The sequence below is a fragment of the Mus caroli genome, unplaced genomic scaffold (genome assembly GCF_978045245.1).
Source record: "Mus caroli unplaced genomic scaffold, Mus_caroli_1 scaffold_1, whole genome shotgun sequence".
Lineage (NCBI taxonomy): Eukaryota > Metazoa > Chordata > Mammalia > Rodentia > Muridae > Mus > Mus caroli.
Genome location: NW_028227256.1, coordinates 153,955,989 through 154,027,676, shown reverse-complemented (window position 1 = coordinate 154,027,676; position 71,688 = coordinate 153,955,989). Strand labels below are relative to the sequence as shown.

The 71,688-nt window shown below is 44.0% G+C and overlaps 1 protein-coding gene across 1 annotated transcript; it reads left to right on the top strand.

Annotated features, from left to right (window-relative positions):
• The first annotated feature begins 22,610 nt into the window (after window positions 1-22,610).
• Window positions 22,611-67,920, top strand: Soat1 (sterol O-acyltransferase 1). Its single transcript, XM_021172125.3, has 16 exons — window positions 22,611-22,756; window positions 30,538-30,655; window positions 39,890-39,948; window positions 51,067-51,218; window positions 53,063-53,122; window positions 55,138-55,245; window positions 56,112-56,394; window positions 57,030-57,108; window positions 57,824-57,905; window positions 58,270-58,315; window positions 59,759-59,888; window positions 61,770-61,867; window positions 63,213-63,311; window positions 64,569-64,704; window positions 65,201-65,346; window positions 66,615-67,920. The coding sequence occupies exons 2-16, from the start codon at window positions 30,568-30,570 to the stop codon at window positions 66,669-66,671; spliced, it is 1,623 nt and encodes a 540-aa protein (XP_021027784.1). The 5' UTR covers window positions 22,611-22,756; window positions 30,538-30,567; the 3' UTR covers window positions 66,672-67,920.
• The last annotated feature ends 3,768 nt before the right edge of the window (window positions 67,921-71,688 follow it).

Below are 71,688 nucleotides of genomic sequence, written 5' to 3'. Positions count from 1 at the left end.
TCCAGGTGATACCCTTTTCTGGCTTCTATAAGCACCAGACATGTACGTGGTGCACATACAAATAGGCACACATGTACACACAAATTAAAAATAAGACTTAAAAAAAAAAAAAGTTCTTGGGGGATGGGGGGGCAATCACACTGAATGTGGAATTGAAGAGACAGTCCAGTGGTTAAGATTACTGGCTGTTCTTCCAGGGGACCCTGGTTCAATTCCCAGCAACCACGTGGCAACTCACAACTGTTAGAAACTACAGTTTCAGGGGATCTGATACCCTCTTTGACTTCCTCTGGCACTAGGTATGCATAGTGCACAGACATACATGCAGGAAATACACACACACACACACAGACACACACACACACAATGTAAATCTTTATAAGATGGGGATGGGGAAGGGGATGGTGGCTCATGTCTTTAACCCCAGCACTCAGGAGGCAGAGGCAGGAGGATCTCTGTGACTTTGAGGCCAGCCTGGTTTACAGAGCAAGCTCCAGGACAGCGAGGACAACACAGAGAAATTCTGCCTCAAAAACAAACAAACACAACCAAAGAAAGATGGGGCTGGAGTGATGGCTCATTAGTTAGGAGCACTAATACTAATACCAGCTACTCTTCATAGGACCTGTTCAAATCCCAGCCCAGGTTTGTAATTCCAGTCCCAGGTTCTGTAACTCCAGTGCTAGGGGGATCTGACTCCCTCTTCTGGACTCCCAGGGCACTGAACACACATGGTGTGCAGACATCAGGCAAACACTCATGCACATAAACATAAACTCTCAATTTTCAAAAACATAAAAACACAAAAGAATTAGCCGGGCGTGGTGGCGCACGCCTTTAATCCCAGCACTTGGGAGGCAGAGGCAGGTGGATTTCTGAGTTCGAGGCCAGCCTGGTCTACAAAGTGAGTTCCAGGACAGCCAGGGCTATACAGAGAAACCCTGTCTCGAAAAAACCAAAAAAAAAAAAAAAAAAAAAAAAAAAAAAGAATTCAAATGGGCAGGGATGGTCTCACGGGTCTCTGCTATTAAACAGTGTGACCACTGTATAAGTTAGGTATGAGACTACTAAGTGTTATGTGGCTGGGGGAACAGTTCTGTCCACAAAGCACTGGCCTTGCAAGTATAAGGGCCTGAGTTTGATCTGCCAGAACCCATGTAAAATAGCCTGGCATGGGGGAGGGGGCATTTGTAGCCCCAGTGCTGAGGAAGCAGAGAGAAATGGATACCTGGGTCTTGTTGGCCAGCCAACCAAGCCTCATAGGGAGTTCCAGGCCAAATAGAGACACTGTGTCAACAACCCAAAGAAGATGACTTTTGAGACTAACACACACACACACACAACACACACACACACAATTTTTACTTATTGTAACTGTTCTATACCATCGCAGAAAGTTCCTGATTAAGAAGAGTCAAGAGTCTCGGTATTTGAGTCCAGTCTGTTTTATTAACTACTTGAATATCATTGGGCAATCCCAGTTAATCCTACTTGTTCTCATCCCTAGAACAGACCAGTCTGGCAGCAGCTGGCTCCTGCCTGTACCCTCACCTTCCCGTGCCACCTGTGGTCTTTCCTTTAACCCCAATTCCTGTCTTGGAATCTTTAATCCTTATTAAAAGGTAATTTTGCCAAATCAACCAGGCTTGTGCATTTAGCAAAATGACCTTCCTTGCACAAAATTGCACAATCAAACTGAGAGAAGACAGTTAACCCTGCTGACACATCCTTTGTGTCACACTCCTCTATAAAACATCAGGAGCAGGCTTGCTTTTAATTAGGATCTCAAGGTTTCCTCAGACTGTCTGGAGGCTTCTGGAGATGCAGTCATTAGTGTGTAGCCTCTCACCTCCCTCCTCACCTCCTCCTCCTCCTCATTTTATTGCTTTTGTTCTAACTTTAAGTGGTTCCACTTCCTCAATATTTCACAATGGCCCGACATCCACTCCTTCTTAGTATTGTCTCCTCTATCCCCCTGTTCCCCCTTTTTAATCAGGGCCTGAGATGAAGGTAGTGGTGTGTGCCTATGTTCCCACATTTGTGTGGTGGAGGCAGGAGAATCAGGAGTTCAAGGTCATTAGTTGGCTATATGTGGCATTTGAGTCTCAGAACAGATAGTGTGGTTGACGCAAGAAAACCAGCTTTCACCTCAGAGGACGTAGGAGTTTATCTGGAGCTGAACCATGCCTGGGAACAGAAAGTTAGATGTTTCAAGGCAGTCATAGTTTAATGCAGTCTTTATAGTAACAGAAAAAAGAAAGTTATGAATCAAAACATTTTAAATATATACATTTACATTTATTTATTTATTCATTTACTTATTTATTGGGGGAGGGGAGGTTAGGCACATACCAAGGTATTTCTGTGGATGAGGTAATAAGGTGTCTCCTTCCATCCTGTGGGTTCTGAGGACTGGCTGAACCTAGCCTGCCAAGCTCAGAGGCAAGCAAGTGCCTTTATCAGCTGAGCCATCTTTTCTTTTTTTTTTCCTAAAGATTTATTATTATAAATAAGTTCACTGTAGCTGTCTTCAGACAAGAAGATACCAGAACAGGCATCAGGTCTCATTGCGGGTGGTTGTGAGCCAGCCACCATGTGGTTGCTGGGATTTGAACTCAGGACCTTCGGAAGAACAATCAGAGCTCTTACCCGCTGAATCATCATCAATCCAGCTGAGTCATCTTGACACTTAAAAACATTGGTGGGCCGGGTGTGGTGGCGCACGCCTTTAATCCCAGCACTCGGGAGGCAGAGGCAGGCGGATTTCTGAGTTCGAGGCCAGCCTGGTCTACAAAGTGAGCTCCAGGACAGCCAGGGCTACACAGAGAAACCCTGTCTCGAAAAGCAAAAAAAAAAAAAACAAAAAAAAAACATTGGTGGAAAAAAAAGGAGGAGGTGGTGGCAGCACTGGTGGAGGCTGCAGGGGGCGGGGTTACAGCAGAGCCTGGAAACTTCCCGACTGAAGGCATTGAAAGCTATCTGATGGCACTTAGCTTTTGTGTTGGAGGATGTTGTGAATTGGTTCCTACATTCCAAAAGGCATCTGAGATTTTGTGTGCTGAGATTATGATGATATGGCAGACATGGACGGACCAGTTTGGGAGTTTCAGGACCCTGCCCTTTGTAGTACCCTCTTCCCCAAATTGTTGGGGGTGGGAGGCTGCAGTTTTCTTCTCTCTCTTTTTTTTTAATTTTTAATATTTTTTATTACGTATTTTCCTCAATTACATTTCCAATGCTATCCCAAAAGTCCCCCATACCCCCCCCCTTATTCCCTACCTACCCATTCCCATTCTTTTGGCCTGGCATTCCCCTGTATTGGGGCATATAAAGTTTGCAAGTCCAATGGGCCTCTCTTTCCAGTTATGGCCGACTAGGCCATCTTTCAATACATATGCAGCTAGAGACAAGAACTCCGGGGTTCTGGTTAGTTCATATTGTTGTTCCACCTATAGGGTTGCAGACCCCTTTAACTCCTTGGGTACTTTCTCTAGCTTCTCCATTGGGAGCCCTGTGATCCATCCGATAGCTGACTGTGAGCATCCACTTCTGTGTTTGCTAGGCCCCGGCATAGTCTCACAAGAGAAAGCAATATCTGGGTCCTTTCAGCAAAATCTTGCTAGTGTATTTCTTCTCTTTTTTTTTGTTTTTGTTTTGAGACAGAGTTTCCTTTTGTGTGGTCTGGACTTGAACTCCTGATACATTTAATTAATTTCTTTGCTATTGTTTTAAAGATTTGTTTTGTTTTGTTTTTGGTGTTTTTTGTTTGTTTGTTTGTTTTTTTGTTTTTTTTTTCCGAGACAGGGTTTCTCTGTATCTCCCTGGCTGTCCTGGAACTCACTTTGTAGACCAGGCTGTCCTGGAACTCAGAAATCCACCTGCCTCTGCCTCCTGAGTGCTGGGATTAAAGGTGTGCACCACCACGCCCGTCTTGATTTGTTTATTTTTATTTTATGAGTATGGGTGAGTGCCCACATGTTATGTCTATGCACTAGGACCATGCCTGGTGCCCCTGGAGGCCAGAAGACGGTGTCAGATTCTCTGGGACTGAAGTTATAGACAACTGTGAGCTGGCCTTGGGTGCTGGGGATTGAACCCAGAGCCATGGGAAGAACAGCCTGTGCGCTCTTAATGCTGAGGCTTTGTTGAGAGTCATGCAGGATGTTCTGATCACAATCACACCCTCATCCCAACTCCTCCCAAATCCACCACCGTTCCCTACCCACCTAACTCTGTGTCCTCCCTCCCTCCCACGTGAAGAACATAATCCCAGCACTCGGGAGGCAGAGGCAGGCAGATCTCTGAGGTCCAGGACAGCCAGGTCTACAGAGCGAGATCCAGTACAGCCAGAGCTACACAGAGAAACCCCCTCAAGAAAAAAAAAAAAAAGAAAGAAAGAAAAGAAAAGAAAAGAACAAGAACAAGAACAAGAACAAGAACAAGAACAAGAACAATTCATGCTGCCCAAATATTCATAGAATTGTGTTTTTCCACTGGAGCATGGTCAATATCTCAGGAAAACCTCTCTTCCCTTCTCCCAGTAGCTAACAATCGCCAATACCTCCTTAAAGACAGTGGAATTGTGTGCCTACCATGTCTCCTAGTGCTGGTTTGGGCTTGCATGTGTTTTGTGAAAGCTGTCACAATCACTGTGAGGTCACACGTGCATCTGCCCTTCTGTGTCTAGGCTTTTCTTATAGTTATTCACCAATGGTGGCTGCTCTTCAACTCTTTGTGCCCTCGCTTCTGAAATGATTCCTGAGCCTTGGAGGCGAGGCACATGCAGAACAGTATGTTCCATTTAGGACTGGGAATTCTGCAGTTTCCTATGCTTTGCACATTGGCCAGCTTGTGGGTCTCTCTGTCCACTGCCAACAGAAGCTTCTCAGAGGAGGAGAGAAGGTGCGTTCATCTATGGCTACAATCCACCCCTACCACTAGTGTTAAGGAGTATGAGACATGGTTGTCTTGTGTTTGTGTTCAAGACAGCCAATAGAGGTCAGCTAATTGTACAAGGTCCCTTTCAGCCTCCATCTCCTTTCCTGCATGGAATATTTTCTGATTTTTCCTACATCCCTGCCTTTGGTACTGTACCCACACTCCTGGTTTGCCCAGGACTACTCCAGTCTTATCAGGGATGGTCCTGTATCCTGAGAAGCCCCCTGAAAACTTCAGCCGTTAAGACTTAGATGTGATGTGTCCTAAGAAAGGCGCATGTGATGAGAAGCAACTGGATCATGAGGGTTATCCATTAATAGATTTATAGCTGAATGGGCTCTAAGGAGATGAGGCTGATCATTGAAGCCAGTCACTGAAAGTATACCTTTGAAGTGGATTGCCCTGGGATCTTTCCCATTTCTATACCCATGGCTATGATGGACTGCCCCCTCCCCCTGGGGGCTATGATGCCCACCCGCAAAGGCCCATAAACAATAGAGCCAGCTGTTGACTGGCATCTCTGAAAATACAAGTCTAAATAAATTCTTTAACCTTTAATCTGTTTCCTTGAGTATTTGTCACAAAGGTGACCAAGCCAGTTAAGTTGACCACCCTAGCTGCACGCCAAGCTGGGAGCACCACTTTGAATTTCTTTGGTTCTCTGAACTCTCACCATTTACCTGGTACCCGGAGTGTTTTACTTGACAGGGGGCGGGAGGGGACCTTGGCATGTAAGAAATGTCTCAAGATTAGTGTATAACAACGCTTAAGGGCAGAATGGTGTCTTTCGTCATTTCTTATTCTGGACATTAAACCAGTGCCGGGTATGTAAAAGTCACTCAAGAGGTGGAATGAAAGAGCGAATTTGAGGAAAAGAAAAATAACTCTCGCCTGTTGCGGTTTGTCAGCCGAGGAATTTCCACATTGAGTCACAAAGCTGACTGCTAGGAGGTGCACACCTGTTTCTACTTCTGCACTCCAGACTGTTTTCCTGACTTCTGGTTACCTTTTACACTCTCATCTCTCACTCCTCCACCGAGTTTCCTAAACCATAACTGATGCAAGACTGTTCAGGAGGTAAGAGAGAGAGAGAGTGCAACATATTTTCCCAGAGATTAAGTGTTTACACAGAGGTTGGTTTCTAGATCTGGTGAGTGGGATGTGTGACCTTTGGTATAATTAATGTGCTTTGTCAGGTTTCTTCATCTGGAATAATGTGGCAGACCCCCTGAAAGTTCTGAAACAAACAGGTGTGTATGTGTGTGTGTGTGTGTGTGTGTGTGTGTACAGGCAAGGCTCTCAAAGAATAAACGTTGGCATGTTGCATTTTTCTTTCTTTCTTTGGTTTTTCAAGACAGTTTCACTTTGTAGCCCTGGCTGTCCTGGCACTTGCTCTGTAGAGCAGGCTGGCCTCAAACTCACAGAGATCCTCCTGCCTCTGCCTCCCAAAGTACTGGGATATAAGGTATTTGCCACCACTGCCCAGCTGGCATGCTTAAAATTTAATAACTATATGACTTTAGCTGGTTTAGGAATTGAGTAATGTTGGGTAAAATGGCTCCGTGCTCTACCAGGTGATGAGAGAAGAAACACTATTATTTGTTGTTTGTTTGTTTGTTTTTTTAGCAAAAAAGTTCAAGGCCTGGAGTGGTGGTGAACACCTTTAATCTGGGTCTCAGAGGCAGAGATAGGCTGTGAGTTCCAGGGAAGCCAGAACTACACCATGAGATGCTGTCTTTTAAAAAAAGGTTTAATATGAAAATGTGCATGTTCCAACTTTACGTTATAGTGAAACAGCTCCTGGTGGGAGGTCAGATACTGAGACCTCTGATGCACAGCCATTCATGTCCTCTGGGACACTGCATGCAGGGAGTGGTGTACGCCTTTAATTCCAGCACTACACAACCAGAGGCAGGTGAATCTCTAAGTTCAAGCCCAGCCTGGTCTACAGTGCAAGTTCTAGGACAGTCAGAGCTGCACAGAGAAGTCCAGTCTCCAAACAGAAAACACACAGTCTTCTGGGGTGTCTCCTAATATGATATGGTTCCAATATTATTCTGCTGCCTGCCGGTTACTATCCCGTGTATTTACTTTGATCTGAGGTTCATAAAAGGATCAAATCCCTGAAGTATTCCTTGTACGTGTCTATCATCAGTTCATTTCAGTAATAACTTCCTCCCTATACATTTCTTCGGCTAGCCAATTGATCCTTGAAGCTAGGAACTGACAGGCAGCCTGGCTCTCTCAACCCAACCAGGGTTGACTGCATCTCAAGAAGAAACTTTTAAAGGTGTCTGTCTGTCACCAAGAAAAAGAAAGCACAGCCTGGAGAGATGGGTAGTAATTTTATTTATTTATTTAATGATTTCTATGTGAATGGGTGTTTTGCCTGTGTACCACTTTCAAGCCTGGAGCCCATGGAGACCAGAAGACTATGACTGATCTCCAAGGACCTGAGTTATAGAAAGTCATGAGATGTCACATGGGTGCTAGGTGCTGGACCAGGGTCCTTTGTAACAGCAACAGTGCTTTCAACCACTGAGCCATCTCTCCAGCCCTGCACTTGTTGCTCTTCCAGAGGACCCAGGTTCATCAACCCCTGTAGCCTAGTAGGAAATCTTAGACAAAACAACTTTTCTGAGGGGTACTTTGAAGACAGGGCTTTGTTCTCTAGCCCAGGCATGCCTTGTACTTACTATGGGGTCTGTGGTGGCCTTGAACTTTGGAAATCCTCTTACCTCAACCTCCTGAGTGCTGGGATCGCAGGTATGGACCAACATGCCAACCGAGCTTTATTCAGAGCTTAAACATTTTTTTTGTATATATGTATATATGTGTATAGGCTCCTCCACGTGGGAACCAGAGGTCTACGTCAGTCTGAGGCTCCCTCAAGCTCAGGGTCTCTTGTTTGTATGGCAATTCCTTTACCCACCGACCCTTCAGATTTCTAACAGATGGCCATTGATTATACTGTTCGAAATCAGAATCGCCACTTGGATTTCTGGTGGTAACTAGCTTCTTTTTAAATGTTATTTTATGTCTATGATTGTTATGCCTACTTGTTATGTCTGTGCACGCGTGCATTGCCCAAAATGGCCAGAAGATGGCATCCCTTGAAACTGGAGTTACAGATGGTTGTGAGCCATGGGATTGAACCCAGGTCCTCTGAATGAGCAGCCAATGCTCTTAACCTCTGAGCCATCTCTCCAGCCCCTTGACTGGTGATATCACTAGACTCCAGGGGAGCTGAAAAGTAGGGCATAGGTACTCTATTAGAAGATGGCTTTGCAGACTAGAATTCGTCTCTGGGTAGGAAGTTTAATGTCTTCCCACCTTTCACTCCAAAAGTCATCCCAAGACACCTGTGTCGTTATCCCAGTGTCTCTCTCTGACTCACAGGCTCTCTCACCTATATTAGTCCTTCGTTGTGGCAAAGAGTACAGTAGTCGGTGTTGCACGTTGGGTAATTGCTCTCTGTTGCATTGTGTGTCCTGAGGATAAGAAACTGCATTTCAACAGCTATCACTCTTACTTGTTGGATTTCTTAAATACACCACATCTAAGAAAGCTCCACTTTTTGTTGTTGTTGTTGTTTTTGTTTTTGAGACAAGGTCCCATGTAGCCAGACTGAACTTCAGCTTTCCATGTAGCTGTGGATGACTTTGTACTCCTGATTTTCCTGCCTCTGCCTCCCGATCCTGGATTGCAGATATGTGCCACCACAGCAAGTTTAGAGAACTTTCTGAGGTGTACTTCCCACTTCCTACATGTGTGATTTAGTGGCATTCAAAACCTGTTAGATGCCATACAGGGAGGGCAGGGTATGGATAATAATAGCATGCATGTTCAGAGAGAGAGAGAAGAAAGGAAGGAGGGGGAGGGAGACAGGTGCAAGTTCATGTGTGCCATAGTACACAGGCCAAAACACAACTGATCTCCTTTCACCTTCTTGAGACAGGATCTCTCTTGTTTATGTCCTGCTATGACCAGACTCCAGGGTAGCTGCTCCTTAAGCTTCCAGGTGACTCTACTACCCCCACCTCCCATCTTGAGGGAGGAGGGTAAAGAATACAGATGCATATTGCTCAACTGGGATTATTTATTTATTTGTTTGTTTGTTTGTTTGAGGCAGAGTCTCACTATGTAGCTCTGGATGTCCAGAAACTCATTCTGTAGGCACCAGCCTGTCCTCAAACATACATCTATCTCCCTGCCTCTGCCTCCCCAGTGCTGGGACAAAAGGCTTGCATTACCACCCCTGGCTGGGATATATATGTAATCATATATGTTTGAGAGTCATGTGGGTTTTTTGTTTTCATTTTTTGCTTTTGTTTTGTTTTGTTTTTGCACATGTGTGCCACAGCATGCGTGTAGAGGTCAGAAGAGAACTCTTTGGAATTGGTTCTCTCTTTCCAGGTTTGCTGGGGTTCCAGAGATCTAACTCAGTTCACCAGGCTTGTGGGGAAAGTGCTTTTAACTATGGAGTTGAAGAAGCAGATAAATATTACATAGTTTTAGCTCTTATGGTGCGTAGGATTAAACACAGTGCTTTGCACACACTAAACACACACTCGTCCACAGGGCTCCCCAGCCAAGGAGGTGGTGCCACACACCTTTAATTGCAGCATTCAGGAAGCAGAGGCAGACAGATCTCTGAATTTGAGGCCAGTCTGGCCTACAGAGTGAGTTCCAGGACAGCTAAGGCTACATAGAGAAACCCTGACTCAAAAACCAAAACAACTAACCAACCAACCAAATAAATGTAGAGTTTCAGGCTGGAGAGATGACTCAGCAGTTAAGTGTACTTTCTGCTCTTACAGAGGATCTGGGTTTGGTTGCTAATGTCCACAGATGGCTGAAAAACATTCATAATTCTAGTCCTATGGGTTTCAATGCCTTCTCCTGACCTCCTTGGGGATACCAGTCATGTCTATGGTGCACACACATACATACAAGCAAAACACTCATGCACATAAGATAAAATACATAAATCTAACATTTTTCAAGACTACAGTTTACTGGTTTGTTTATTTTGTTTTGTTGTTTTCAAGACAGGGCTTATCTGTGTATCCATGACTGTCTTGGAATTTGATCTGTATACCAGACTGGCCTCGGACTCAGGGATCTGCCTACTTCTGCTTCCTGAGTGCTGGGATTACAGGCGTGCGCCACTGGCTAGTTTCATGGGATTTTAAGTATATTCTGAGTTTTGGAATTTCACTTGCAATCGTTTTAGAATAGTTTCATCCTTCCCCAGAGAAACAATATCTATGAGCAACTCCCTTCCATTTCCTCCCAGTTCTAGGCAACTACAAATCTGCTTTCTGTCTCCTGTAGCTTGATTAACTTTTCTGAATATTTTATATAAATGGCTCATAGAATATGTGGCTCCTAGCAGCAGCCCTTTCCTTGCTTAGCCCAGCACAAAGGTTCATCCGTGTTGGAACGTGTGATGGCTCACAGTTCTTATCCTGGCTGAATAATATTCTGCTGTATAGATGCCTCTGCTGCATCTGCTCATCAGCTCCACGTGGTGAGTTGTTCCCACTTCCTGCTGTCATGCACAACACATCTGTGGACATCCCAGTACTGGTGTTTTAGGGTCTTTGTCTCCAGTTCCCTTGGGTCTTCCCAGGAGCAGAACTGCTGAGCCTCATAGTGATCCCGCTTAACAATTGTCCCGAACACTTACACTGTTCTTGCTGTTGTTTCCCTTAAAGTCTATTTTGTCTTATAACCTGTCTCCCTATGGCTACTCTGGCTTATAGTCTCTTATTATAGTCTGTATTTTTTCTATCCTTTGAAAAGTCTGTGTATCTTTGAATTTAATCCATGTTTCCTAAAGATGGTGTACAGTTAGGTCTTATTATTAGTAGTGTGATCATTTCTGATTTAATCTCTCTTATTTCCAGGTTTGGCAGCAATCAGCGACAACCCCCTTTACCCTCAGAGTTACCCTGATGGCTTGCTTTCTCCCCTTTCTGCTCCTGAGCTGTTAAAGCTATGTTTTGAAATTTTTATTTAACAATTTCATATATAGATACATGATGATGGGAGAAGTCCACACTCTTGATTTTCTTTTTTTTTTTTTTTTTTTTTTTTTTTTTTTGGTTTTTCGAGACAGGGTTTCTCTGTGTAGTCGTGGCTGTCCTGGAACTCACTCTGTAGCCCAGGCTGGCCTCGAACTCAGAAATCCGCCTGCCTCTGCCTCCCGAGTGCTGGGATTAAAGGCGTGCGCCACCACGCCCGGCTTCTTTTTTTTTTTAATTACTGTTATGTGTGAGTATGAGTGAGTGTGTGCAGTCATGTGGAGGTCACAGGGTCACTTTGGAGAGTCCTCCTTTCCTTCTGTCATGGGATCTGGAGATTGAACTCAGGTCATCAGAAAGCAGCTGTACCTACAGAGCCATCTTTTCTTTCCTTTCTTTTAAATGTTTTACTACATGATTTCTCTCTCTCTCTCTCTCGTGTGTGTGTGTGTGTGTGTGTGTGTGTGTGTGTGTGTGTGTGTGATGGTGTTCATGTAGAGGTCAGATGACAACTTAAAGAAGTCCATTCTCTCTTCCTACCATTGGGTCCTGGGGATTGAACTCAGGGAGTGAAGCTTGGTGGCAAGCTCCTTTACCTTCTGAGCTTATCTCACTGTCCCTCCCCCTCCCCCCTCCCCTTGAGACAGGATCTTGTGTGGCTGTTGCTCAGCCTAGCCTCCAACTCATTATTATCCCCCCTCAGCTTCCCAACAGTGACACTTCAGGCACGCACTGTCTGTGTTCAGTTATCATCATAATTAATACAGTTGAATTTAATGGGAGGGGGCTGGTTTTTGAGACAGGGTTTCTCTGTGTATCCCTGGCGGTCCTGGAACTCACTCTGTAGACCAGGTTGGTCTTGAACTCAGAGAACTGTCTGCCTCTGCCTCTTGAGTGCTGGGATTAACAGTGTGTACCACCATCACCCAGTGGATTAAATTTTTTGTTTTCTCTTGTGTTTTCATTCTTCCTCCTTTATTGTTTGTTTATTATAACAGATACAACTCATGACTTACCACTGAGCAAGCAGCCTCTGTGTGTGTGTGTGTGTGTGATAGTAATTGCATGGGATGGGATCCAATGCTCACTTTGACACCCACAGGCACAAAGTATACACATGATACACATACATATACATACATGCACACAAAACAATTATACATACAGATAAAATGAACATAATATTTTTTAAAGCAATGGTGGAGCTGGAGGGATGACTCAGTGGTTAAAGATGCTTGTTCCCCTTCTAGAGGACCCAAGTTCCATTTCCAGCACCCATTGGGCAGCTGGCAGTTACCTATAACTTTAGGCTCAGGGACTTTGATGCCCTCTTTGGCACTGGCATAAACATTGTATACATTCACAGGGATACACATAAATATACATAAAAATAAATCTTAAAAAGATAAAACATTTTTTTTTTTAGATCTGTTACTATTTTGTGTTTACGAGTGTTTTGCCAGGGTATATGTGTGTGCATCATGTGTGTGCCTGACAGCATCATGTGTGTGCCTGAGAAAGTTGGGAGAGAGTATCAGACCCCCTGGGGGATAGGGTTATATCAGGTCGAAAGCTGTCATGCAGGTCCTGGGAGTCAAATCTTCATTCTCTGCAGGAGCACTGAGTGCTTTTAACCACCAAGCCATCTCCCCAGCCACCATGTGAATCTTTATATGTTGGTGAAAAGCATGATCAGTCCTTCAAACTTTCTCACACTGAAAACACAGGTACAGTACCTCTCCAGTGTGACTTCTTTGAAGGGAACTGGAATGAGGAATGGTTTCCCCACACTGCTTATGCACAAAGGGCTTCTCATGGCTGGGTGTCCGGGATGCCAGCAGAGCCCCAAGCCTTTCTCTCCGGGTGAGCTTTTAAGCACATAAACCATGCCATGGGTTGACATGATTCGGTTAATGAGAACAGTTAGCCTGAAGTGGGGCTACAGGAGCCAAAAAAAGCAAGCTTAGTTCATTTAGAGAATTTCCCAGAACTATGGATTTTGATGGATTAGGCCTTTGCTTTAGCTTGGGTAGGTGGTGCTGCCTGCATGCTGAGTCTTACAGCCTGAATGGTTGGTACTTCCACCATAGAGTCAGTTGTGCTAAGGTCTCAGGGCCTACTAAGGACTGGGGCCCTGTTACAAAGTGAGGGCCCTTCCTTCCCACATTGATTACTGAAGAAAGATCTCTCTACCCTGTGAAGTTGTTCACATCTTTGAAAGGAATGAGAAGAAACGAAAGCTTTCACACAAGGCTTACTATGGGCATGGTGTTTCTCGTCAGTGTGAGCCTTTTCTTGACTTCTGAATTTCAGTACAGAAATTCTCAAAGGCCTCATCATGGTGGTGGTGGTGGTGGTGGTGGAGGAGGCAGAGGCAGGCAGATTTCTGAGTTTGAGGCCAGCCTGGTCTACAAAGTGAGTTCCAGGATAGCCAGGGCTACACAGAGAAACCCTGTCTCAAAAAAAAAAAAAGAATTGATTGTTAGGAGTGTTTTGCCTGAACATGTGTATGTGTACCGGCGATGTGTGTCTGTGTGTTTTAAAGAATTGATTGTTATGAGTGTGCCTGATGCCTGTGTAGGCCACAAGAAGGCATGTGCTCCCATGGAACTTGAGTTTAAGATGGTTGTGAGCTGCCATGCGGGTGCATCCTCTGCCAAGGGCAGCCTGTGCTCCTGACCAGGGAGCCATCTCCCCAGGCCTGTCATTTGCTTCTCTTGTGGGTTTAGTTACTCATTAGTGCCACCTACCTTCAGCCTAAAGACCTCTACTTCTTGTGAGGTGAATCTGTTAGCAATAGACCCTCGAAGTTTTGGATAATCTGGGAATGCCTGTGCCTTTGGAGGTTTGTTTTGTTTTATTGCTCCCTGCCCCCCCCCCCCCACACACACACACTATAGAATGTTTGGTTCTCAGATGTTCTCTCCACTCTCCAGCTACTGGAATATGCCACCTGATGGATTTGTGGTCCTGTCATTTCTGATGAGCGTTAGCTACTGATCTTTTTATAGTTTCCACTAGATTGCTGCTTTCGGAATTTTGTCTTACAAGGCTGGCTTTTTTACTGTGTTGGTCTAAGTGTCACGTTTATCCTACTCAGTGTCTGGTGAATAGCTTGGCTGTTTAGGTTCAGATTCCTAATCAGATCTGGACATTTTCAGCAATCTGTCTTTTTGGCTTAAGTTGGGTTTTGTTTGTTTGTTTTGTTTTGTTTTTTAATTTTCCTTTTTCTTTACATCTCTCTTCTGGAATTCTTAATATATGTATGTTTGGGCAACTTAATGGAAGGGACTTGCTTTCTTTTCATAACCCAATGGGGATTTTTCAATTCTACGAAGAAAGCTTAAGCAATATATCAAATTATAAGAGCAGGAAAAAAGGTCCCAGAAATGGTACCATTCTGAGATGACCATTTTTAACACTCTAGTCTTTGTTTTACCTCTTTGCATATGATACTTTACGCACATTAGATATGTACAAATGTTGCCATTTTTTCACTGATTTGGCCTATCTGGCTTTGGGGACCCCTTATGTTTGTCTTCTGAGGGTGAATTACAGGAGGAAGGGTGTCAGGTCCAACCATCTTTATGCAGGCACTGAGACTCTGGTCCTCATAACTGAGTGGTTATGGCCCTGATAATTTTTCTTGGCTTTTTGTTGTTTATTTGTTGAACAGGCTTTTTCTGTGTAGCCCTGGAACTGGCTCTGTAGATCAGGCTAACCTCAAACTCAGAGATCTACTTTGCCTCTGCCTCCTGAGTTGCTGGGATTAAGGCATGGGTCTCCATGCCTGGCTTTCTTGATTCTTTTTGAAAGATTTCTTTTTAACTTTTAATTACGTGAATGCAGAAGTGCTGTGCATGGGTATGTGCACGGGTATGTGCACACGAGTGCTGGTGTCCACAGAGGCTGGAGGACATCAGATCTAGGAGCTGGAATTTCAGGTACTATGAACCACCTAACATGGGCTGAAGCATCTCCAGCCACAGATTATAAACTCAGGTTTGATCGATAGGAAAGCAGAATTCAGAGACGCCCTATAGCCCTCTTCCCTCCTCCCATCTACAACTCTCTCCTTATCAAAATTCCCTCTAGTGGTACACTGTGTCAAATAATACACACACACATTGTACTGGCTGGTTTTGTGTGTCAACTTGACATAAGCTGGAGTTATCACAGAGAAAGGAGCTTCAGTTAGGGAAGCGCCTCCATGAGATCCAGCTGTGGGGCATTTTCTCAATTAGTGATCAAGCGGGAAGGGCCCCTTGTGGGTGGGACCATCTCTGGGCTGGTAGTCTTGGGTTCTATAAGAGATCAGGCTGAGCAAGCCAGGGGAAGCAAGCCAGTAAAGAGCATCCCTCCATAGCCTTTGCATAAGCTCCTGCTTTCTGACCTGCTTGAGTTCCAGTCCTGACTTCCTTTGGTGATGAACAGCAGTATGGAAGTGTAAGCCAAATAAACCCTTTCCTCCCCAACTTGCTTCTTGGTCATGATGTTTGTGCAGGAATAGAAACCCTGACTAAGACAAATTGGTATCAGCATAGTGGGATATTCCTGTGACAGCCTGACCATGTTTTGGGGAGGACTGTGGAAGGACTTTGGAACTTTGGGCTAGAAGATGCATTTGGTGTTAAGAGCTCTGTGGGATGTTGTATAGGAGCTTGGAAGATAATATTGAGAACAGTGCAGAAAATGGAGGCCTGGCTTGTGAAATTTCAGAGGGAAAATGAAAGACTTTTCAGGGCCATTGTGAAGACTCTGGTTCTGGATAGCTGGGGCTGAAGAATCAGCTGTGATTAACAAGATACCAGAACTACTAAAGTGAAAACTTTGCATTACTGGGACTATTGATGCTGGTTAGCTAGAGCTAAGAAATTAGCTATGATTAACAGGAGACCAGTGTCATTGAGATGACATCTTCTGGGAAGTTTTCTGAGAGCACAAAGGCTGTGTTCCAGAGATAGCCAAGGTTGTACCTCGTGCAGTAGCAGGACTTGGTAATGTGTAAGAGTCATCCAGGTGCTACTGGTTTTGAAGGCATGAAGGGGTCATGCAGAGCAGCTGAGGCTCGGCACTGTGAGAGGCCACGGAAGGCCACTGGTGAAGGTGTAGCCTCAGTTGCAATTGATGGCCCAGGACTGAAGGGGTCATGCAGTGTTTTGGAGATGCCAGGACCATGAGATGACCACCAAAAACAGCAGCAACAGCGGACTACAGGCAGCTGGAGCATAGAAGACAACGTGTGTACTACAAAGGGCATGGCTCTCCAGTGACCCAAGCCCTTGGAGGAGCCTGGAAGATTGTGAGTTGGATCCCAGACATTGGATGGTTGGAGATTGATTTTTGCTTTTGATTGTGACTATGCCCTGATATTTTTCCCTCTTGAAGGAAGAAAGTATTTTAGTGGAGCCCACAGTTAAGAGACTTTGAATTTTATAAGATATTGGATATTTTAAAGGGATTGAACTTCTAATACATAAAGACTGTGGGACTTTTAAAGTTATTTAGATCTTGGGGATGAATAAGAATGTAAGGGTTGAGGCTTACTAGTGATGTGTTTGTGTGTCAAGTTGACAATGGGTCAATTGTACTGGCTGGTTTTGTGTGTCAACTTGACACAAGCTGGAGTTATCACAGAGAAAGGAGCTTCAGCTGAGGAAATGCCTCCATGAGATACAACTGTAAGGCATTTTCTCAATTAGTGATCAAGGGGGAAAGGCCCCTTGTGGGTGGGACCATCTCTGGGCTGGTAGTCTTGGGTTCTATAAGAGATCAGGCTGAGCAAGCCAGGGGAAGCAAGCTAGTAAAGAACATCCTTCCATGGCCTCTGAATCAGCTCCTGCTTCCTGACCTGCTTGAGTTCCAGTCCTGACTTCTTTGGTGATAAACAGCAGTTTGGAGGTGTAAGCTAAATAAATCCTTTCCTCCCCAATTTGCTTCTTGGTCATGCTGTTTGTGCAGGAATAGAAACCCTGACTAAGACACACATCCTTGACACCAATATATGCTGTTCATGTCAGCTCCATTCACTGCCGGGATTTTCTACATTACCCCACAACCCCCAAACACAGGGTTTCTCTGTGTAGCCCTGACTGTCCTGGAACCCACTTTGTGGATCAGGCTGGCCTAGAACTCAGATCCTCCCACCTCTGCCTCCTAAGAGCTGGGATGAACGGCCCTGCTAGAGACTGATAACTCTTCCACTGTGTATGTTAAGACATCTCTTTGTAGAACACAAGTGACGCAGAACTTTCAAGATGACAAAATCACCAAGAGAAGGAGTGAATCTGTGTCTGACCTGCACTCCAGGCCCTGTGTCTGCTGTTGGTTCATCAACTCATTAAAAAAGACTTAAGGGAAATACTAATGGCTTGCTTTTTTATTTTGACTTACTTATTTTTTGTGGATATAGGGTCTCACCATGTAGCCCAGGCTACATTGAAATGAGCCTGTTAGCCACTTTGGACTTCTAGCTCAGCCTCCAGAGCGCTGGCGTTATAGGTGTGAACTATCTACCACACCCAGATTATTAATTCATTCAACATTTAGTGTGTGACACACAGGTGTGGTGTTAGGTGTTTCTAAAAACTATAAACTGGACAGAGAACTGCAGCCCTGCAGGATTCAGGGTCAATCAAGTGTATATGGGTGTGTCTATTTTCCAGAGCACTTGGCTATTTCATTTTATCTTTCTGCTTTGGTTATTTGGAAACTGGTTCTCACTCTAGCCCAGGCTGGTCTGGAACTCATTAGGTATCCCAGTCTGGCCTCTGATTTATGGCAATCCTCCTGCCTTAGGCTTCTGAGTACTGGGATCAAAGGTGTGCACCATCATACCTGGCCCTTGCCTCATTCTTTGTTTTTTTAAATTTACTTATTTTATGTATATGCGTATACTATAGCTGTCTTCAGACACACCAGAAGAGGGCATCAGATCCCATTATAGAGGGTTATGAGCCACCATGTGGTTGCTGGGAGTTGAACTCAGGATCTCTGGAAGAGCAGTCAGGGCTCTTAACAGCTGAGCCATCTCTCCAGCCCCCTTGCTTCATTCTTAACCTATTTTCTGTATATTTTAGTGTCCATGGTGATAGGCTTGAGCTGGGATAGCCATTTACCTTCTATTCAGTGTCATTAAGTGTTCCTCTGAAGAACTAAGATGCTCAGTTTTTTGTTTTGTCCTTCTGTCTGTCTGCCTGCCTGTCTGTTTGTTTTTTTTTTTTTGTTTTTTTTGTTTTTTTCTTTTTTCTTTTTTTAGCCAGGGTTCCTCCATTTCAGGGCTGGCCTGGAATTCCCTATGCAGACCAGGGTAGCCTTGAATCACCTGTCTCTGCATCCTGAGCACTGGGATTGAAAACAGGCATCAACCTGCCCTGCCAATGTTCACATATCCTTAAAGTCCCATTTCTACGTTGACTTTTCTGTAAAACCTAGCATGCTCTGGTAAAGGGGCTCAGAGCCCAGGCTCAGCCACTGCTCTCTTCCTCCACATCAAAATCTAATTAAAATATTATTTGGCTTTTATATTTGCTCTTCTTTCCTTCCTTCCTTCCTTCCTTCCTTCCTTCCTTCCTTCCTTCCTTCCTTCCTTCTGGTGCTGCGAACTGAAACCAGGGCCTTGAGTTTATTAGGCAAGCCCTCTTGTGAACCAAATCCCCAAGCCCTGTGCTCCTCTGTATTTGACTTTATTGTCTGTAGTAAGTATTCATTATTGATAGGCTAATTGATTACCTCCCCTTCAGTTCCTTCAGGTCACAATAGGAGTGGAGTAATGTGGCTTAAACATTAACCTGAGCGAAGCTTTTTCTTGCTCCTTCTCCAGGATGTACACTCTTATCTCTGTCAGCATTGAATCCTGTCACCTGCTTTCTAAGTCACATTCTGAATACAGCATTGGCTCCCGCAACCAGAATGCTACTTTATTCTGCCCTTTAAAATGTTTCAGATATCAGCTTCCCTATTCTTTGAGTCAGGGTCTCTTGGCAGCCAGGCTAGTCTCAAAGTCCCCGTGTTGCAGGGATAACTTTGACTTTCTGACCTTCCTGCCTCCATCCCAAGGCTGGGCATGAGCACCACGGTGACTAGGTGACACAATGGGTGCTGGAGATCGAACGCAGGGCTTTTTGTACTCGGGGCGATCCTGCTACCAACTGAGCTACATCCCCAGCCCTTTCCCCATTCATCTGTCTCCTCATTCTTTCTGTCCCACTTGGCTATTGCCTAAGCTGGCTCCTTAGCATCTCACCTATATTACACATCACCCTTCTAATTAATCTACCCACCTCCAGCTGCACCTCTGTCCAGTAAGGTCTTCTAAATCATGAGTCTCTCCTAACTTGGCATCCACCGCTGGCTCCCCAATGTCTATGGGTTTCTGAATCAGGATGTCTCAGACACACCGGCTTACTGATTCAGCTCTGTCTGTCAGGAAGTGCCCTGTAGTTAAGGATACTCTGCTACCTACCTCTGTGTTCCTTAGACCTGGGCTGGCCTGGAAGTCCCTATGCATTGCAGGGTTCTTTTTTGTCTTATGGGTTTGGACCTTGTTTTCCCTTTATTTTGAAAATTCTTCCTTCCTTTCCCCGACAACCATTCTACTAATTAGAAAGTCAGGTTCAGCATGCCTCTTCTCCATTCTGCCTCCTCTCTAGCCCAGTCTTTCTATTCTTACCACATCCAGAAGAGCAGCAACAGAGACAGTGGTTGCTAATGGAAAGCTTTGAAAACATGGACTTATTAAATACAATGACCCCGAGTTAGGTAGGCACTGCCTTAAACATATTTTTTTTCTTGTAACATTTGTCCCACAATTTTCAAATGGCTTGGTTAGCTCTCTTCCCGAGAGACAGTCTCAATCAACTGGCTCCAGGTTCTGTAAATGTCCTGTTTTTTTTTTTTTTTTTTTTTTTTGTTGTTGTTGTTTGTTTGTTTTGGAATATGATGAAGAGAGTCCCATCTACCTATGCCTTGGTCTCAGGATTAGGTGATGTGAGATTTTTATGGGCCAGTTTGGAAGGCACTTGGATTCTAGCCAGAGGCTCTGGAGTTTCTCTCCTCACCTTTATACTAGATGATATCGACACCCACCTGTTGCTCAAAGAAGTGACCTGTAGTTACCTCGAGTTCACGTTTCTTCACTTCTGCACCTCAGGGAAACACCCTGAACTCTCTTACCTTTGATTTCTACAGCAAGCACCCTAATCCAGGGCCCGACTATGACCTACCCTACACGCTTAGCCAAGAACATCTCTGTTATCTTGTTTCTTGTTGTTCCACTTCTGCTGTTCTGCGGAGATCCTTCTCTATATTCTATATAAAATAGGTAAAAAAAAAAAAAAGAAAAAAGAAAAAAAACAGACGAAAACAAGAAAAAACACACAAAAAACCAACAAAGCCCAGGTTGGCTGTGGTGTTTCTCCCCACCCCCACCTCCCCCCACCCCCTTCAATACCAGCTTAATACCAGGCAGGTGGATGAATGAGTTAGAGGGCTTCACAGTGAGACCTTGGTTCAATTCCCTCCCTCCCCCCAGGAACCCTTTATCTTCTTCCCTTTGAACTTATGAAAAAGAATCCAAACAGCAGGATTGGGCTCCTGCTCAAGGCTCCAACCTCTGTGTCCTCTACCCTCCCCCCAAGTGCGCTCCAGCCTCCTGCGCCTCAGAGCAGCCAGAGCTCTTCAGTACCAGGCTCATCGCACTCACTGTTCTTCCTGCCTGTGCCTGGGATTGCTAATTCTTCCTTACATGGGTCTTAGTTCAGACCACCTCAGAAAAATCAGCCTTTCCTCTGTCTTTACCAAACGTAAGCGGTTAATCATATGCAATTCATGTCATCCAACTCTCTGTGTTATTTTATGACAACCTGAGAAACCTTTAAAATTAATCATGGCATTCTTTCACATCTTCTCCTGACCACTCTGTTTTTTCCCTAACACTTATCACTACTTGGAATTGTCTTATTTTTCTCCCGGTGGCTGCTTCTGTTTTAATTCATGGTTGTGCCTTGACTCGTGCCTTGAAGTAACGGGACATTCAAGTCATTTAAAAAGCGTCCTTGGGACTAAATAATCAAAAGAAGATTTGGATTGATTTAGGACGTAGATAAAGCAGTTTAGGCCTTGGACTTCTCAAAAGCAAAGATGTGAGTGAATTTAGGGTAAAGGTGGGTGAAAAAGAAAGCTAAACGGACTGGGGAGACACTGTCGGCCTGCAAAATTGAATTTCCTCCTACTTCTCTCTCTCTCTCTCTCTCTCTCTCTCTCTCTCTCTCTCTCTCTCTCTCTCCCTACCTATTTACCTACAGGGTCTCTTTACAAAGCCCTGGCTGTCTTGGAACCAGGCTGGTCTCCAACTCACAGAGATCCACCTGCCTCTGCCTCCCAGGTGCTGGGATTAAATATGTGTGTCACCAAGCTCAGGAGCTGTATACCAGATCTGTATTTTTATTTTTATTTTTTGGTTTTTCGAGACAGGGTTTCTCTGTATAGCCCTGGATATCCTGGAACTCACTCTGTAGACCAGGCTTGCCTGAACTCAGAAATTCGCCTGCCTCTGCCTCCCAAGTGCTGGGATTAAAGGTGTGTGCCACCACGCCCTGCTTGTATTTTTATTTTTAACTGACTAAATGGAACAGTGAATAGGCAAGTGTCTCTATCAAGAGTCCCAATAGAAGTGAATTTTTAGTCCCAAATGTTCTAACTGGTGGGATAGGAGGAGGTGGAAGCAAAGGCAGTTGAGCGCTTCCAAATGCTATCACCAAACTGTTGACAGAACCATTAAACACAGTTGTCCCAAAGAGGGCAAAAACTGGGCACACCTGTGCAGAGCCCAGCTGCTCTAAGGTGAGCAGTTTTGCCTGCTGTGGGCTAACAGGGGAACTCCTTTTGTGAAAGGTCTACAGAACAGGCAATTCGTGCAAGCCTCAGGCATTGTTTAGGGTATTTGACTTGGAAAGGAAAGGTCAGCTGGACAGATTAGGGACTGACTGAAAGATTAACGAAGCCAGTTTAGATGACACTGTTTTGCAGGCCGACAGTATCTCTCCAATCTGTTTAATTTTCTCTTTTACCCACCTTTACCCTAAATTCACTCACATCTTTGCTTTTGAGAAATCCAAGGCCTAAAATGCTTTCTTTACCTATGTCCTAAATCTATCTGTATCTTTTTTTTTTTTTTTGATTATTTAGTCCCAAGGATGCTTTTTAAATTACTTGATTGTCCCATAATTTCAAGTGACTCACTTCTGTCTTATCTAAGTTGTGTGTTGTTGAAGGACAGACGGAGTCAAGTAGAATTTAGAGAGTCAAGTAGAATTTAGACCACAAAGCAACCTATGACAAGTTTTTGGCCACTGCTTCTGTCTTATTCCTTAACGGTCAGTATCAGACCCCGCCTTGTCCCATGCTATCTCGCAGGCTGCCTTTTCAAACTCTAAGGAAGTTGACTTGGCCTCCTCGTCGCCACACTGGAGGAGAGTTGGGGTGGAGCCAGAAAGCCAGGTAGCTAGAGAAGCCCAGTGGGTACCCTAGAGCTGGGAGGGGGCGTGGCAGTGGGCGTTGCCGGGCGCCGCAGGACCACCAATGGCATCCGGGAGCTCGGGGCGATGCGCGTGACGCAGCCGCGGGCTGGGAGGTTGGGGCGGAGAACGGGGGTGGGGGCCTGCGCTTTATCTTCCTCCGTAGCCCGGCTGGCGCCGTAGCGGGCCGGCGAAGGGACATCCTAGTCCTCCGACCCTCGTGCGGCCGCCCAGCCTACCGCCTAGACCGCCGCAGCTGCCCTCCGCTCGCAGGTAACCTCAAGCTTCCGCTCCCCTCCTCCTTTCCTGACCAGGTCCACCCTGAGCCCGAGAGGAAAGGGACTGCGGAGGCGGCGTCGCTCCGGCTCTGCGGGCCTGGCCTGGGCCGGACTGTCCCACCCGGACGCTGTCTGCTGCCAGGGGAGGGTCCTGCCGAGTTTGGAGGGGAGAGCGGGAAAGTTACCCGCAGCCATCCGATGCATCCGATGACTGGCAGCCTTTCATTATTAGTGATGGTTTGATGTCCCCTCCGAATCATGTGGCGTCTCTCAAGCCAGTCAGTAGTGAAGAAAGTTGAGAATTAGAAGTCATCGTACTCTTTGAAAAGCGACATTTAAAAAAAAAAAAAGCGCTCAGAAAATCAGTTTTTTTTTTAAATGTGGGCGGAGGAAGTGTATATATATATATATATATATATATATATATATATATATATATATGAAGGGAAAGATGGCACTACCAGACACCAGACTCTATATGGGCCAGGGAAAAACCTGTCGTCAAGCTCGTATTCTGTTTTTAATTGGTGGGGGTGGGGGTGGGGTTAAGTGTCTGTCTTTGATCTTAAGTGCTAATAGACATGTAACTTAAGCAATATATATATTCAGCGGTCTTTCTGGGGGAGACATTGTTGTAAGCTCCAGTCTCTGCATTTTATAAACAACTCCTTGGTCACTGTAATACTTAAGTAGTTGCCACTGTGTCCCCCCCCCCCCCAAACTTCTTGCCTTCTTCAAGAATGCAGAATCCAACTTGAATACTTCTTTTTCTTTTGTTTGCTTTCAACTGGGAAATATAAATGACTTGGTTTTTTGAAAAGCCAGCTCAGGCGGCACGGGAGTGGGGCTTGCGAAGAGCTCTGATGGCTGTGAAGAGTAAGCAGAGAAAACGTGGAGAAGCACACGGCTTAGTTTGTCACGTGCTTGGAACTGGTCAGGGGTTTCACGTTCTTTCAGGACTCAGACCGAGCTGCTAGGCGCCTGAGCTCCTGCTATCTTAAAGGCTGGGCGGGTTCTCCAGGCTCTAGCTCTCCTTCCTTGTGCCTGGAAAGCTTCTTCTTATCTCCTGGACCATTTTCCCCGGGGCCTTATTCCCCTTCTTCCGCCGTCCCCTAAGCATTCCTCAAACCAAAGATCACTTCCCGGTGGGAGGCTGTTAGCACTCTGAAGTCTCCTTACCAGCAGGAATCATCTGTAGTAAATAGATGCTTTGTTTTATAGTGGATTTCACGAGGTTAGTCTATTTTCTCTGTGTCCTCTCAATATCTTGCAGGAATAGAACTAAATAAGAGTTTGGGGTGGGGTGGGGTCAAAAAAGGAACTTTGAGAAAAAACAACTTTATGCATTAACATAGGAGTGAGTGCCTGTTTCCTATGGAAGTTCCATTTGTCAGACAGGACTCTTAGAATTGGTTTTTTTTTTTTCCCATGTTGGATAACTAGTTCTATTTAGTCATTTGTAAGTAAACTCAGATGTATATAAAATTTGCTCAAGTACTCATATTCTTTAGTCTTGTTAATTGACCCCGTTCTGTTAGCTTCGTGAAAAAGTTGTAGGGTTTCCAGATGAGTTCTAGGACAGCCAGGCTATACAGAGAAGAAACCTTGTCTTGAAAAACCAAACCAACCAACCAACCAGAAAACCTACAAAAGCCTCTCCCAACCACCCCCAAACCAAACCACCCCCCAAAATGAACACATTATGCTTTGGACTGTTAATTTCTTCCCCTCTCTCCCTCCCTCCCTTCCCCGTCCTTCCCTTCTTTCTGTTGGCAGGATCTCATGGAGCCCAGGCTGTTCTAACACTGGGTAGTTGAGAATGATCTTGAACTACTGCTTCTCCTGCCTAAACCCCGCAAATGCTAGGATTCTAGGTGTGTACCACTGATTCAGGGTCGGATTGTACACTCTATCCACAGTGGTTTTTCTTCTCTGCCAAACCTCAGGGTGATGTAGCAGTTACTCACCTGCCGTAGGTAGCCAGTATTTATTTGTGATACAGCTTTATCGCTTCTTTTGAAGTCTTTGTTAACTGCCGGGAGGCTAAAGTCGACATTTCTTTGGGACACGATTCATTTGTTTCTCTAATTCTTTCTTTTTGCCCTCTGGAGTCAAGTTAAGATGCTTACCGCAGAACATTACACAACTTCCCTGTACAGACTGGTTTCTTACATTCTTGTCTAATCAGTGTGGTATATTTTAATACTATTGTGTGTGTGTGTGTGATTGGAGCTCCCTGGGTAGGGATGGCACACATATGCCACTGTAGTGAGGGTGGAGGTCAGAGGACAACTTGGTGGAGTTGGTTTTCTCCCTCTACCTTTATGTGGCTTCCAGAAATTGGATTTGGGATGTCATGCTTGTGTGGCAAGCATTTCTACCCACTAAGCCAGCTGGCCAGTCCCTCTGGTCAACTGCGTCACCTAAAAGGAGGATAGTTCCTCTATACAGATCTACATCTTAGCAAATGGAGTGGAAATGTGTGTGGTGGCTCAGGCCTATTATCCCAGTACTTTGAGGAAGAGGTAGGTGGATCGGAGTTCTAGGGCAGACAAAGAAACCCCCAAACAAACAGACAGAAAAAATCAACAATAATTAAGACGTTCAAATGTTAAGTGAGTTAGCGGCCCACCTCCCCTGGTGCCCAAAACTATGGATGGCCCTTATTTTCCTTTCCTGCTGGGCCTCTTGTGAGAACAGTCCTATGATCCATTTTCAGTTCCTCAACACATTTTGCAACCTACTCCAATACATTTGCTCCTCCTGAAACCAACTGTGCACGCAGTTAGTCAATCACCCACTTTAGCATATCGCCACATTGTGAAATAGCTGTCCCAAGCTCCACCTTCTTGTTTTTTTTTTTTTTTTGTTTTTTTTTTGTTTTTTATTTATTACATGTAAGTACACTGTAGCTGTCTTCAGACACACCAGAAGAGGGAGTCAGATCTTGTTCAGGATGGTTGTGAGCCACCATGTGGTTGCTGGGATTTGAACTAAGGACCTTTGGAAGAGCAGTCGGGTGCTCTTACCTGCTGAGCCATCTCACCAGCCCCCTTCTTGTTTTTTTTAATAAGCCTTATTATAAAACAAACAAACAACAAACCCTTGCAAATAAATAAGACTGCCACACACACATCTCTGTTCTTTTTGTGTTTGTTCTTTACTTGATTTCTTCCATGGTACTGATCCTGGAGAATCCCCCTGGATCCTCTCATTTCCCCACTCCCCAGCATCCTGTACTCCTTCTTCTCCTTTAATCTCTTTGCTTTTTTTTCTCTGTGCTGTTAAAGTTTTAAATGCCCCACAAGCCTGGGGAAAGCACTTCATCATTATACAACGATATGCTTGCATCTACTGCTTATTGAGTTAACTAAGGCTATGTAAATAGTAGCCTACCTGGGAAACTTCCTGAACTTGTGCCTTAGCCTTAGTTGTCAGTGCAGTGGTGCATGGCAGATCCCTGTCTGTGGTGCGTGTGTTCAGCTGCCCTTTTATACCTTGGCTGGCCTACGGGCACACAATCCTGGCCTTATCTCATTTTCCTCCTCCCTGTAATTAGCATAATGTTATTCCTAGCCTTTCTGAGTTAGCGAACTCACTCGGGATCTGTGAACAACTGCCTTCTGTGTAGCCAGCCACACATCTCAAAGACTTCTCCAGTTAATCATTTGTAAACTTATCTGATCTCCCTTATCTCTTCCCTCTTCACTTATTTTTCCAATAAACACGTGTCATGTGAGTCTTCAGGCCTTATGGCTTTGTACGTGAGCTCATTGCTGGCACTGCTGATGTTGCGTGGCTTTGACTTGGCTATCTCTTTGGTTCTGAGTTGATCTTCTTCAAAATAAATATTAAGTCCTTCTTTGAGAACATTAAAAAAAAAACAAAACCAAAAAACCTTGGAGACTGAACTACGTGCCTCCCCCGTGCCAGACAGATGAACCTGCTATAGAAGTTCACTCGGAGCTCCTAGCCCTCCCTTCTGACAAGTGTAAATTTTAGTGTTGTTTGAGAGGGAGAAGGAAATCAATAGGACTAGAAGAGGAAAGGGGAATAGTGTGATGGGGAGTTTACCACAAAGGTTAGTGGAGGGGTGTTCGCGTGCGTGCGTGCGTGTGTGTGTGTGTGTGTGTGTGTGTGTGTGTGTGAGAGAGCACCTTGTATAGTGCCTTCGACTTAAGTGGCATATGTGTGAAGACTTGAGAATCGGGTGTATCGCAATTCTAGAGACAAATGGATTTATCTTGGATTGTATAAGAGAAACTTAGAGCTTCAAGGAAAAACAAAAACAAGAGAGAATGGCTGTAGTCCTATTAACTGGGAAGGAGATGACAAAGGTGGAAACGGACGGGATGCCAGTAGTTCAAGCTGGGTGTGATGGTGCACGACCTAGGTTCCTAGCACTCAGGAGGATTGCCTCACACACATGACCAAGGCAACCCTTATAAAGGAAAACATTTAACTGAGGCTGGCTTACAGGGTCAGAGGTTTTAGTCTGTTATCATGGTGAGAAGCCTGTGCAGGCAGATGTGGTCCTAAAGGGGGAGCTGAGAGTTTCCATCTCAATCTGCAGGCAGCAGGAGACTGTACCACACTGGGCATAGCTGGGCATAGGAGACCTTAAAAGCCCACCTCCACAGCTACGCACTTCTTCCAAGAAGGCCACACCTCCTAATATTGCCCTCCCTATGGGCTAAGCATTCAAACATGTGTGTCTGTGGGGGCCATACTTGTTCAGAGCACCACAGCTTCCTTCAGAGGAATCTCAGCTTCGCTCCTACTTATCGCTGCTCTCATCATTTCTGTGGGAGGAGCGAATCCTCTGTGGCTTCCTCTCAGACTGTTAAATGGATGGCTTTTAAATCTCTAATCAGAGACCAAATTGTTTCTAAGTTCCTCCTCTGTTCCTGGGCAGGTGTGTGTGTGTGTGTGTGTGTGTGTGTGTGTGTATTTTTAGATTCATTCATTTTATGTGTGAATGTTTTGCCTGTTTGCATGTGAGAGTTGTATGAATGCTTCCAGCCCACAGGGTCAGAAGAGGGCATTAGATGCCCTAAACCATACTTATGGATGGTTGTAAGCTACCGTGTAGGTGCTGGGGATTTAACCCAGGTCCTCTATAAGAGCAGCCAGTCCTCTTAACTGTTGAGCCATCTCTGTAGCCCCCATAGCGGGGAATCTGGAGTCAAGGCCTCTACTTGGCACAGAAAGCACTTTGTCCACAGATCCCCAATCCCAGCTTTAGATGTTTGCTACATTTTGGAGATGAGGGTCTGCCTTAGCTTGGCCTTTGTCGAGTGTCTTTTTATTCCATCTTTGAAAAGTGTCAGTTGATTTCACTCTGTTCTGTCAGTCATCACTGACAAGAGGAACGCACATGACATTGTTACCACAGACACAAATAATTGTGACTCTGACTCAGCTCTTAGCCTTACAGCTTGTAGTTCAGTTACCACTGAAAAGATGAGGAATCTGGCCAATGGATTCTGCTGTCAGCAGGGTCAGCACAGAGCAGGGTCTGGGCTTCTCTCTCTCTCTTTCTCAGAGTGTGTGTGTGTGAGACTTGGTTTTTTGAAAAGCCAGCTCAGGCGGCATGGGAGTGGGGCTTGCGAAGAGCTCTGATGGCTGTGAAGAGTAAGCAGAGAAAACGTGGAGAAGCACACGGCTTAGCTTGTCACATGCTTGGAACTGGTCAGGGGTTTCACGTTCTTTCAGGACTCAGACCGAGCTGCTAGGCGCCTGAGCTCCTGCTATCTTAAAGTGTTGTCTGGTAGAGCAATAAGAACAGTTAAGAGTTTCTGTTATAATTCTTTCTCCCACATGCAGTGTTTATCCTTCAAGGCTCAATCAATCAATGCCTTTTCTTTTGAAACCATTATCTCGATTACCCCTCTAGCCTCTCTTAGGACTCTAAATGTTTGCCATTATTACCACTGATTGGTAATCATACTCTAGGTTGTGGTTTCATGTGTGACTGTTCCTAAGAGCTGTAAAATTAGCACCTGCCCCCAAACTGGAATAGTACCAGCAGCCCAAGGACTGAGTCACTCACGCTTGTTCGCTCCTCTCAGTAGGGACTTAAGTAGCTGTGAATGAATAAAGATAGCCCAATATCCCCTCCTCCTTACCCAGTGTCTGTTGTAAAGTTATAACAGAGTTAATGAAACCTGGCTTGGGGGTGGGTAGTGCCCACTGTTGAGGGTCACACTTTGCAGCTCTCAGGCAATCACAGTGTAGGACACTACAGCTGACACTCAGTCCCTGTAAAGCGAAGCCAAGTGTGCTGAGGGAAGGAAGTTCCTTTTGCATTTCGCCATTGCCCTTCCCAATCTGCTGCCTTGGAAGACACTTCAGCCATGGGGAGAATGGCCTTTTGTGCTACAGGCTGGCGTGCAGCAGAACAGTTAAATGGTGGCTGGCGGAAGAAGGAGGTCCTCTGGCTAGGACTCTGAGGTCTGGTCTCATTACACATCTTTGTCTTCTCCTCTCCTCCCCTCCCCTCCCCTCCCCTCCCCTCCCCTCCCCTCCCCTCCCCTCCCCTCCCCTCCCCTCCCCTCCCCTCCCCTCCCCTCCCCTCCCCTCCCCTCCCCTCCCCTCCCCTCCCCTCCCCTCCCCTCCCCTCCCTTTCCTCTCCTCTCTCTTTCCTCTCCTCTTTCTTTCCTCTCTTTTCTTTTCTTTTCCTTTCCTTTCCTTTTTCTTTCTTTCTTTCTTTCTTTCTTTCTTTCTTTCTTTCTTTCTTTCTTTCTTTCTTTCTTGTTTTGGAGCAGGATCTCTCTATATGCTATCCTGTAATTTGGGATAGACCAGGCTAGCCTCAAATTCACACACAAAAAAATCTGCTGGGATTAAAGGCACAGGCCCACCATGCCAGCTCTTCTGCTGATCTTAGGGTTCATCTGCTCAGTGCATTGCTCACTTAAGTTTTTCTTTGAGAGCAGGGCTGTGTCTAAACGGTGGGTCCTTGGAACTAGCCAGCTATTTGATAAGGGCCAAGTTCTTCAAACTTGTTGCAATAGCTTACTCAAAAAGTCTTAAAACTGATTAGGACAACATCAAAGAAAGACAATATATCATTTTTAGTTTTTACCTCTATTTATTTATTTATTTATTTATTTATTTATTTATTTATTTTATGTATATGGTACACTGTAGCTGTACAGATGGTTGTGAGCCTTCATGTGGTTGCTGGGAATTGAACTTAGGACCTCTGCTTTCTCCAGCCCCACTCGCTCCTGCTCTGGGCCCCGCTCCCTCTGGCCCAAAGATTTATTTATTATTATATGTAAGTACACTTGTAGCTGTCTTCAGACACCCCAGAAGAGGGCATCAGATCTCATTACGGGTGGTTGTGAGCCATCATGTGGTTGCTGGGATTTGAACGCAGAACCTTCAGAAGAGCAGTCAGTGCTCTTAACTGCTGAGCCATCTCACCAGCGCCCGTTTTTAGCTCTTTTAAACATAGTAGTGATATGGAATTCACTAGCCAAATACTTAATGAACTTGTTTTCCAGCTCTTAATTTTTAAATTAAGTTAATCTTTTTGTGACACTATGGTTCAAATCCAGAGTGTCAGCCATGTATATTAGGCAAGTGCTGTCCCCTGAGCTTCAGTCTCCACTCAAGTTTTTAATCGACACATAACTATTAAGTACACTTGTGATGTGCGGTGATGTTTTCCTGTGCACTGATCAGTCAGGACAAACAGCTTGTCCATGAATTGCTCCTTCGTGTTGGGACCATTCAGCATCTTTATTCCCGGCCCTTGTTCTTTCCTAGGAAGCTTGATTGATAGTGGGAGAAGAGAAGATGTCACTAAGAAACCGGCTGTCAAAATCTGGTGAGAATCCTGAGCAAGATGAAGCCCAGAAAAATTCGATGGACACATACAGAAATGGTAAGGTTTTTAATGTTTCTGAGGTAAATTCATGAACTAGAGAGCAAGTTCACTGGTTTAGCACAGGGCTTGTAATTTGTTATTACAAATTCATTTTGGTGCTTTTGTATATCTGGTAGTGAATAAGATCATATTAATTAATTTAGTGATGAGCTGGAGAGATGACTCAGTGGTTAAGAGCAATTTTTGTTTTGTTTTGTTTTTTTTGTTTTTCTTTTATTTGTCTACATTCAGCAGAATTCAAATGTACTGTCTGAATGATCCAGACATACCAAAAAAAAATCCACTGTTTTTTAAAATAAAATTTTCACTTATAAAACTGAAACACTAAGCATTAAAATAATGAAAGCTCATTTAACTCACTTCACAAAAAGCATTAACAGATGACACATCCCTCCTGCAACTATTTAAAGACACCCGATGGAACTCACACCAGGCATAAACAGACAGAGGGATACGGAACGGCAAGACCTCGGAACACTACTCAGACAAGGTTTACGTAATGGTAACTAACAAACCACTGAAGACACGGAGTCCAAAACACAGCTAAATAGGGGTCACGGCACGGGTCCCAGGGACCACCACACCTCACAGCGTGGCAATGTCAGCAACGTGGACAGGCAGTGAACATGGCAACTGGTGATGTGCAGACTCAATCTCCCGAGACAAGTTGGAGGCAGAGGTGCAGAAGGTTGAGAGGGGCAGGCAGCCTGGGCCTTTATCTGTACTGGTAGTTCAAGAGCAGTTGTTCTTGATGAGGTCCCAAGTTTGAATCCCAGCACCCATGTACATGGTAGTTAATAATTATAACTCCAGTTCCAGGGAATCTGCTGCCCTCATCTGGCCTCTGAGAGCATTGCATGCATCTGGCACACAGATACATGCAGACAAAACTTCTGTGTGCAGAAAATAAGAGTAAATAAAGAAAAATTCAACAAACAATTCTATGGTGTTTTAGATATTACCCATTCATTCAGCCAACCCAGCCTGCCAGGGACTGTTGAAATGTCCTGCTGGATCCTTGATTACAGAAATGTTCAATACATATGTGTTTGCATTCATGGAGTCTCAAGTTACGTGAATGGCATAGCCCTCAAAATCATGCAGTTTGGGATATAGTTTACTGATGCCCTGGGTTTGTTTCCCAAAACAGAACAAAACAAAAAGCAGCATTGTCTTAGTTAGGGTTTCATTGCTGTGAAGAGACACCATGACCAAGGCAACTACAAGGACAACGATTAATTGGGCCTGGCTTACAGGTTCAGTGCTATCTTGTTCTTGTATTATCATCAAGGTGACAGTGTTCAGGCAGGCATTGGTACAGGAGGAGTTGAGCATTCTTCATCTTCATCTGAAGGCCACTAGGAGAATACTGGCTTCCAGGCAGTTAAGATGAGGGTCTTAAAGCCCATGCCCATAGTGACACACCTACTCCAACAAGGCCACTCCTTCTAACAGTGCCACTCCCTGGGCCAAGCACTTACAAACCATCACTATCACATAATTGAATTCCTATAGATAAGTGTAATCTCATAAAGTTACTTATTATTCTTATATGTAATGAACAAAATTGAGTAAGGAGCAGGGTCTGAACTGATGTATAAATCTCAGGAGAGGGAAAAATTGAGACGTTTAGTTTTTGCTTAATACACGAAGAGTGTAAAATAGTGCTTGTTGGGCTGGAGAGATGGCTCAGTGGTTAAGAGCACTGACTCCTCTTCTGAAGATCCTGAGTTCAAATCCCAGCAACCATATGGTGGCTCACAACCATCCACAATGAGATCTGACGCCCTCTTCTGTTGCTGTCTGAAGTCAGCTACTTAGATATAATAAATAAGTAAACCTTTTAAAAAAATAGCGCTTGTGGTTGAAGGTTGAAGCTTGTGGATAGGAATGGAACGTTTGGAGTTGCAACCCTCGTGATGCCATCTATTGCATCAGGATATTTATTTTGTGCAATGGCATTTGTATAGTTTTGCTTTCAGTAGAGATTTGAAACTCGAGACTTGTTTGGTTAACAAATAGGCGAAGGATTTTCCGAGTTGTCTTTGGCGTCCTCAGACCTCTTTTCATAAAGAGGTTCTCTTCAACCTTTCCTACTTTAAGAATCAGCAGCCAGATTGCAGCAGGACTGTGAAGGAGTCTGTTTAGTTGGTATAACGAGGTTTATTGATGGACTCTCAGTCAGCTATTCATGACATATTGCACGTGGTTGCATTCTAATGTGCTCTAGAGAGGGAAGTTTATGCAAAGGGGGAAGAGGCAGCCCTGGAAAGAAGTACTCTCTCCTTCCCCCCATTACTCCTGGTTTTGCTGTCGTCTAAGTTGTGTCCTTTGCCTGCATTCCCAAACATTAATTTTCCACTTTTTTTAATGTTAATACTTCCTAGACATTGAGAAAGTATTACTGAAATCTGTCATCATTATCACATGTTATTGTTCCCTTTATATTTTGCTTTTCAAAAAGCTGTTTTGTTTTGCCAAGAGGGTTTTTCTCTGTCGATTTGCTTCAGTCTCCCAAGTGTAGGGATTAGAGGCATTCGGCACCACGCCCAGATTTCACACAGGACATCCTGCTTGCTAGGCAAACATTCTACTGGGCGAGATTCCCCAGCCATAGGTTGTAAGCATTCTAGGTTTTAATACAGCTGTTAAAAAATTATGTTGTTTAGTTTAAATCCAGAAGTGTGTCACTCTCCTGGTTTTGATGCCGGTAATGCCGATCGACAGATCAAGTGTTTCTCCACTTTAATGTTTTGTGGAATCCCAATGAGTCAGCTGTGATCTTTCAATTGCAAGGGCTTTGAAGGCCTGTCAGTGTGGCTGAAGAGCCAGGCCAGCATGTGTTGAATAAAAATTTCATTTAATTCAGTGTCCTTGGTGGTTCATATATAGGTTAAAATTTGAGATACAGCTTATATACAGGCCAAAATGTGAGAAAATAGCTTTTATTTATTTAGATTCCCCCCCCCCCCCCCTTTATTTTTCTGAGGCAGGCTTTAACCCAGGCTGGGTGGAGTTATGTGGTTGAAGTTGGCCTTGAACTTTTGATTCTCCTGCTTCTGCCTCCCAGGCTCTGGGATCTTGGATATGTACCATCATGTCTAGCTTGAGCTTTTAGTGTGGCACATATCATTTGGGGGTGTGAATGAGAATCAACTCTGAATGAAGAAATTATTCAGTACAGCAGCTTGAGAGCTGTTGATGGAGCCTGCTATTGGTACTGATTGCTTTTTTTTTTTTTTTTTTGGTCAGATACCACCGCAGTGAAGAACTTTGACACCTAACTTCATTATACTTCACTGATAAAATTCCACAGGCATAGTGACACATGCCTTTAAATCCCAGCCCTCAGGAGGCAGAAGCAGATAGGTCTCTGAAGCCACATTGAGCCCATGTCTCAAAAACAGACCAAAAAAAGAGAGTAATTGTCGGGGGAGGCTGGAGAGATGGCTTAGTGATTAAGATCGCCCGACGCTCTCAGCACCCACTAATGGCTTGTACTCCAGTTCTAGAGTCTGACTCTCTGACTTCCTCAGGCACCAAGCATGCACACAGTACACAGATACGCATGCAGGCAAAACATTCATATACATAGAAAATAAATCTAGGGTCTGGAGAGATGGCTCAGTCATTAAGAGCACTGACTGAGCAATGACCCAGAGGACCCAGGTTCAATTCCCAGCACCCACGTGGCAGCTCATAACTGTCCATAACTCCTGTCTGTTTCAGGGGAATCCAACTCCCTAATACAGACATATTCAGTCAAAACACCAAGGTACCTAAAATAAGAATGAATAGATTATTTATTTATTTATTTATTTATTTATTTATTATATGTAAGTACACTGTAGCTGTCTTCAGACACTCCAGAAGAGGGCGCCAGATCTCGTTACGGATGGTTGTGAGCCACCATGTGGTTGCTGGGATTTGAACTCTGGACCTTCGGAAGAGCAGTCGGGTGCTCTTACCCACTGAGCCATCTCACCAGCCCCGAATGAATAGATTATTAAAAAAAAAAAACAAAAAACTAGAAAACAAAATACTCGTATGTATATGTGGCAGAGACAAGGAAGCCTGCCAGGGTTACATAGTGAGACCGTGTCTCAAAAACAAACACTCAAAGTTGAAAGGCTTAGGCAGAGGGTGGTACGTACTTGAGTGTGGTGCAGGCTCCCTGGGAGTGTCTTAGGATCCTTATCTGTGATCTCAGTGGCGTTGATGGTCTTCAGAGAGTTTCTCGGCCACTTCTCTCCTCTTTTCCAGTAAATGAGGTCACGGGGTTTCCTGAGGTTCTTGGGTACAGTTACAGGCTGATAGGTAAAACCACAGGTCATAAAGGTTGCTCAGGGACTGAAGACCTGCTTTTACTGTGAATAAACGTCACAGTCTTGTGTTTTGAGATTGCCAGAAAATTGTGGATTTATATCAAGAAAAGGAGTTCGTGTTCTTTGACCTGGTCTGGTGATGTTTGAATGCCTTTCTTGTTTTTTTTTTTTTTTTTTTTTTTTCCTGAGACAAGGTTTCTCTGTAGCCCTGGCTGTCCTAGAATTCTGGGTAGAGCCCTGAGAGCCGCCTGCCTCTGCCTTCCAGATACTGGGATCCAAGTCTGTGCGACCGTGCTGGCTGTCTGAACATTCTTGTTGGAAATGTCTCTTCAAGGGATGTATTTTCTCTGTCAAGCAACCTTTACTGAAGTTTTTAATTTTGCTGGGGTATTTTTTTTAAAGATTTATTTTTACTTATTTATTTTTGTGTTTAGGGGTATGTGCATCTGTGAGTCCAGTTACCTACAGAGGTGAAGGCAGGAGAGTCAGCAGGCCAAGGCTAGTTTCATTTACATAACAAGTTTGAGGTTACCCTCAGATAACTGAGACCTTGTCAGAAAACCACCACCACACCACACACACACACACACACACACACACACTTTTTGTTTTATGTGCATTGGTGTTTTGCCTGCGTTAGGATGCCAGATCCCCTGGAACTGGAGTTACAGACAGTTGTGAATTCTATGCAGCTGTTCAGAATTGAACCCCTGGAAGAACAGTTAGTGCTCTTAACCCCTGAGCCTTCTCTTCAGCCACTTCCTCCCCCCCCCACCCCCCCAGATAGCTTTCAAATGACTCTTATTTTTATCTCTTTTTGGCAAGCACAGTAAAGCTAGGATGAAAGTAGTCTGTTTTAGGAAAAAAAAGGGAAGGTTAAAGAAATGCTTTTGCATATGAGTATTTTGCTTGCATGTGTACACATGTGTACTTGGGACCCATAGAGGTCAGAAGATGGCACTGGATCTACAGATGGTTTTGAGTTATCATGTATGTGCTAGGAATTGAACCTGGGTCTTCTACAGTGCTCCTAGCCACTTAACCTTCTTTCCAGCAATAATCAGAATTTAAAGTCAGTCTGGCCTTCAGTAGGCTACACAGCCTTGCTGGTCACTGCCTAAGCATTAGCTAAGTCTGTACTTGCTGCAAGCAGACAAATGTTCTTTATAAGAACTGAAACCTATAAAGTCACTTGTCACCTTGCAGCACTCCATGGCCACCAGGAAGAGCGCTTTTGCTTCAAGCTTAGGTTTTTGAGTGCTCCTAATGTTGTGTGACTGGGAACGTTGGAAGATGTGGCTTTTGTTAAGCTCAATTATGTACTGGCTACGTGGCAATGGACATGACGTTTCTTTGAGTTAGCTTATTTATTTTGAAAACAAAACAGGGACAAACTCCTGCTTTTTTTTCCCCCCACTGGGTTTTGCTTAACTTATTGATGTGTGACACATTCTTTACAAGTTATCAGTGAAGTAATTGATTATGTGTATGGACCAGATCGCGACAGTGTTGGCAGTGGTTAGATCAGGGTAATTGGCCTATCTGTCACCTGTAGTTCTACTTTCTAGAGATTGGTAGTGGGTTTCCAGGTAAAGGGTTAGCAGTTCGGAGCCCACAGAGCAGGGTAGGGAGAAAGGTAAACCATCTTCGCAGGATTTGCTAGAGGAAAACTGCAGGATAGTTGGGTCACAAGGGCTAAATGGAAAGAGCTGTTGTTTAAAGTATTGCATCTCAAAGTCAGGATTTTTTTGTATTTTGCTATTATGTCTAAACCAACTATACTGTCATATATCTTCCATTTCAGTTTTTAAAATTAATTTTTAAGTTAATACACAATAATGTATCTTTAGAAATATTGCTATATAGTACTGACTATGCTAAATAAACAGCACTACAAAATTCTTCACTTTTCTTTTTAAAAAAAGTTAATACACAAAGAATGGGGCTGGGCGTGGTGGCGCACGCCTTTAATCCCAGCACTCGGGAGGCAGAGGCAGGCGGATTTCTGAGTTCGAGGCCAGCCTGGTCTACAGAGGGAGTTCCAGGACAGCCAGGGCTAAACAGAGAAACCCTGTCTCGAAAAACCAAAAAAAAAAAAAAAAAAAAAAAAAAAGAATGGGTTTCTATTTCCTTTGCTTATTATTATTTATTGTATGTGTATGATGTACATGTGTGAGTGTGGGTGCACATGTACCATAGCATGTGTGGAGGTCAGAGGTCAGTCACAGCATGTGTGGAGGTCAGAGGTCAGTCACAGCATGTGTGGAGGTCAGAGGTCAGTCACAGCATGTGTGGAGGTCAGAGGTCAGTCACAGCATGTGTGGAGGTCAGAGGTCAGCTTTGGGAGTTGGAACTTTGGTCTACTCTGGGTTCCAGGTACTGAAGACAGATAGATGGTTGAGCTATCTCACAGCACTTGTTGCTTTGAGACAGCATTTACTCTATAGCCCAGGTTGGCCTTGAACTCTAGGTGACCTTCTGTTATGTCCCTACTACCCCCCAGTATCACTGTGCTGTGGCACATGTGTGGCGTCAGAGGACAAGTTTTGGGAGTCGGTGTTCTCCTCCTATCATGTGGGTCCTGGGAACTTGAACTCATTCCTTCCGTCTTGGCAGGAAGCACCTTTATCAGCTGAGCCATCTTACCATTCTCAGCCCAGGTGCTTTTTGTTTTGTTTTTTTAATGTGTTTGTTTGGTTGGTTTGGTTTTACAAGGCAGGATCTCTCTGTGTAGCCCTGGAACTCACTTTGTAGACCAGGCTGGCCTTTAACTCAGAAATCCACCTGCCTCTGCCTTCCGAGGTGCAGGGATCAAAGGGATGCATCACCCCCCCATCCCATCCCCCAGTTCACTTTTAACCATAGGTTTCTTCTTAAGATGGTACTCACCCTAGCTCTCTGAGTTGGAGCAGCCCTTCTCAGCTGCTATCACCAGTCCTGACAGAGAAGTCACACTCTCAGCAAACCTAGAAGTAGTTTTGAAGCTTGTGGGAGCTGGCTCCGGCCTGTGGGCAGGCTGTCTGTTTCTTCTCTCACCAGACTTCCTGGTTTATTTCCCAGATGAGATAGGTGTGATGAACCCCGAGCCACATGTCCGGTTTCTACTCATTTGACTGTCATGCTTGAAGGATTTCAGAAACACTTCCTTTTTGGAATAGAGTCTGTGTTTTTCTTTTGACACTTTTGTACCATGTCATAGAGGCAGATTGCAGTTTGCAGACTTACCTAGAAATCTTATTTTGTAGCTTTTAAAAAACCCTTATTAAGCAGGGTGTTGTGTTACCACCTATAATTCTAATTTGGGAGCTGTATGCAGGCAGATCCGGAGTTCAAAGCCAGCCTGGGCTATGTGAGATACTGTTTGAAAATAAAACAGAGCTTTACTTTAACTTGGTGAGTGTGTTGGTAATCCAAACTGAGGCAGGAGGATTACTGTGAGTTTGAGGCAGGCCATCCTGGGCTATATAGTTAGTGAGTACAACTTTGGACAACACTGATTTACCATGCAGTTGGTAACCTAGAAAATAAGTATATAATCTGACTTTTGAAGAAAAGCATATTAAATACAATACTGGAGAGCAACTCAAGGTTGACGTTCGACCAAGATAGGAGTCCCAGGAACCTAACAAGTCTTCATACAATTTTTTTCTGGAAAAATGCTTACCATCATTTTTCATTATTATTTAAGACTATCTATACGTATATATGTAATTAAACATATAATAAAATATACCAAATACATATACATAAAATGTATGTATGTATGTATGTACATAAATGAATTGTCTACATGGCATTACTAATGTCTAATATTTCTGACCTGAGCCCCTTTGTTTCTCCCCTGCTGTTTCTCTTTGGTTTGTAACCAGGATGGGCTTCTCCTCTGTGCTCAGAGCTCTGTTAGAATTAATTGTTGAAGGCCTTGGCTGATTCTGTGACCTTCCTGGGAGGAATTGTATTTATCTGTTGGCAGTCTAGGAACGCAGCTCGAGTTTGCTGTTAAACAAACACACTCTGAGGTTTTTGAGATAACAAAACTTTAGGTTGCAAAATCCACTGGAGTGTTGCAAGGTTTCAGGGGACTCTGTTCCGGTCTTTTGAAGGAGAGACAGACTTTCCTTTCTTCTACCTTCTGTTTCTGTCTAGGACACTGAGGACATGGCCATGTGGGTCCTTAGCGCTAAGGTGGTATTCTATTCGACTTCTGAGTCTGAAGTCCAAACAGGCCCTAGGTTTTGCCATTCTGTAAAGAGCCTGGCCTTGGGTCCTGTATAGTGAAAGGACCACATGCTGTGTGGCCACCAGTGCTAGCATTTGGCAAGAATCCACGTGTTTATCACATGTCACTTAGGGTTCTAGCTTTTTTAATCTTTCATTCTGTGAACTTGGGCCAGCTTTGCAATGAATTTATAAAAAGATTTTAAAAAAAGTTTAATTATGAATTTATGCACACGTGAGTGCCGGTGCCCTGGGAGGCTACAAGGGGTGGGTTAGATGCCCTGGAGAAAGGAACAGGCAGTTGGGCGTTGCCTGACTTGAGGGTTGGGAATGAACTCAGGGCCTTTGCAAGAGCAGCAAGCACTCAGCCACAGAGATTTAGGCCCTCCAGTCCCAGCAATAAGCTTTAAAAGCAAGTGGTTTCATTCTTAATATTTTGTTCGGTATCTTCACAGTCTCATGTGGAGCTCTGTTCAGGGGCCTCGTTTCTCACCTTGCCAGAAGTGGACCCATAACTGTACATGGACCCACCCTAGACTGCTGTGCTTCTCTCTGAAGGGCGCGCTGTGTTTGCACCATGATGTGTGCACTCGTCTCTGTTTGCTTGCTTCCAGCTTAATGGTTCACTGCTGCAGGATATCAACTTAAGGTTCAGTTTTAAATATCCAATTATTCTTATTTCCCGTAGGTCACATTACCATGAAACAGTTGATAGCCAAGAAGAGGCTGTTGGCAGCAGAGGCGGAGGCAAGTATCTTTTTGTTTTGTTTTTGTTTTTTCGGTAAAGTGACATTGTGAATATTCCTCATTTATTTAGTTAGGTTTTATTTTCTTTTTTTAGACACGTTCTTATGTAACCCAGGACTGACCTGGAGTTCCTGGTCCCCACCCTCTGCGCTTTGCTTTATTTTATTGCTGCTGTTGTGTGTATGTATTGAGCATGTATGTGGAGGTCAGACGGTGACTTACCAGAGTCCGTTCTCTCCTTTCTGATGTGAGTCCTGGGGATTGAACTGGGGACGCCAGGCTTGCCAGCACCCACCTTTACCAGCCGAGCCATCTCACTGGCCCAGCCCCATTTTTATTTTTATTTATTTTTAATTTTTTGAGACTCCCAGTCTAATCCAGGCTTGGAACTGTAGCTCCTCGTACCTCTGGCTCTCCAGTGCTGGGATTACAAGTGCCTGCCACCTCGACTTACCCATTATAAATAGTTATCTGCCTTTCTTATAAGTTGAGATGTTGCTGTGAACAGGAAAAGAAGATATCCCTTTGTCATCCCACATAAGAACGCCGCATATTGCCCTTCTCTCTGGTTCTGTCCATCAGGGCCATCATCTGGCTTTTGCAAGCAAATCTGTGCATGGTGAACCCTGAGAGCAGCTGGCGCAAGTGCCCATGTGCATGTGCACGCGTGTAAGTGCATTGTGAAAACCCCTGCTGTGGTTCTTAATACATCTGTTCATATTCAATGTTTTGAATCTAGAATCTAATTACCTGACAGGGAAGGAGAAATAATTTAAAAAAACTATTATGAAGCCATTTTAAATGTGGACAGACTGTCCTATGAACCATATAGACTCAGCAGGGCCATTAAGTTTTCCAAAAATGTATGATTTTAGCCGGGCGTGGTGGCACACGCCTTTAATCCCAGCACTGGGGAGGCAGAGGCAGGCGGATTTCTGAGTTTGAGGCCAGCCTGGTCTACAAAGTAAGTTCCAGGACAGCCAGGGCTATACAGAGAAACCCTGTCTCGAAAAACCAAAAAAAAAAAAAAAAAAAGTATGATTTTATTTTGAGTGTGCTAAATTTTTCCCTTTTCCAATGAGATTGCTAGCGAAGTTCACTGACAGAATTGAAGTTATACTCCGTGTCCAATGACCGACTTTAGTCTTCTAGTTACCTTTAAAGGCCAGAGGATGTCATTCCCCTTTATTTTAATTTCTTTGAAACCTTGCACTTTCCTTTCCGGAGCCTTGAATGATGCTATCACTAGAAATATTAGTACAAGACCCTGTTTGTTTAACATTAATGGATTATTCTCCACAATTCACACTCTAAGGCTGTGGTTCTCAGCTTTCCAATGCTTTGACTGGATAATTTAGTTCCTCACGTTGTGGTGACCTTCAACCATAACATAGTCTCTTTGCTACTTCATAACTGTAGTTTTGCTACTGTTATGAATCATAATGTCAATATCTGATGTCTGACTCCTGTGGTGTGCAACCCTCAGGTGGAGAACCCACTCTTCTAAGTGTATTTGTGATGTCTACTGAACTGTTTTATAAAGTGGTACTCAAGAAAGCTGCTAAATGGCATTTTACATATTTTATGTGTGTGTGCACCTGTGTGCTCACATGAGTGTGTGGGCGTGGCACATGAGTGTGGAGGTCAGACGACAGCTCCTTCCATCAGGTGGATCCCAGGGCCTGCATGCAGGTTGCTCGGTGTGATAGCAGCTGCCTTTATCTGCTGAGGCATCTTGTGGTCCAGACAACGTTTTTTTCTAACTAGTACATCATTATTCCAATATAAGGGCCTGTTTAAAAGACTTATTACCTAGGTAGGTAGCACATATATGCCTGTAATATATGAAATCCCAGCAGTTGAGAGGTTTTCCTGACTCCGACTTTAAGGCCATCCTGGGCTACATAGAAGACCTTGTCTAAAATGTGGAGCTGGAGAGATTGGTCAGTGGTTAGAACACTTGATCTTGCAGAGGACCTAAGTTTGGCTCCCAGGACTCACTCTAGGTGACTTACAACCTCCTCTAACTCCTTCAGCCCTAGGGGATCTGACTCCCTCTTCTGGTTTCCATGGTCATCGGTATACATGCGATGCACATACATACACATGTCTGTACACACATACACTTAAAAAAATAAATCTTTTAAGAAGATCACCAGGTGCCATATTTTAACTGAATCAACTTAAGAGTGACGTTGGGGCCTAGAGTGGTGGCTCAGTAGGTAAGAGCACTGGCCACTCTTCCAGAGGATTCCAGTTAGACCCCCAGCACATCTGTGGAGCTCACAGCCTCTGTAACTCCAGTCCCTGGGGATCCACTGACCTTGTCAACCAGTGTCCAATGCACAGAAATATGTGCAGGCAAAGTACCCACCCATGCAGAATAGTAAATAAAAGAAGAATGAAGTTAGGCTGCTAATTAGCCCCAGGACAAGTTGACGTCATAGGCTGGACCATAGTGAACAATGGGCAAAGCTGTTCTCCCTGAGAGTCTACAGAAAGCATGACGACAGATTTCCATAAGAGAGAAGAAAAAGCTGAAGTGGCAGGAACATTTTCATACAATTTCACAAATCCACCAGGGAAAGAATGTGGAGAGGGAAGTAGTGGTGAGGGGAGGAGGGGGTGTCAGGAAGAGCACAGAATTGGGGGAAGCTCCACAGATCCAAGCTGTCTTAGTTAGGATTTTATTGCTGTGAAGAGACACCATGACCAAGACTCTTATAAAGGCAGACATTTAACTGGGGCTGGCTTACCCTTTCAGAGGTTCAGTCCATTATCATCATGGCAGAAAGTGTGGCAGCATCCAGGCAGACATGATGCTGGAGAAGTTGCTGAGGGTTCTACATCTTGATCTGAAGACAGCCAGGAGACTGCATTCCACACTGGCCAGAGCTTAATTTAAGCATAGGACACTTCAAAGCCCATCCCCACAGTGACACACTTCCTCCAACAAGGCCACACCCACAACAAGGCCTCACCTCCAGATAGTGCCACTCCCTGGGCCAAGCCTTCTAACACATGAATCTATGGGGGCCATACCTATTCTTTTTAGGCTTGATTTTGTTATTTTAGGACAAGCTCTTGCTATGTAGCTCAGACTGGACTTGAACTCAAAACAATCCCCCTGTGTAAGCCTTGGAGTACTGAAATTACTAGTCTGAGCTCCCCTGCCCAGCAAAAAGCTTCTTTAAAAAAAAAAATGAGTACTCTATTTATCTGTTTCATGTATTCATGAATAAAACTATTAACTTCTGGGAACTGTGAGATGCCTTACTGAATACAGGCTCTTGCCACCCCAGTCAACAGCCTGAGCCCAGTCCCCAGAATCCAGCTGGTAGAGAATTCAGGAATTGACTCCCTAAAATTGTCTTCACATGTCTACATTTGTGCTGTGGCACTTATGTGCCCATACTGACAACAATGCATAAGTAGTGAGCAAATGCAAGATCCCTCGGTCCAGTCACTAGGCATCTGCAATGAGAGAGAAAGGAATGAAGTGAAGAAAGGAGTCGTGGAGGAGGTGAACTTGAACTTAGCCCATAGCACGGATTATGTGTGGGACGAGGCTTTAGGGTTGTGAGACATCGTTCCTGCTGTTAAGGGCCGGCAGCCGTCTGAACGGTGGTGCGGGGACAGACACACTGTCTCTCAGTTCTTTGATGGTTATTTATGCTCTACTGGGGAGCAGTGGAAAAGGGTGTTGGAAAGTTGGCCTTCCATTGTACGTTTTCCTCCGTTTCATGCCTGTGTGGTGTATCTCTTTTTATCTGCTTGCTTTCACTTTATTCCTTCACCAACCAAAACACTGCACCAGATCCTCAAGTCCCAGCTCATCCTTCTGACTTCCATTTCCTCCCATCTGTGATTTGAGTACTCCCCGTTCTGTCCTCCTGAGTTCTTAGTCTACAGTTTGATTGATTGAGGTACGTGGAGAAAACGGAGGGCCTCGAGTGCTCTCTCCTGAACCACTGAGCTAAGTCCCCAGCTCCATTTGTTTGCTTGCTTAGGGATCCTTAAGGTATCTGTCGAGTTGACCCGGAACTCAACTCTAGCTCAGGCAGGCCTCAGCTGGCCACCTCCCCCCCTCCACCTTTCTGCTCAGATTACAGACCCCTGCGTGGTTCCCTGCATTTATTATGTAGTCCTCTGTTCTAAATGAATCATTACACTCCATTTAATGAACCCATGAGTGATTTGATATAAATGTGTTTGATCAGCAGTTGTGGGCTGGGCGTATGGCTTGCTTGGTAGAGTGTCTTCCTAACATACGTGGGTCCCTGGGTTTGATCCTCAGCACCTCTGCTACAATGGACCCTTTTTCTTTGTCCCACTGGCTTCCAGTCAGAGGTCAAATCTCACTTTCTATTTGGCTGTGCAGGTCTGCTTACATTCTTCTGAGTTTCTTTTCTCATTTGACTTAGTCTACTGTGGAGACTTGGGAAAGTCAGGTTGTTGGTCTTTTTATTTCATCATTAAAAAAAAAAAAAAACTACAAAGTCTTTGCCCTTGGGAATGTTCAGCCTTCCAGATAAAGACGAAAGGGCCATCCATGTTTAATGTAGACTCACAGACCCGTCCGTGTTTAGTGGAGATTCACAAGGCTCATGTGTAGACTCCTAGGGTCCCGTCCATGTTTTGTGAAGACTCACAGGGCTCGGCCACTTCACCTGCCCAGCATGCTTCATGTTTCTCTGTCCTTGTACTTCATGCACTGTACAAAGTGGGTGCTGAGTAGCGTGATCAGTTAGATACTTAAAAGACTGTGTCAGGTGGTGTCCATGAGAAGGACTTGCCCAATTTTGGAGGTTTTGAAGACTTGTTAAGAAGCTCTATTTATTATTATTGTTGTTGTTGTTGTTGTTATTTTGTGGGGGTGGGAGTTGGAATTTTTTTTTTGTTTTCTTTTTTGAGACAGAATTTTACCTTGTAGCAGGATCTTAGCTTGGAGCCCAGATTGGCTTAAAACTTGAGATAGTCCTCTTGCCTCAGCCTCCCCAGTGTTGGGACTGCAGGCTTACCCTGCCTATTGCTCTACTCTGTTTTATGGTTAATGAAGCCAAAACATCAAAATTAGTCAAAAGATAATGATTTGCGTGACTCTGATTGAGGAATACATTTTCCATATGTTCTATTTAATATCTCTGAAATTGAATAGATACACTGGGCTATGCGTATAATTCATGCTCTCTCCCTCTGCTTCCTTATCCCCTTCCCTTCCCCATTCCCTCTCTCTCTCTCCCTCTCTCTTTCCATCCTGTCCCTTCCCTTCACCATCCCCTCCCAGGGAAACAGGCTCTCATGTAGCCCAGGCTGGACTAAAGGCATGATGAGGTTGAGGTTGTGAACTCTTGATCTCAGTCACTGTCCCCATGCATGGATGTGTCAGGTCTGAAGAGGAAGCTTTTTAATCTTGGTACCTCACAAAAATCAGCATCCTCTGGATTAGATAGAACACTTTAAATAATGAGAAGAGAGCTGGGCATGATGACATACACTCATTAATTATCCAAGCACATGTGAAGTAAAGGGAGGAGGAGCAGGAGCAGGAGGAGTTGTTCAAGGTATCAAGTTTCACGGCTGGGCATTTGAGACCCTGTCTCAAAACAGTGCAGACAACAAAACCACCACAGACAGAGAAGACACTCTGATTCTCTTCCAGTTATATAACTCACTTTTACTAATAAAAGATATCCACAATTTAAGATTTTTATCTTAATGTTATATTGCCACACCAATTGGTTTTACGAGCAGGAGGAATATATTTTATTACATACTCCCCCCTCCCATTGTAAATGTGGTATAGGTTCATTGCAGAAAACCCCTAAGAGAAGCATAGAAAGAAATAGCTACCAACTAAATGCCCATCACCGCAAGATAACATTCTGGCTCATTTTCCTTTTTTTCTGTCATACACACGGTTCCATGTAGACAGATTGTGCGAAGCTTGCATCTATCTGAATAGGGAGAGTGCACACACACATCCACTCACACACGTGTACATTGCTGTGTTTGGTTTACATAATGTCTTAGGTTTTGTGCTTGTATATTCTATATTTTGAAGTGATTTTAAAGTGTTCTCATTGTAGTTTTTTGTATGGATGTCTCATTGGTTAACTATGAGGAATATTATATATATGTGTGTATATGTATATATACACACACATATATTTTATATATATACATATATATATATAAATAAAATTTCAGATAATGTTTGGTGGAGAGCAGTATCGTGTAATGAAGTCTGAGGGTGTATGAACCCAGGTTTTTCCCAGTGTGACAGCTGACAAGTTCTGGGATTTTGCATACACCACTTTACCTGCATTTATTGATTGATTGATTGATTGATTGGTTTTTCAAGACAGGGTTTCTCTGTGTAGCCCTGGCTGTCCTGGAACTCACTCTGTAGACCAGGCTGGCCTCGAACTCAGAAATCCGCCTGCCTCTGCCTCCCAAGTGCTGGGATTAAAGGCGTATTCCACCACTGCCCGACCTACCTGCTTCTTTTAACTAACCCTCCCAACTCCAGGTTAGGGAAGGAACTCAGGGCCTTGCTCCAGCTCAGCACGATCTGTCAATGAGCTACAGCCGTAGCCTTCAACTGACTTTTTTAAAGCTTAGGTTTAGGCCTATGCCACCACTGCCCGTCTTGTCTTGTTTTAATAACCACTCTCTATAGTCTTTATTAGCAAAGATTAAAGCAGTCCAGCTGTCGTGTGTCTAGGAGAGCTTTAGTACCGGCTGGTTCCGCAGTCGTTTGGAACTACATAGTCACTTAAGTGACTTCTCTGAGTGCATAACATACAAAAGGTGGTATTCAGTTAGACATGGCATCAAGTGCCTGTCAGCTCAGCATTCAGGAGGCTGAGGCAGGAGGATCACCTCCAGTTTGAGGTCAGTCTGGGCTAGAGAGTAAAACTCTGCTTCAAAAAAACCAAAAACAAACAAACAAAAAACAACAAAAACCCAAAACAAAACCAACCAACAGAGACATTGAAAGTTGGGAAGGCAAACAGGCAAAAGAGAGAGAAAAAGTAATGAAGGAAAAGAAACAGGAAGACTTTCCAGGGTAGACCTAGGGGCTCAGTGAAGTCCTCAACCCAGGACCCCACCCTCCACCTTCCTTAATGTTGCTTGTTTTGTTTAGAAAGGTCGGGTTTCTGCTGCGCCACTGTGAGGTTGAAGGGTTCTTTGTGCTGAGCCAGGCACTGAGTCAGAGAACAAAACACTTCCCAGGCTATTAGAGGCCATGCCGAGTCAGCAAAGGCTTCCTAAAGCCAGCTTCGAGGACACTGGGATGAAGTCATATGGGTTTTTGAGGTGTTAAAAAGCGGGGCCCTGATTGGTTTGCTCTGTGCTTTTTCTCCCAGCGTACTTGGAAGTTTCCCAGCCTTTGAAAGAGTTATTTTACTCATCTACAAATGAATCTTTTCTTCTTTCAGTCCCCAGTCCATTGTAGCCTCTTTCTGAAAGTCTTTCTGGAAGAACTGCTTTCTGAGTTGTGGATCTGAGCATGTACGTAAATCTGTGCCTAAAATGTCCGTCCATCCTTCCCGCTCACCCGCCCCATCCCTGAGCACTCGGGCTTTTATTGTGTAGGTTCCTTGTTGTTCTCTGTTCTCGGGATCTTTCAAGTGACTGGAGTCAGACTCTGTTTTTTAAAGACAGCGCACGTTCATTGGAGCTCCACACACAGTGCATTCCCCCTGGATTTCTGTTCATTTGGTCTCTGTTGCTTTGAAACAGGGTCTTATTCTATAGCCAAGGATGCCCCAGATACATACAGAATGGCCAGCAATCCTCCTGCCTCAGCCTCCCAAGTGCTGGGATGCTTGTTAGATGATCTAAACACTTTGCTAGTCGGCTTCTTTCTTCCCCCTCTGCATCTGTCCCTCCGGTAGGGCCCATTGGTGAGTGAAATTAATACAAACCGAAGCACAGGTCAGTCCTGAAGCCTCCTCTGTCGCCATGTCACTTCAGGTTTCTCGGGCTTTATTCCGACTCGCTGTGCTCATGTTTTGAATTCTAAATAACATCAGTTCCATGTGTTTGGTGAATTCGGAAGGCAGAAGACCCCTTCGCTAGGCGTGTCTTTCTGTTCCCCCTCACAGAGGGGTGACATGGAAGTAGTCCCTAGTGTCCTCCCCAGGGATTTTTGAAAGGAGGTTTAAGAAACTTTATGGTCTCCACAAAGGAGTTTTCCTGAGTCCCACTGGCAGCGGCTTCTGCTGTCTTTAATTCCTCAGAGAAAGACATGAAGACATGACCATATTAGACACCTGATTATAATGCTGTATATAAGACAGGCTGCAGCTAATGATTGTCTTGGATTACAAATTTGAGCTCAGGGGGAGTAAAAGGCAGGAGTTAGTCCTGTGGAAATGCCTGTGTGCCCTTTGGGGTTTCAGAGGAGTTAGTCCTGTGGAAATGCCTGTGCACCCTTTAGGGTGTCAGGAAACTTGAGACCTTCTGCCTCACACTGGCTGCCACCATTGGTGCTTTAAGTTCCCTCTCATGTTGTCCTTGCTGTCCTGTGACTCAGGGCTGGCTTTCCGTGTGACACTGTGCTTTCCCCTCATTGTTAGACAAAGGCAGAGGTTCTGCATTCATCGGTAGGCACACAGTGGATACGGAGTTAGAGCTGCGTCGGTCGTAGCTAGGTGTAGCAGCACTTGCCTGTAATCTGTATTCAGGAGGCTAGTGGGGAGGGGTGCCTTGAATTTGGGGATATCCTAGGCTCTATAGCAGGCTTATTTATTTATTTTTGTCTTAAATGAGAAAAGAAGAAAAGTAAAAGACTCATCAATTAAAATAATAACAATAATTATTGTTATTATTATTATTAGTGTGTGTGTGTTGTGTGTGTGACTTATGTGTGATGTGTATGTGTGACACTTGTGTGGCACGGCACACATCTGGAGGTCAGGAGAGCCAATGCTCCCTTTCTACCTAGGGTTCTGGGGGAGTCAGATTTGGTGTCAGGCTTGCACTGGGAGCACTTTTACCCCCCCCCCCCCCCGTTGGTGACTGCTGCCCCCATAACTTAAGAAGGCCATGATTCAGCTGATATTGACTGAGTGGAGGTCTGACTGCAGCAGCCCTTACTGAAGTTTGTATAGCTTTCTTTAACGAGTCTCATGCTTTTATTCCCTTTAACTTGATACCTGGGTGTGTCACACTGGTGGCAGGGTGTGAGGAAAGCTGGCCAAGAGAGGTGGCTCGGAAACCTTTACCATGTCTAAGAGCTCTCCTTTAATGCTGGGTAAAAGATGGAAGCTTGCTGCGAAGCTCAGGTCATGCTGAGTGAGGCCTTGCATGACTTGTCCCCTGCATCTTTCTTCCCATTCCTGACTTCAGTTCTTAGCACTTGTCTGTTTCAACAGTGAAGAACTCTATTCCTGTTATTTCTGGAACGTGCCAAGGGCATTGGCGCACTGCAAATTCTCACAAGCACAGGGTACTGGGGTTGTCATTATGTACTGCCTCTGTAGTCTCTCAGACTGCCCAGAATCTGTCCTAGCCCTGGATGGGATCAAAGGACCCTGCCCCTTCTCTCTCCGAATTCTCCTTCCACAGGGCAAAGCGTTTACTCTTTAAAAAGCTTTATTTTGGGGCCTTGTGTGGTTAGCATATGACTTTAACCCAGCACTTCGGAGGCAGAGGTGGGTATTACATCTCCATCTGTGTCACTGTGTCACCATGTCACCGTGAGAGCATTCTAGCACTCTCACTACCCTTCCTGTGGTTACATGCACAGTCATCTCTCAGATTTATTTTTATTTTATTTACTTTTTCCCATTTATTCTTTTTATTTATTTATTTTTTAAGACAAGGTCTCTCACTAGAATAGCCTATGCTATTCTAGCGCTCGCTTGTGTAGCTTGGGCTAGTCTCAAACTCATAGCATATTATAACCTGAAAAAGCATAATATATAAATATATTCAAAGGCTGAAAGTATTTGTCTTAAAATGTTAAGATCAGGGTGGAGAGATGGCTCAGTGGTTAAGAGCACTGGCTGCTTTTCCAGAGATCCCGAGTTCAATTCCCAGTAGCCGTATCGTAGCTCACAACCATCTGTAATGAGATCTGCTGCCCTCTCTGGCAGGTGTACATGCAGGCAGAACACTATAGATTACAAATAAATAAATCTTAAAAAAAAAAAGTCAAAAACAGCTGAAGGCCTAAACCAATAACAATTGTATAAACATTTTATTTATGGTGGGGTTTTTTTTTGAGACAGAGGATCTTCCTGCGTCTGTTTCCTGAGTGTTTGGATCACCTGTATGTACCATTTCACATGACTCTACATATATATTTTTTATAAGATGGATTTATATATAAATATAAATGCACACTCTTAAATGTTTTATAATTATGTGTGTCAATATTTAGATGTACAGCTCTGTACACACATATATTCATGTTTTATGATTAGATAAGTACATAAGTTATGGAATACAAGAATAAATATTATATGGACATAGATTTGATACAGAGTGACATGGTTTAAGATGTAAATTGTGGGGGCTGAAAAAATGTCTCAGTAGTTACAAGCACTTGTTGCTCTTGCGGAGGACAGGGACTTGGGTCTCAGCACCCACGTGGTAGCTCACAGCCATCCGGTGGGTCTGGAGCCCTCTTCTGACCTCCACAGATACTAGGTGTGCACATGGTGCACAGATACACATGCAGGCAAAACACATAGAATAAGATAAATCATTTAAAAGAGCTGTTTAGAATATAAATTGTGGGAACTTGGGGGCAAAAGGATATCTTTAGGGGAAAAAATTGTGATAATTACATAATATAGATATGATGCACTGATTTTTGATCAGGGTTAGCTTGTTGTCTGTGTAGCAGACTTGAGGCCAGCCTGAGCTACATGAGATCCTATCTAAGGGAAAAAAGGGAGAGGACAGTGGAGGGCATTTATTTTTAATGGGGTATGCATTGTTACTGTGTTTTCAGTAACTGCGTCTGTCTGTAAACTCACTGTCTAGTGTGGCTTCCTGTTGAAGGGGCTCTGTTTAAGGAATCCCTTCGTCCCTTCAGAGCAGCGTCAACAGCCCACAAGCATGAGCTGACATCTTCCTTTGTCTGTTTTAAACCTCAAGGAGCTGAAGCCACTGTTTATGAAGGAAGTTGGATGCCACTTCGATGACTTTGTGACCAACCTCATTGAAAAGTCCGCATCTCTGGACAATGGTGGGTGTGCACTCACAACCTTCTCCATTCTTGAAGAAATGAAAAACAACCACAGAGCCAAGTGAGTATGTGATCGTTGTCTCTCAGTGTAGACACCTACTCCCCCACAGCTCGGCGGTCAGATGCGCAGATGCCCGTCACAGGTCTGGCCACTTTACTTCATTTACTTTATTTTCTGAGTTAGATTCCTACTGTATAGGCTTGGCTAACCTTGAACTCTCTATGTAGACCAGACTGGCCTCAAACTCACAGAGCCTGCTTCTGCCTCCCAAGTATTAGGATTAAAGATTTTTTTCTTAATATGGAGTTCTGTTCATTTATTATCATAGCCTTAAATTTTTTTTACATTTATTTACTTTGTATGAAGGCATATGTATGTATGTTTGAATGTATGTATGTATATATATGTATGAATGAATGAATGTATATATGTATGAATGAATGAATGTATGTATGTATGTATGTTTGAATGTATGTATGTAAGTATGTATGTATGTATGTTTGAATGTATGTATGTATGAATGTATATACGTATATATGAATGTATGTGAGTATGTATGTATGGATATATGTATGTATGAATGTATATACGTATATATGAATGTATGTGAGTATGTATATATGAATGTATATGAGTATGTATGTATGAATGCATATATATATCTATGAATGTATGTGAGTATGTATGTATGAGTATGTATGTATGAATGTATATATATATGTATGAATGTATGTGAGTATGTATGTATGAATATATGTATGTATGTGTGTATGCAAGCATACATCCACAGTGTACATGTAGAGGTCAGTGGACAGTCTGTGATTATCAGTTCTCTCCTTCTGCCCTGTGGGTCTCATATTGAACTAACGATGTCCGGTTTGGTGACGAGTACCTTTACCTGCTAAGCCATCGCCCTGGCCCAGTATGATGTTTGCAACATGTATACGCAACCTCCTTAGCCAAGCCCCTCATTGTGTGGCTGATGCTATAGCTATCTGCAACAATCTGTAAGATCCCACAATGGGGGATTTAAACCAGAGTCCTTGCTTTTAGCTACATCATTCCATGCCTGTTACAGTTTATTCGGTTTGTACTTGTAATAATGTGCCCTTTAGTTAGGATGTATTTTTTCATTTGTTCAGTCACCAAAAATAAGAGGGAAGGTATCAATGGCTAATATGTGCTAATTTGCTGTTCTGGGTTTTCTGCCAATGTCTCCTAGAGAAGGGTTTTGAGAAGCAATAGCAGTGCCCAAAGTAAGGTAAGATGGTATATAAGGTGCTAAAATGTGAGTTTTTATTACCCCAAAGCAGCTGACATGATCAGAAGGCTGCTAGGAGTTGATGTAAGTTCTTTGCCACAGGAAAGAGCTCCACAAACATCCAGGCAGAAGGTGCTGGCTGCCAAGCCTGAGTTCAGTCCTTGGTTTAATGTGGAGGAAGGAAAGAGCTGACTCCTGCCAGTTATCTTCTGACCTCTACACGTGCATGTGCCACTCTCCACTGAATAAGAAATTGAATAAAATGCAGAAAGTAGACATACATCATGATAGTGCAGAGGATGCATCAATAGCAGCGTACAGCGTGGTGCGGACCCTGCATCCCACAGAGGCTCGTAGGATGGGTCATATAAGGGGCTGCCTTTCCATGGGGGCTGGATATAGAAAGTCTAGGGCTTCAGTTAGGTATCTGAAATAGGTCCTTCCTAAATAGGTTTCTCTTACCCACTTCAGTTCACTGTCATGAGTGGTGGGAGAACATGCGTAAGACCTGAGTGGAAAAGGGGAAGGAGCCCAGTAAATGTTAATGAGCAGCACTGTTGCTCTCGCTCATGGGGGCAAGTTTCTTATCATACTTCCCCTTCCTGGGTTTTCTTGTAATTTTTTTTTTTTTTTTCTTTTCCAGAGATCTGAGAGCACCTCCAGAACAAGGGAAGATTTTTATTTCAAGGCAGTCTCTTTTAGAGTGAGTGATAATTGCTTTTGTTAATTATCAATTGAATGTGGGAAGAAAAAAAAGCTGTCCTGATTCTGTTCTGCCTGTCTTTCTGTCCGTCCGTCATCCACCCATCCATCTTTCTATCTGTCCCAAGTCCATATAAATCATGAAGCTTGGTGATGTTTTTGTGTTCCTTCTTGCTCATCTTCTGGGTCTCTTTCTGGCTTCTCTGGAAAAGATAGACTGAAAAACAGCAATCTGTCCTTTGACAAATTCTTTGAAATTGTGCTACAAAGAGTTGTTTATTCAGAGGGTAGAGTAGAAATACTCCACGTGGAGAGAGTTTTGGAATTGCTGCCTTCTAAATATGTATGTGTTTTCCTACCTCATTTTATTGAGTAAGATCAAGACTCTTGACAGTTTTCTCAAGACTGCTTTTAACCCCTCCCTGCCTATCTAATCTGCTGGTTCTCAACCTTCCTAACGCTGCGACCTTTAATACAGTTCCTCATGGTGTGGTGACTTGCAGCCATAAAATTATTTGCATTGCTATTTTTGTGAATCGTTATGTAAATATCTATGTTTTCCAATGGTCTTAGGTGACCCCACTAAAGGGGTTGTGACCCACAGGTTGAGAACCACTGGCCTAATCTCTTTAATATTCATGTTATGAATGGGTTGTGCTGACTTAATTTATGAACCAAAAACAAAAGGTGCACTTTGGGTGGGAGATGGCTGTCTCTTCTTTGCCATTGCGTTCATTGGGATATCGATGGAATTTACCCCATCAGAATATTGGGTTGGTGAAAATTACATCATGTGCCATAATGTGCCTTTGTTTAAAAATGAACCTTGTTTATGAAAATTTCCCAATGTATAAGGGAAATTGGTATGTATTTTCTAACCTTGACGAGAAGGCAAAGCCTTTTAATTTCTGTTTGTGTTGAGACTGGAATATGTTATAGTTTCAAAAATTTACATCTGGAGAAAAATGCAGGCTTCTTACATAAAACATAAGAATTGCATTACTGAAAACTTAACAAAATGAAAGGGGCTATAGCTCAGTGTTAGAATGCATTCCTAGACCTGCCTGAGTTCAGTCCTCATTAATGAGAAGGGAGGGAGGGAAGGATGGAGGGAGAAAGCAAAGGAGAAGAGAAAAATTATCAATTAAAATATACTTGAACTTTAAAAAAAAGAAAGAAAGAAATGTTGTGACCAAGGAAATTGCTTTTCTGGGTTTTTATTAGGTTTTGACGAGCCTTTAAATAGAGGCTTAAGAATATTTAAGGTCCTTCAAAGTTGTTTAGAAGCTGCACATACTTCCCAAGGTTAAGGCTACAACCCTTGTTGGATACAGAGGGTGCTCACTGGGGAGCAGTTATCCAGAAGGTATTTTCTGTTAAAAGGAAAACAGCCCAGTCTGAAGTGCCATCCACCAGCCGAAAGTGGAAAGTGTTTAGGAATGGCTGTTCTTTAGGTTGGTGGGAGGTAGCTGCTTACTGTCCTCAACAAACAGAAACTCTCTAGTAAAACTCGGGGTTTGAAGAGTTAGTCCTTGTCAGAGACTAGGCTTTGCGCACACAGTCGAGTGCCTTGGATGGGTTCCTAGATGCAGATTGTCCCTCTAAGGCAGCCAAGCTGCTTCTGTGAGTCACTCTCCTATTTTGGAAAGAAAAAGTTTAAGGATCCATTATTTTTCACCTTGATTGTATCCTTTAATCTCTGTATGCTGCAGACTTAATGTTGTATTCTTTTGAGCTTTTATGTTTTGTTGGTTTGGTTTGGTTTTGGTTTGAGACAAGGTTTCTCTGATAGCCTTGGCTGTCCTGGAACTTGCTCTGTAGAGCAGGCTGGCCTTGAACTCACAGCTGGAACTAAAGGTGTTTTTTGATTTTTTTTTTCTTTTCTTTTTTTAAAGAGTTTTCTTGAAAAGTAGATTGCATGTCTTGTAAGCTGCTTGTAAGAGTGCCTTTGCTGTGTGGCTCTTCAGAATTTAACGTAGATTACTAACCCCTGACCCGCTTGGCCTACCCTTGCAGCGAGCTGTTTGAAGTGGACCACATCAGAACAATTTACCACATGTTCATCGCACTCCTCATCCTCTTTGTCCTCAGCACGATCGTCGTGGACTATATCGATGAAGGAAGGTCAGGCGAGAGGCTGCTTAGCCCGCTCACAGGGTGGGGAAAGGGAACTGTTCTTGCTAGCTTCAAAAAAAACCTCTCGAGCAGCAGAATTGGTGATGAGTCTCTTCTCTCCTAAAAGTGAAAGAGGAGAGTTCCGTTTCTCCTCGCCATCATCATTAATAATCCGTTTTGAGAAAGTGGTCCAGCTAGGCTCAGGCTGACCACATAGCTGACGGTGATCTTGAGCTCCTGATGTGCCTTCCTCCCCTCCCAAGCGCTGGGCTGGTGCCTGCAGCAGCGCTCCGCTATACAGGGTTACAGAAGGCCACTTTTGTGCAGGCATATAACGTTCACTGAACTTATTTTCCATAGAGAAAGAGGCTGCCCTCCTCTCTCCCCTCCCTCCCTTCCCTCCCTCCCCTCAGTCCTCTTTCTGCCCCAGTTTGCTTTTGCTTTCCATGTCACGTGTACACACAGGATCCTAGGTGTCTGTAAAGACGTGGCCCACAAATGATAGAAAGCATGTAATATGTCTCTCTCTGAGGCTGGCATAATTCCCTCAAAAAGATTCTCTCCAGTTGCACTTGTTTTCCGGTAAATGATATAACTTCATTCTTTAGACTGAAAAAATTTCTATTATGTATATAAACCACATTTTTATTATGCATCCTCCATTGATAGACATTTAACGTCGGCTCAGTAGCCTAGTTCTGTGAACTGTGATATAATGAACACATGTGACATGCTGACAGTGTTAATATTTCCAAAAGTCAAAAGCTTGTGTGTGTATCTCAGGGAGGGAGGGAGAGAGAGAGAGAGAGAATTTTGAGTTCTATAAATTTATTTCATATCAAAGATTCACTTTTTTTCTCTTTTCTCCCCCACAGGCTGGTATTTGAGTTCAATCTCCTGGCCTATGCTTTTGGCAAATTTCCTACTGTTATTTGGACATGGTGGGCCATGTTCCTGTCTACACTGTCAATCCCCTATTTCCTGTTCCAGCGATGGGCCCACGGTTACAGCAAGAGTTCTCACCCATTGATCTATTCCCTTGTCCATGGCTTGCTCTTTTTAGCCTTTCAACTTGGAGTTCTAGGCTTTGTGCCAACATATGTTGTCTTAGCATACACACTGCCACCAGCCTCCCGGTTCATTCTGATACTGGAACAGGTAAGGATTTGATTGCTACTGGGAATGATGTCATGCTTAGTCCCATAACAGTAATGATCTGATACTGTTGCTAATGCTGGATACATGTTCATAAGTATCACATGCATACCAACTTAAGTCCCATTTTCCTGCCATCAGCTCCCAAATCCTGGGATTGCAGCTCTGTTCCAGCAAGGCTGGCTTTAGAACTGAAGTGTTTTTAAAAAGTTCATTCTATTTCAGTTATCTGGACCTTAAATACATTATATTGAACTTTTTTTGTTTTGTTTTGTTTTGTTTGAGACAGGGTCTCTGTACAGAGGTCTGGCTATCCTAGAACTCACTATGTAAATCAGTCTGGCTTGGAACTCACAGAGATCCATCTGTCCCTGCCTCCCAAGTTCTGGGATTAAAGGGGTGCACCACCACACCTGGTTCTTTTAAATAGATTTTTAATTTCCCATTTTTTAAAAAAGTAAACCTGTAATATTCATGTCTTTATCTGGAAGTTTTTTTTCCCCCACCTTTATAAAGGCTAACTTGAGTTGGTATATGCAAATTTAAGTTCTTTTGTGTGAATGCTATTAGCCAGTGTAGCTCTGGAGTTACTTATAGGAGACAGAGGTAGGAAATTCATGTTCCCTCTGCTTTGACAGATTCGTTTGATAATGAAGGCTCACTCATTTGTCAGAGAGAATATCCCACGAGTACTAAATGCAGCCAAGGAGAAATCAAGTATGTAACTGTCATCTTAGTGGGTTATTGATGGGGCCTGGCATTGTCTGGCTCTGGGATGACGCTGTGTCCTGTAGGGACTGTACTGCATTCTATGCCTGGGGTCTGTTATTGATTTGGAAGACTCATTGTTTCCTGACTATTCCTTTTTTCTACAATGAAAACAATTATCCTCAGACTCCTGTAACTGAGCATCCATGGAATGTTAATAGCCTCACCCTACTGTGTCTGCTTACCTTGCAAACCCTTGCTTCCCACTCTGGAATTTTTATCTTAGTCACAGGAATGGCTTAGAGAGATTGGCAGTAACTGGGCGATCGCGTGAATAACAAGTCATCCTAGTAGACCAGGAAGAAAAATAGGAGCCAACAGGGCAGGCTGTTCTTCCCTGTTGCGTTGTTTTGCCTGTTTGGTTTGGTTTTTGTGTTTTGTATTTTGAAACAGGGTCTCTCTATGTAACCATCGCTGTCCTAGAACTCACTCTATGGACCAGGCTGGCCTGGAACTCAGAGATTTGCCTACCTCTGCCTCCAGAGTGCTGGAATTAAAGATGAGCCCACCACTGCCCAGCTTTGCCAACCATTTTTAATCTGCCTGAGATTAAAGGCGTGTGCCACCACCCTCCCCACTTCCCTGTTCTTGTTGCTGACTTTGGCTCTCCTGGTTTTCTGGGTCAAGTCAAAGATCTTGTAATCCAATAGCTTTCCTTTTTTAGGCAAAGATCCACTACCCACAGTCAACCAGTACCTGTACTTCCTGTTTGCGCCTACACTTATTTACCGAGACAACTACCCAAGGTAACCATGAAAGGGGGAGGAAGTGTGTGGGGCACAGAGGTGCCCAGTGAGGGGCAGCGCTGGAGGCGGGCAGTCCATACAGGGCTACAGAGAAAACTGCTCATTCTAACAGGGCAGTGCTAATTAATAATTCTTGGTAGAATTACATAATCATGTTATAATTTTGATGTTTTTAAAATTGAGGGGGGAGTTGGAGATCAGATTCAAGGCTTTGTGGCATGCTGTCCTGTTAAACTATTCCTCCAGCCCATAAATGATATAACGTGTAGAAAGCCATTATTCGGTTCTTGACATTGTAGATAAGAGGACAACAGAAAGAGTTCATTGCTTATTTTCAAAAACCTTTTTTTCTCTTTCTTTTCAGGACTCCTACTGTAAGATGGGGTTATGTCGCTATGCAGTTTTTACAGGTAACTTTTTAAAAACTGCTTAACGTGTTATTGATTGGTATATTTTATTTTTTATTTTTAAGATTTTTATTTAATTTTATTTTTTTAACAAATGGGCTTCTTGTCAAGGCGGTGGTGACACATGCCTTTAGTCCCAGCACTTGGGAGGCAGAGGCAGGCAGGTCTCTTAGTTCAAGGCTAGCCTGGTCTACAGATCGAGTTCTAGGATAGCCAGGGTTACACAGAGAAACCTTATCTCAAGAAAAACAACAACAACAAAATCAAATGGACCTCTTTAAAAATATATGTAATTTATTTTTATTTTATATGCACTGGTGTTTTGTCTGCATGTTATCTATGTGAGGTGTCAGAAGCCTTGGCATTACAGATAGGTGTGAGCTGCCATATGGGTGCTAGAAATTGAACCTTGATCCTCTGGAAGAGCAGCCAGTGCTCTGAATCCCTGGGTCATCTCTTCAGCCCTATATATTTTTTTGAGATAGGATTTCTCTATTATGTAGCTCTGGCTGCCCTAAAACTCACTATGTAGATAAAGCTGGCCTTGAACTCACTGAAATCTGCTTGCCTCTGCCTTCCAAGTGCTTAATTAAAGGCATGTGCCATCAAGTCTGGCTCTTTTTCTAAAAATCTATTTAAAATGAGCCAGAGTTGGTGGCTCATGCCTTTGATCTCAGTACCTGGGAGGCAGGGGCAGGGGCATCTTTGAATTATCGTGTTAACCAGGACTGTATAGTGAGACCCTGTCTCAGAACAAACAAACAAACAAATAAACAACAACAACAAAACCAGTTTAAGAATGCTTTCTGTCAAGACTAAAGCTTTCTAAGTTCCTTCAACGCAGGCCATGGTATGTGCTTTGCCAGTGTCAAAGGTCTTTTTCTTCATTAAAGAATATTTAAATTGAAGTAATTCTGTTTGATTATTTCAGTAAGAACCTAGATGGCTTCCCCTTGCCTCTTCTGGGTGGTAGTGGTATGCGTGAGGTTAGCTTGCTTAGAACTCCCCATCTCTTCCTCACTCATTTTGAGAATCAAAAATCCCAGAAAAATCCCATTTTAAATTCTGTTTAAGTCAAATACTCGGTTGTAAAAATGAGTTATTCTAGGGTTCATAAACAGGTTCTTGGATAATTGTCTAAAATGCCATTTGGGCCAGGTGTGGTGACACATGTCTGTAAACTCAGTTCTTAGGCTGCTGAGGCAGGGGGATTATTGAGTTTGAAGCCAGCCTGGGCTTCACAGCAAGACAGAGTCTTCAGTAAACGATGAGGAAGAACTATGGTAGATATGAAACTTGAATGCCCTCTCTGAAGGGTGCAGCTGTCTGTATACTGGGGTTAAATGGCTATGTGTAATCGTTAGTCATACATGTGTTTCATCGGGAGGAAGCCACGCCCTCTCTCTCCCTTTACCAAGATGCCATGGTTTCTTTACTGTGTTCTAGGTGTTTGGATGCCTGTTTTATGTGTACTACATCTTTGAGAGACTCTGCGCCCCACTGTTCCGGAATATCAAACAGGAGCCCTTCAGTGCTCGTGTCCTGGTCCTGTGTGTGTTTAACTCCATCTTGCCAGGTAACCTGGGTGCTCCCCAGTTTGTCCATCCACATAGATAGTCAGGAGAAAGCAGGAAGCTGCTGTCTGTCGGTGCCTTTAGTTCCCTGGTTTTCCTGTGAACTCAGCTCTACACACACCCATCCACCATCTCTCAGTCTGCCCCACAAGTGAGATGCCTTTCTTGTTTCACTTCCTGCTCAAGTCTGCTTCCCCCAATGTGGGAAGTCCACATTCACGTCTGTCTTCCTCTTTCTACTCAGTTCTCTGTAACCTCTCAGTGTCACCTTGAAATACCCATTGTTTTTTAATATTTTTTATTAGGTATTTTCCTCATTTACATTTCCAATGCTATACCAAAAGTCCCCCATACCCTCCCCCCTGAAATACCCATTGTTAAAGTCATTGGTAACCTCCTCCTGATGCTAAACACTGTAATGGTTTAGCTCTCTCCAGAGTGGCCCCTGGGGACAGTGGGGACACTGGATGCTCTGGCCACATTTTGAAGTCTTAATTTGCCACCATTGCTTACCTGTCCGCTTTTCACCAGGTTTTATCTCTTAGCTTCATTCACTCAATGCTTTGCCTGGTGACACACAGGTTCCTACTGTGTGCCAGCACTGCGGACGCAGGTGTGGATGGTGCAGACAGTCTTCACTTTGGGGCGCTTCCTCCACTTAGCCATCTTGTCTCCACTTGCTAATATTTAGCACTGTCTGTCTTCACCTTTCGTTCCTGAAACAGGGACCGCTCCCCTGGGTAACCTAACTCACTTGACTGTGAACTCCATGGGATTAAGGACCATATTTTAAGATTTTTAAAAATCTATTTATATACTATGTATATTAGTGTTTGCCTGAATGTATGTGCACCATGTGCTTGCAGTGGCTGTGGAGGCCAGAAGAGGGTGTCCAGTGCCTCGGGACAGGGAGTCACAGACAGCTATGAGCTGCCTTGTGGGTGCTGGGAATCAAACCTGGGACCTCTGGAAGAGCAGTCCATGCTCTTAACTACTGAGCCATTTTTCCAGCTCCAAGGACCGAATTTTAAAGCCACTTTCAGTTTATCCCATATTGTCCACCAAATACATCCTTCTGAGGAAGTGAATCAAGTGGGTGGGCCTGCAGTGGGTATCTTACAGTACTGTGTGGTATGATAAGTGCTGTATAAAGAGAGTGAGTGTGGGCTTTGTTTCTCATGTCAGAGGTGACATTTAACACTGGACATTGGAAAATATGCCCAACTAACAAAAACTGTCTTAATTACAAAATATTGTCTGTAGAAAGTGGTGGGAAGGTTTTTAGACAAATAGAAATGGCGGATAGAAAGGCCCAAGGGTACCAGTGGTGGCGCACACCTTTAATCCCAGCACTTGGAAGGCAGGTGGATTTCTGAGTTCCAGTCCAGCCTGGTCTACAGAGTGAGTTCCAGGACAGCCAGGGCTACACAGAGAAACCCTGTCTCAGAAAACCAAAAAAAAAAAAAAAAGAAAGAAAGAAAGAAAGAAAGGCAGGTAGGCAGGTAGGCAGGCAGGCAGGCAGGCAGGCCCAGGGCACCTTGGAATGACAGAAGTCCATTGTATTTGGTATTCGTAGCACACAGGGCAGAGTTAAAGGGTCTTGGGCACAAGTTTAGCTGCATGGTCAGGCATTTCTTTAAATTAGGCTGGAGCCATCTATTTTATCTTAAAATTACATAGAAATAAATGTTTTTAAAGTAAAAATAAATAAATAAATAAAATAACCGAGCTTTCCAAGGTGCACGGTATCACCTCAGCACTGGGCGAGCTGGAATCCCAGCAGGCGGCGTGGCAGTGTCCCAGCTAAACACTCACTGGTGTGTTTATGATGGGGGGGGGAAGCTGCTGGGAAAGGCTTCCTTCATACTGTCCTCTTGTTTCAGGTGTCTTGATACTGTTCCTTTCGTTCTTTGCCTTTTTGCACTGCTGGCTCAATGCCTTTGCTGAGATGTTACGATTTGGTGACAGGATGTTTTATAAGGTATTGTATGCATTATATAGTATATATACTTTGTGTGTGTGTATGTATATACAATTGAAACATATATATATATTTCTCTGTGTGGTTGTCCTAGAACTCACTATGTAGACCAGGCTGGCCCCACAGAGATCCACCTACCTCTGCCTCCCCAGTGCTGCGATTAAAGGCATGGACCACCTTGCCTGGCATTTCTAATACATTTAAAACATTGTTGGGGTAGGGAAGTGGGCACACATGTAGCACAAAGTTCATGTGTGTTCAGAGATGGAAATCAGGCTGTCAGGCTTAGCAGCAAGCCCTTTGACCAGCTGAGCCATCCTACTGGCCCTCAAGCCCCATTTTATTTACATATTGTTAGGTATTGAGGGTTTTTTTTTCATACAAATCCCGGAAGATACTTTTCTATGAGTTTTACCAATGTTAAGTCTGTAATTCTGATACAGGTATAATTAATATAATCCAGCTGCTGTTACATACTAAGGAGGCTAAGGCAGGATAGTTACCATGGTTTCCAGGCCAGCCTGAGCTGCAGTAGAGTAAGACCCCTCGGCCTTCCCTCTACCCACCTGCACAAGAGCGTAGAGTGTTTGTGGGATCTTGTAAAGATACTGTGACTGCAATGGGAAAGTGCTTGTCAGAGGATATGCCGGTGCCATCACTGTTTCAGAGTGGCCATTTGACTTTTATAAAGTGGCTTCAGTGGGTCAGTCACTTAAGACTAGAGCATTCACAAGGGAAGTCACTTCCTTCACTTTCAGTGGTATTCTTTCTGCTTCCAACGGTATTAGCCTGCTAATGCTGGCCTTGTCAAGCTGTGCTATCTTGACTTCAAGTCTACCACTCCCTTCTCAAAGATAGTCAATGTGGATGGCAAATTTTAGATATCTGATTCTATTAGTCTTACCTCGAAATTGGGGGCCAGAATATAGAAGGGACCCCATCTCACTCACTCCCTTATAATTAAATGTTGCCATAGTGGTCCAAGTTGGTCTGTTTCCATGTGTGCTCAGTTCTCATATGTTTAACAAGGTGGAGAGGAAGTTTACTGGCTCTGTCATGGCAAACATAAATTATAATGTGTTCTGTATCTTTCCTCATACCATGTTGATAATGAGACAATGCACTCTGAGACTTAGTCTATATATATGTATATGTATATGTATATGTATATGTAGCGTGAGTATTAATACTAAGTGCCCACTTGCTTTTTGAGATTTGTAGCCTCAGTGTGTGGACAGTTTTATCATAATGTGCTGCAGGCTTTATTCACACCAGGCTTGTGTACTCTTTGGAAATGGCCAGGGTTGTGCTGTGTGTGAGTTTCCAGCTTTTCTTTCCCCCCCAGGACTGGTGGAACTCTACATCATACTCCAACTACTACAGGACCTGGAACGTGGTGGTGCACGACTGGCTCTACTACTATGTTTACAAAGACCTGCTCTGGGTAAACAGCAAGGCCTAGCTGATGATACGTAGGACATGGGGTTTCTGAGGGCCTAGGGAGATGGCTCAGTTCTCAGAACCCACATTGGGCAGCAAATAATTTCCCTCTATCCATACCTCCATGCTCACACACACACACACACACACACACACACACACACACACACATACACACACTCTCACCATCCCTCACTTGTTCTCCCTCTCCCTTTTCCTCCCCTTCCCTCCCCTCCCCTCCCCTTCCCTCCCTCTTTCCTTCCTTTGTAGACCAGGCAGGCCTGAAATTTGCAGAGATCCTCTTGCCTCTGCCTACCACACACACTTGGTTTCTTTGTTAAAAGTAGATTTGAATTTACATCTCTCCAACCAGAGAAAGGTTTATGTGAGCCAGGCTTTGGAGCACACTATATTTAATTAGGTATAATCTGTACTTCTGGTTAGCACGGGTGACTCTGAAACAGTTTTCATTGTTAAGCAAGTGTGGCATCCACCTCCGTGGCTGACAGCATCTTAGGGAGGAGGCAAATGTTAAAGCTGTGAGCTCTCTCTCTCTCTCTCTCTCTCTCTCTCTCTCTCTTTCTCTCTCTCTCTCTCTCTCTCTCTCTCAGTGAAGTCCCATGTTGGGCTGAGGCAAGTCTCATTTTTAAATCTTAGCTTTGGGGGCTGGCTCAGCAGTTAAGAGTACTGTCTTCTCTTCCAGAGGTCCTGAGTTCATTTCCCAGCAACCACATGGTGGCCCACAACCATCTGTAATGAGATCCAATGCCCTCTTCTGGTGTGTCTGAAGAGAGTAACAGTGTAGTCACATTAAAAAAAAAAATCTTAGTTTTGGAAAGGGTGCCTGCTCTGTGTTCTGCACGGCATCCCATACTCTGACGATTGAAATTTGAGCTGGGTGTGGTTCTGTGAGCACTTTGAAGGAGGAGGCAAAGGTTGATCAGAAGCTCAAACAAGATTAGCCCGTAGCATGTGAAACCTGGCTGAATAATGCTTCCAGAACGTCCCAGAATAGCACCATAGCCCAGAAACCAAGCCCTCAGTACACAAGGCTTTAGGCAAGACATTTCATATCCAAACTACAGCACTAAGCATGTTATTGCAATTATTTTAGTAGATTTGGATTAACCTAAGGAGTAGTTTGAAAAGTTGAATACGATTGAGCAGGCATCTTTAGCGTGTGATATCATGTCTCATAATGCGTGTGCATACTATTTTTTATTTTTAAGTTACTAACTCTGATATTTTCCTTGTACCTTAGTTTTTCTCGAAGAGGTTCAAATCTGCGGCCATGCTGGCTGTCTTCGCCCTGTCGGCTGTGGTGCACGAGTACGCCCTCGCCATCTGCCTGAGCTACTTCTACCCGGTGCTCTTCGTGCTCTTCATGTTCTTTGGAAGTGAGTGACGTGGCCGGCTGCTTGTGCTGCTGGTGTCCCAAAGGAGAAAGCGAGACGGGAGGGAAACCAGGAAGTCACCTTAGCGAAGCTAGATGGTGGCACCATTTCAAGGTCGTTCGTTTAGCAGGGGTCAGAGTGTTGACTTTGAGTAATTGCATGCAGCTGTGTCTACAGGTGTTTGCACATTTGGGGACCAATGGTAAACACTGTCACTGTGCAACTCCTGAGCGGGTAGAGAGGAACCCATAAGAATAATGCCATGAAGTGTATTTTCATTCCGTCTCAATACAGTTGGTTCCCTAATAATTAGTGATAGTTAGCAGGGATAACTGACATATTTCAGTAGTTAAGCATCATTTATTTGTAGAATAAGTGAGGAGGGTAAAAGATGCATATGCGAGCCTACTGCTGGGAGCCAGCCACAGCCTGGATCTGAGCCTCAGCCCTGGGGGACTGCAACTGGATAACTGTATGTTTGTTTTCTTTCTAACTTCAGTGGCTTTTAACTTCATTGTTAACGACAGTCGGAAAAGGCCAATCTGGAACATCATGGTTTGGGCTTCTCTGTTCCTGGGCTATGGAGTCATTCTGTGCTTTTATTCTCAAGAGTGGTATGCCCGCCAGCACTGTCCTCTGAAGAATGTGAGTTGCCAGCCCAGCTCGGGTGTCCATTGCCCCTGATGTAAGGGTGTGGGTGGCGTTCCAGAGGGTAGTACAGTAGTGGAGAGTGAGGCCTGCTTGAAAGGAGGGGTAGGAAATAAGCCTCAGTTTACCTCCCAGTCTGCTCTCCTTGAAAGCCTGCTCCTGCGACTTGCTTCGTTCAGCGCTGCAGATTCTTGGTTTTCCTTTGTCTTACCTCCTGTGGCTTTCCATCTCCAGGCTCTCCAGGGACACACGCATCCCTGCCTCTGGGGCAGGATGGTTGTCACCTCTGTCCCCTGGGAGTGATACGCTTTTCTAAATGTCAGACCACACTGAATCTGGACCACAGCTTCTGGATTGTCCTTTCCTTTCCTTTCCTTTCCTTTCCTTTCCTTTCCTTTCCTTTCCTTTCCTTTCCTTTCCTTTCCTTTCCTCTTCCTTTCCTTTCCTTTCCTTTCCTTTCCTTTCCTTTCCTTTCCTTTCCTTTCCTTTCCTTTCCTTTCCTTTCCTTTCCTCTTCCTTTCCTTTTCTTTCCTTTACTTTCCTTTCCTCTTCCTTTCCTTTCCTTTTCCTTTTCCTTTCTGTTTCTTTTTCTCTCTCTTTCTTTGTTTCATTTATTTTTATTTATATAAGTACACTGTAGCTGTCTTCAGACACACCAGAAGAGGGCATCAGATCTCATTACAGATGGTTATGAGCCACCATGTGGTTGATGGGAATTGAACTCATGACCTCTGGAAGAGCAGTCAGGGCTCTTAACCGCTCCAGCCCCATTCTTTTCTTTCTTTGTCTTTCTTGTGCTTGGGTCTTGTCTGTCCCATCTGTCCAGTTTTGGACAGAGTATTTCACCTTGGATCATTAGCAGTCGTATGCATATGCTTTATTATCTAGTCCGACCTCTATTTAGACTTTAGACCAAAACTGAGTTTTGCTAAAGTAAGCTGTCAAGATGCTGAGAGACAGTGTTTGCTTACCATTCGGTCCATAGTCTGTGGAGCTGAGTGCAAGTTACTGAGATTGAGAAACTTCTTGGCAAAACTTTTCAGTTGAGTTAATCGGTGCTGTTAGTAGAAAACATCTCAGAGCCTTTTGAATTAGGAGATGTCTTATACCTTAAAGGTCACGGAAATGCTGGGAGGTAGCTTAGGGAAGTACAGTAGCTAATGGTCGGCCAGTACCACCCCATGCCTAATTCACATGCACCATGATATACATAAACTACCATGGATATACATAAACTGTTCTTTCCCTTATTTCTCCCCTCGTAGCCTACATTTCTGGATTATGTCCGGCCACGGTCCTGGACTTGTCGGTACGTGTTTTAGAAGCCCTGGCTCTGCCTTCTTTCTTGCCATTGAAGATTGGATATTCTTCCTGATTCCGAGCCAGCCATCTTCAGCGGTTACTGAATCCCTACACCACAGTGTTTGGAGCTCTCTATCCTTTCTGATGATTCACCTGGAGTTTGGGCTATGGGAAGCTCACTTAGTGATTTTTTTTGTTTGTTTGTTTTGTTCCCTTTGGGGGAGAAAGGAGACTAACAGTTGAGATAATGGCAGATTTTTGCAGGGCTATCTCAGGTCAAGCCTTGGTAGTTTTATCTGTTTATTTCCTTGATTCCATCCAACCAGAGACTAAACATATCTTGACCATGAGTTAGCCAAAACACTTAGGAAGACATCATTTCAGTATCTCTGAGCATAGAAGTTTTGTTCATGCACATTATCAAGAGGTATGCTAGTGCAATTGGGAAGAAATAAATTTTGTTATTTTTGGTAGAGAAAAAAATACCTATTTTCCAAAGATAATCTTGTTATGCATTCTGCTCGTCTCTTTTGTTGCTATTCTGTTTTGCTTTGCTTCTGTGCTGGGAATGGAACTCAGGGTCTCGCTCAGGGGCAGCACACTGAGCCACAGCCCAGGCCTTCCACTGTATTTTTCTGAAAGTTCTGGTCTACTGTTTTGTTTTCCATTTTCTGTATAAGTTGTGATTCTTTTAAACGATTAGTATTCCTTCCCTTGAACTCAATGCTAGTACAAATTCAAGGGTCAGAAGTAGAAAGGGAAAAAAAGTCATTTTAATACAGACTCACTGAGCTGCCCATGTGTTTTTAATTATGCTACCATAGAAGTTCTGTGGAAGATTTTATTATTGTTGGTTTGATTTTGGTTTTTTAGAGGTGGGGTCTTGCTATGTAGCCCAGGCTGGTCTTGAACTTGCTATGTAGCCTGACTGGTCTTGAACCCCTGACCTCCTGCTCCTGCATCCCAAGTGCTAGGATCACAGAAGACATCTCCATGCCTGGCCAAGATTTTTTTTTTTAACTTTTAGGTTATAACTTCTTTGAAGTTACTTAGAAGTATCCTTTGGTCTAATTGCTTTATTGTCTAATGGGTAATGACTTTCCTTGTTATAGACTAGTGAGTCCATAGTGGAAGTATTAATCTTTCTCTACTAATAATCCCAAAATGGCTACTAAGGATCCAGAAGCTGGCTTCTGAAACGTCTGCTCAGTCATTATACTTTAACAGTATATTTTTAGATGAAATAAATGACTATGTGATCATTTGTAAGGACATGTACTCTTATGTGACATTTGCAAGTTGTGAGGCACCCGTTCCTCACCTGGTGTGTCAGAAGGACCTGCTGTGCTTGTGTGCAAGGGTGAGCCTATGTGTGCGAGGACTGTGCATCAGAAAGGTACCACGGACCACGTAGTTCAAACTTCCTGCCCAAAGAAATGAGCCGTACAAGTTGCTCACACACAAAATCCCATGGCACAGTCACTTCGGTGGTTTCCTGGCAACCATCCGTACAGTTTGGGGAAGTCTTTTCAGAGTGGCTTTAAAAATCACTTTTGATTGTGCTTAGATCGATGTGGTGCTCCTGAGTTCTCTTCGGGCCAGGGCCTAAGCCGCGCCAGACGAAGGACGGACATTCATGGCGAATGGCGGCCGCTCTTCTCGTTCTGCCAGCCGGCCCCTCGTCTCTCCACCCCATCCGTATGCGGGTGGTGTGTGGAAGGCAGGGGTGCGGCTCTCCGGCCCGAGCTCTGACCCGCGCGCACTTCTCGCAGTGGTTCGCGTGGTCCTCGTGGACGCATCAGGCGCCCGGTTGCCCTTACGTGTTTCACTTCGGTCGTGTCTCGCTTAACCATCTTCCCCGAGCCAGGGAATGTGGCTGGTGGCGTTGCATACCCTTCCCGTCTTGTGTATTAAAGAAAAAAAAAATCACTTTTGAGTCTCACGAGATCTGGAGGGCTCTTTTATAATCACTCTCCGTTAGGACCACAGGTCTCCAGGTTCCTTACCTACCTTATTGACCACTGCTGGAGATGAATCTTGGCTGTTTTTGTCAGTTCTCTGTTCCCAAACAATCGTGTTCTTGGTTGTCACAGAACCATAGCCCCTTGATAAGTCTGTGAAGGCTTGTGTCTTTTTTTTTTTTTTTTTCGGTTTTCAAGACAGGGTTTCTCTGTGTAGCCCTGTCTGTCCTGGAACTCACTCTGTAGACCAGGCTGGCCTCGAACTCAGAAATCCACCTGCCTCTGCCTCCCAAGTGCTGGGATTAAAAGACGGGTTCGCCACCACCGCCCGGCTAAGGCTTGTGTCTTAAAGATTAAAACAAGCTGGTCACTTTTGTGTGTAATGGCATTTTAAATATAATGAGGGAACAGCCTGGCCAGGGACTTGGTTATAAGCCAGGCGTCTGAAGCAAGGGGATGGGATTTCGGGGGTGGGGGTGGGGGTGTCCCTTTCTTTGAAGTACTAGATATGCATTTTCAGAACAGGGCGTTACTTTGTATCAGTTCTCCATTCCAATGTTCGACTGATCACGGCCACCCTTCCCCCTCACCCACTCTTTTTTAAGACAAGGTCTTTCTCTGCAACCAAGCTAGCGTGGACCTCACATCCTCCTGCCTCAGCCTCCTCAGGTGCCAGAGTTTATAATATAAGCATGTGCTGCCCCAGAAGCCTTTCATTAGGAATTCTTTTCCTGTCAAGATTTTAGGTGATAATAATGTATGTAAGACTGCAAACTACTTAGCATTCAAAGAGTGTCTTAGGAGAACCTCAAAAATACAAAACCCCAAACGAGGTGGCCACTTCTGTGAAAGAAGATTGGGTTGGTAACCATGACCACATTGCTGGCTGCATTCGCAGGAGTCTTTTTTTTTTCAAACCATGTCTGAACTCTTTAAAGAGAAAATAAAACCAAAACCTCTTGCTAACAGTGTGTTCCAAGTGGGTTTGTTTATTGTTCCGTGTTGTGCCAATGGGAGAAAGCTGTTTTCTGTTGAGGATACTTCTTATTTGTCTACAAAGTAAGGGGTTTAGTGTTTTCTATAAGAAGTATTAATGCCGATAACTGTGATTTTAAGTGACCCAAGAAAACTACTGTCTCTACAGCATTTCACGTTGTATTTGGATGTCTGCTTCGGCCTTGTGCGACTTCTGTGTTGGCCGGTTTTATTCTCAGTCTCAGATAAGAGGGAGAGGGAGCAAGTTTAGGGTGTTTTTGTTGATGGATGAATGTATTAAAATTACCTGGGTAACGTTGCTTGCCTCGTGTTAGACTTTATTAGAACACTAAGGCTGGGATTTCTGGTGCTGTTTGTTTGTTTCTGTTGTTCTTTGTTTGTTTTTGAAGTAGAATGACTCTACATATCTCTGTCTATCCTGGAACTCATGTTGACCAGGTTGTCCTCGAACTCACAGATCTGCCTCCCAAGTGCAGGGTTTAAAGGGGTGCACCACCATGCCTAGCTGGGGTTGTTTTTAACTTGTCAGTAACTGCAGCATTTGGCAGTGTGGAAAATGTACCTGTTTCCCTTCTATTCAAGGGAAAAGTTGTTGATGTTGGCAGGTTAAGAAAGAAAGTACAATGTAGAAGTAGTTGTATTTGTAAACATTGTTACAGAACTAATTCATTTATGATATGTAACTTGTTTTGAAATTTAAAAATTATTCTTGCCTAAAAATTGAATATCACAGCTTTGTTTTTAGACAAGTCATATTATGTTTGAAAAGCACTCACTTGGTCTGTATAACCTAAAAAGATGGAATTTAGCCTAGTAGTGGTGGTCCATGCCTTTAATTCCAGCACTTGGGAGGCAGAGATAGGTGGATCTTCATGAGTTTGAGGTTAGCCTGGTCTACCAAGGGAGTTCCAGGACAGCCATGGTTACACAGAGAGACTCTGTCTCTGGAAACAAAACAAAACAAAACAAAACAAAAACAAAGATGGAATTTATTAGTTGTCAGGAGAGCCTATTTTTTAAAAAATGACTGTTTTGCACAGGTATAAGAAAATTTGAGGCAATTCCAGTTTCATGTTTGTGGGAGGGGGGATGAAACTAAAGTAATGGTTGTCAGCTTGTCACCCCAACCTCTGGGTGGGGGTGTCAAATGACCCTTTCACAGGGGTCACCTAACTCTGCTGAAAAACATATTTACAATTCATTATAGTAGCAAAATTACAGTTACAAAGTAGCAATGAAATAATTTTATGGATTTAGGGGTCACCACACTATTAAAGGGTTACAGCATTAGGAAGGTTGAGAACCACTGCTAAAGTCATATGACTGTAGTAACAGGCCTCATAAGGTATAGAGTTTAAACTTTTATGACAGCATTTAAAAAACTAAGTTGTGGGTATTCCTCCTTGGAGGATTTTGAGTTCTTTCTCACTTTTCCTTAATAAATGTTTGTTTACTCTGCTCAAAAAAGGGGGAGGATTATTTGGGGTTTGGGGATGTGCTTGCCTACCACACACAGACTGTTGAGAGGCTCGGCCAAGACACATCAGTGCCACAACGGCATAAACTGGATAGGGTGATGTGCACTTGTAATCCCGATGGGGGGTGACAAGCACCTGTAATCCTAGCTTTAGAGAGGTGGGAGAAGGAGAATCACAACTCCTAGATTATTCCTGGCTACAAAACCAGTTGAAGTTGGAGATCAGCCTTGGCTACAAGTGACCCTCTCTCAAGCCCCTTCACGTAAAACAGACACAATGTTATCTACATAGGGCTGTGATTCTCGGTTGGTAGAGATTCTCTCCTTCCCTAAGAACACCCAGATTGAGAGCCAGTAGGGAGGTGACTGATGCAGGGGCTGTGGATTCGGACAGTCAGGGGACTTACAGAAGAGTGAGCAGGGACAGGCTGCCTGCATTATAGAGCCAGTTTTCCTCATCTGTAAAATGGGGATGGGAACTTCCTCATAGGGTTGCTGCAGAGCACTGGGCCTGGCAGAAACAGCCTTACTTACCATTTTATTAGTCTCCCTACATACAATTAAAACCTGAGTCTGGATTGTCGTTGATGTTCGGGCATTCAG

Bases quoted from the DNA above. Each gene is read 5' to 3' on its own strand.
- Soat1 (XM_021172125.3), top strand. From the start codon at position 30,568: ATGTCACTAAGAAACCGGCTGTCAAAATCTGGTGAGAATCCTGAGCAA. The intron at 56,395-57,029 runs GTAAGGATTTGA...CTGCTTTGACAG, and splicing joins TCATTCTGATACTGGAACAG to ATTCGTTTGATAATGAAGGC. The intron at 64,705-65,200 runs GTGAGTGACGTG...TTCTAACTTCAG, and splicing joins GCTCTTCATGTTCTTTGGAA to TGGCTTTTAACTTCATTGTT.